Source organism: Podarcis muralis, chromosome 15 (genome assembly GCF_964188315.1).
Source record: "Podarcis muralis chromosome 15, rPodMur119.hap1.1, whole genome shotgun sequence".
Lineage (NCBI taxonomy): Eukaryota > Metazoa > Chordata > Lepidosauria > Squamata > Lacertidae > Podarcis > Podarcis muralis.
In genome coordinates, this window is record NC_135669.1 from 3,493,100 (window position 1) to 3,565,188 (window position 72,089).

General features: G+C 45.4%; 1 protein-coding gene across 1 annotated transcript; it reads right to left on the bottom strand.

Annotated features, from left to right (window-relative positions):
- Positions 1 to 23,533: 23,533 nt before the first annotated feature.
- Positions 23,534 to 45,362, bottom strand: STC1 (stanniocalcin 1). Its single transcript, XM_028708484.2, has 4 exons — positions 45,080 to 45,362; positions 38,607 to 38,749; positions 33,671 to 33,882; positions 23,534 to 24,635 (listed from the first exon to the last, which is right to left on the bottom strand). Exons 1-4 carry the CDS (start codon positions 45,195 to 45,197, stop codon positions 24,365 to 24,367), a joined length of 744 nt encoding a protein of 247 aa, XP_028564317.2. The 5' UTR covers positions 45,198 to 45,362; the 3' UTR covers positions 23,534 to 24,364.
- Between the last annotated feature and the right edge of the window lie 26,727 nt (positions 45,363 to 72,089).

Genomic DNA, 72,089 nt, shown 5'->3' on the forward strand with positions numbered 1-72,089 from the left:
TCCAGGGTTTCAGACATGGGTCTTTTGCAGCCCTAGCCTAAGATGTCAAGGATTGAACCTGGGACCTTAGGGACAGAGGAAGCTGAGTTATGCTGAGTCCATCAGCATTGTCTCCACTGACTGCAAGCAGCTCTCCAGTGTTCCGGGCCAAGATCTCTCCAGACCTTACCTTGGAGGTGCTGGGGATCGAAGCTGTGACCTTCTGCATGCAAAACAGATGCTCTACCACTCAGCTACGGCCCTTCCTGCAGCTATGGCCTGTAGCATTAGCTGCTTTGCATGTGCCCCAAACAAAGCACAGCAGTCCAGGGAGTGGCTGTAGTTCACTGGTAGAGCATCTGTTTTGCATGCAGAAGGTCACAGGTTCAGTCCCCAGCATCGCCAAGGTAAGGTTTGGAGAGATCTTTTCTGTCTGGATTCTCACTGTTTGAATTACGGCAGCCCTACCCTAAACCCACCTCAGGTCTCAGGTTCGATTCCTGACATCTTGTGGCAGGGCTGGGAAACATGTCTGTTCGAAAGATGCTGCCAGCCAACATAGAGACCGCTAAGCTACGTGGACCAATGGACTGTCTTGGTGCAAAGCAGCTTCTTGTTTTCCTAATCAACTGACTTCAGAAGCTGCAGGTTTCCTCGGCCTGGAGGCCACTACATGCAAAGATGGCAGCCCTCTCCTGGCTACCACCAGCTCTACCTGCCCTGCTTTGATTTGACAGAATCTCCTGCATTGTAGAGTGACTGGCTCCAGGAACTCCATCAATATAATTGTTGACATTCTATTTATTACCTTTCATGATGAGGCCCCATGGCATATCACAGCAATCTAAAATACATTTAAAACAGTTTAAAACAAATTGCAATTGCAACTAGAGTGGGTCCTAAAAGTCCTTCAGAACTACAACTCCCATCTCATGTCCTGCCCCCTTGCTGTGAACAAATAAAGAAAAAACAGCAAAAGCAAACATCAAATTTAAATGACAAATGTGATTGCGACAAATAGAAAATAAAACAGATGGGACTTTAATGAATCAATAGCAAAGCACAAGCCTTTAGTGACAGAAAAATAATAATGAAACTTTTTTTTAAAAAAATCCTCTTGCTCACCCCTAAATTTATATCATTATTTCATACAGATGTTCCTGTCTGTATGACTGCCAAATGACCAGGAAACTGCTCTGGCCTTCTCCTGTGCCTTTATCCATGGCTCATTCTGAAGTGATCATGGCTGATCATGGCATGGAGGTAAGCATTGTCACCTGCAAGCTGAGCTGCTCTTAAAAGCACAGAAGCAAGGTCTGGTAAAAAATAAATAAATCACAAGCTTGCTCCCAGGTCAGCATGTGGCCATGCCACCATGAAGGCAGCTCCTACTGCTTCAGGGAAGAGTGAGCTGGCCCTGAAATTCAGAGTTTAACTAAGGACAGGATTTGGTCTCTTCATTCCCCAGGCCTCACTCCAACTTGTCCCTCAGTGCCTTGTTTTGTGTGAGAGAGCCTGCAAGACTATTGCAGCATTGTGTTGTCATCCGCCCCACCCCCCACACTGATGTAGAGCAGAACATCTCCAGTTTCAATGTGTTATTCAGTTGCACCATTCAGAAATAAAGCTATTGACTCATAAGGGCTTTGCAAAGAGTGCTGGATGCTACACTGGATTATGCAATTGTCTCAGCCCAGCCCTCATCACCTGTAGCAAAATGAGAAGAGGCTGCTGGAACCTATCGAGGCAGTGTTTGTCTGCTCTTAGAGGCTGCCATGCCATTATATGTTGATTTTAGGCATTGTTATACTGCTTAATTATTAGAATTTCCACGCAGTGCGTATATAAAATAAACCATACAGACAACAGCATAGACATAATCAAAAAGCCAAACAGAAACCCAACACTACCTTAAAGTGCTTGTCAGAATAAGAAGGTCTTTGTCATGCTGGGCATTCAGCAAGGAGGGTGCCTGCCTAATCTCAATTGGGAAGGAGTTCCACAGGCTTGGGCCCAAAATGTGTAGTAGTGACTGGACAAGGATAGAAGGCAGTGTTTCTCAAACCTGGGCCCCTAGCTGTTATTGGACTACAACTCCTATCATCTCTGACCACTGAGCCAGTGCTTTGTTAATTAATACAGAAACTTTGAAGTCACTGATGCTGCACAAAATAGAGTTGCCATATCTTGAAGAGCAAAGAAGAGGACAGGCCCAGCTGCTGCCAGCCTAAGCTGGGGAAAGGGGTGCACTGGTGTGCTGGTTCACTGGTGCGTGGGGCCACGGCCAAACCCACATGCCTCTTTCCCCAGCTTGGGCTGGCAGTGGCTGCACCATGCAGAGCAGCCCACGTGCAAGCCTCCCGAGCCCAACCCCCCCCCCAACACAGGCATTTCCTTTAAAATGTAAAAATCCACCCGGATGGCATGTTTGCCCCCCAAAGGAGACCATGTCTGGCTTTCCCTGGATGCATGGCAACCTTAGAAGACATTGGTGTCCATTTGCTTCCTTAAAGCAGGAGGGGGGAACCTTCTTAAACCCAAAGCCTGCAATTTGTTCTGGGCAGCCTTTCAAGGGCCACATGCTAGTGGCAGGCAGGGCCAGGAGTGAAAGGAGGAAGTGCAATAAATGCCAATTTTACTTTCATGCAGTGTGCTGGTTTCTATATATGGTTGTCCACATCTCTCCAACCAGACAAGCAAGAGGGACCTTCAGAGTTCACGGACAGTCCCAGCCAGGCAGGAACACTTGGGGTGCAGAGCAGCACCAGGGAGGGCTGTGGCCTAGAGAGAAGGGGCGCTGCTGCAGACAGTTCCGATGGCCAGATTGAGAGATCTGGAGGGCCATATTTGCTCTCCCCACCTCTGAAGTTCCCCACCTCTGCCTTAGAAGATGGGAGGGGGCAGGATACCAGGAGAACAATTTCTCAGGGGCAGAAAAAGAAGGGTAGAACTGCTGCTATGCCTCCTATGAAGTGGCTGAAGAGACAGCCAAGCAGCAAAGCAGATATGTAGGCATTGTCCCCAAGGACCTTCCAAATCCTGAAGCCAGCACTTCAGAGTAGTCCTGCTGCCTTCTAAACACATATCTAACAACATGTGTGTGCACTGAGCACTCTATACATCATTGATTCTATCCAGAAAGTCTTACCATTTTGGTAAGCTGAAGGGAAAACATGGAACTTAGCACAATCTGCTTAATAAAGTCAGATAAAGAGTGGCTGTCCCTCATGTGGCAGCCCTGAGATGTTGCTGGACTTATGGCTCCCACCGGCCTTGGCCACTGGCCATGCTGGCTTGGGCTGATGGTGTCCAACAACATCTGGAGGGAGATGGTGCCCAACAACATCCCACTCGATGACCCTCCATTTGGGAAAGGCTGCAACAGAGGATGAGGATAAGGGAGGGTTAATGGTAGCAGTCCATGCGCAGGAAAGGAGGCCATGTGCAGGCATCACTCCTTCGCTTCCTGACATTCAGGCTGTGAGTCCCATCGCATGCAGAGGCAAAATGGCAGCACCTGTGCAGAAGAGGGAGAGAACTTGGGAAGCCCAAGTTTTGTTCAAGTACAAAAAATAAAACCATTAAGGGGGATTCCTCAGAAACAGCCCCTAATTCCGTAGGCATTAAAACCTGAATCTTTCAAATTCAACCTTTCTGAAAATATGTGAAAACAAAAAAAAATTCCTTCCAGTAGCACCTTAAAGACCAACTAAGTTAGTTCTTGGTATGAGCTTTCGTGTGCATGCACACTTCTTCAGATACCTAGTGTGCATGCACACGAAAGCTCATACCAAGAACTAACTTAGTTGGTCTTTAAGGTGCTACTGGAAGGAATTTTTTTTTTTGTTTTGACTATGGCAGACCAACACGGCTACCTATCTGTAACTGAAAATATGTGAACAGCTATCCTTCAAAATGTGCACTTATCTGAATTTTGTGATGAAGCTCTCCAACCAATGTTTGCAAAAATGCCTATATCAGGGGAGTGTGCGTAAAAATGAAGATATTAGTGAAAATAACTAAATGCATTATTTTAGGGGCAATTGCTTGCAAAAATATGTACATTAGTCAAGATAACATATAAAATGTGTTTACTGGGAGAAATTCACACAGAAAATTCACAAATTGCTGGAAAAAGTGGAGAACTGAATTTAAGATCGAAAAAATGAGAAGTTGAGAGAACCAATTTTGCCAGCCCTGCCATGCTCAGTAGCCAGGGCAATCAGTCCAATGGTACTTACTCCCTAGCAAGTGTGTTTTGGATTACAGCCCATACCTTTAAATTTGCCTTTATTTTATACAGCAAAATCTGCTAATAGCCACTGGCATTGACAGTTTTAAAAAGGAGAGGAGACACATTTATGGAGGGAAGGTCTGTCATGATGGTTAAATGGAACAGCCAGGTTCAAAGGCAGCGTCCCTCTGAATATCAGGTGTTGTAAGGAGCTGCCACAGGGAACGGTATGCCTTCGGGCTCTGCCTGTGGGTTCTCTGGAAGCCTCTGATTGGCCACGGTGTGAAGCCATATGGATCACTGGTCAGATCCACCTGGGCTCTGCATAGGTTCTTATTCTGGTATATAATAACAAGTTGTTGTTTTTCTGTTCTCACTGTGCAACAGAGAAACCAAGGCAGGGTTTGCAATGTGTTTAAAAGCACCTGAGGAATGTCTGGCATGGATGGGTGCTGAAAGACCTACACTGGCTCCCAGTAGGTTTCCGAACACAATTCAAAGTGTTGGTGCTGACCTTTAAAGCCCTAAATGGCCTCGGCCCAGTAGACCTGAAGGAGCGTCTCCACCCCAGTCATTCTGCCCGGACACTGAGGTCCAGCGCCGAGGGCCTTCTGGCGGTTCCCTCATTGCGAGAAGTGAGGTTACAGGGAACCAGGCAGAGAGCCTTCTGGGTGGTGGCACCCACCTTGTGGAATGCCATCAAATAAACAACTATCTGACTTTTAGAAGACATCTGAAGGCAGCTCTGTTTAGGGAAGTTTTTAATATTTGATCTTATATCGTGTTTTTAATATTCTGTTGGGAGCCACCCAGAGTGGCTGGGGAAACCCAGCCAGATGAGCGGGCTAATAATAATAATAATAATAATAATAATAATAATAATAATAATGTCTCTTCTGTGGCCTGAGGCTTTTAACCACAGAGGTCCTGCATTGTCTTGCCAGCAACCTCTTGGGTTATGCTATCTGATTCCACCCAAGGCTTTCAAATGGGCCTTTCCCCTTCATTGTTTGAAAAGCAGAAAGGCTGGATGGATTTGGCACACAAAGAACAAGCTGGGACTTTGTGTCTCATGGTCCAACAGAAAATCCTGGATCCTTTTGGCAGTCTGTCTCTTTAATCCCCAACATCTTCATCATAAGGTTTCAGTGGCAGCCTGCCATGGCTGATTAGAAAAGAAACCCATCACTGAGATACATTCAGTCCCAGGCTGAAAATGAAGGCTGTCTTTCCCTTGTCCCCAAGAAGCAGAGACTGCAAGTGCCCGGTTCACTAGAGTGATGCTGAAAGTGTCTTTTGTAAACTTGTGAAGGGAGATTTTGGGCATTACAGAGACAGCATTCCAGGGGAACTGAAAACGCTTTGATGGAGCAAGGTCTTTCATAAGAAAGATGCATAGGCTGCCTATCCTAAGGGCTGAGCTAAATGGGACATTCGGTGTGTGTGTGTGTGTGTGTGTGTGTGTGTGTGTGTGTGTGTCTGTTTGAAAGGAAACAGTCACAGGGGAGGGGACCAGCCTCAGGGCTGGACGAGTGTGAGCAAGACATGGTCTTGACAAAAATAAATTACACACACACATGCAAAGGTCCATAGCATGCAGAAGATTCAAGGTTAAATCCCATATGGAATCTCCAGGTTGGCTTGGGAGAGGCCCCTGCCTGAAATCGCATAGAGTCGCTGCTAGTCAGTCTAGATAATACTGTGTGGCCATTTCAGTCCTCAAAGCCTGACATCCGCAACAGAATGGATGCCACCCAGCCAGCTAAATAACTTCTGGCGCATCACATTTCTGAGAAAAAGATGAAAAAGAAAGAGTGCCAAAAGGGGGAAAGCAGAGGGGAGAGTGTTAATAGCTAAATGGAAACAGGAATGTATGTGACTGGGAAGGAGGGGATGGCTTGGCTTATTAAGGCCTTTAAAACATGACTAAGTTTCTTTATATTATTAGCTGCCATAAAGAGCAGCTGCCTCTTATTAACATAATTTAGGGATCACAATAATCTCTCCTCTGATCTATCTTTGCAAACGCTGCCAGCAAACTGGGGTGCGGGAACGATAATGTGGAGGCGTCGGGCAAAGGTTATTTCAATCATTCCAACCAAATCTGGGCCAAAACAGCTAAGAACACAACATGGTGCCCCTTAGGGCCAGGGATTAGGGAGGAGAAGAGAGGACAAGAAAATAACAGCCGTGACATGTTCTGTAGATGAGTCCAGGAGACAATGAGCTTTGAAGACCTATTTGCCTTCTGTGGTTTGGAGAAGGTAAGCTTTGATTTGAACCTTTCATCTGCTGCAGAACATGGATTTTGATGCAAACCCAAACTTGCCTTTAAAGGTTTCTAGCACTCATTGTTCCTACATTGGGAAAACATGTGGCTAATCTGTCTCATCGGTCTCTGCACAGGAAGAGATTTGTGTGTGTGAGTTAAGAATACTTTTCAAGGCCATATCACACCTAGCAAGAGAAGGAAGTTGCCAGTTCAGTGTTTGTATTGCAGTAAAAAAATAGCTGTGCTTCCATCAAGAACAAGATGAGTGTGCCCTATTATATTCTCAGGGGTGAGAGGTCATGTATGACTGCATGGAAATAATATTGCAATCTCAACAGGAAACTGACAGGGTACTTGAGGTGTGTTCAGGACAAAGAATCTCATCAGGCCAGACTAGAAATTGAAGTGAAATTCAAAGTGTGGTCACAGTGCTATGACATTATGCCAGGGCGGTCTCAAGCATATCCGGCGCTGTGGTGCAAAGATCGCCCTGGCACCCCCCCCCCCCCGTTTCCCAGAGTTGTCAGCCTTTATTAAGCAGGGGACCCCAAAGTTGTTGGTTGTTGATCTTTTTTAGGAAAGGTTCCCCAGAGTTGTTGACTTTTTTTGGGGGGGGGGGGAGCTGACACCACGCTTACACATTATCTCTAACAAGCCCTTAGAACAAAATAAAATGAAAAGGCAGAAGAATATCTAATGAATTCCTCAATTCCAAAGCAAGACTCATTCAAGACTCAGCAGTTCTTCTAATTCATCCACATGATTCAAATCACCACATATCAAAAAGTTAAAGCAATCACCAGTTTGTTGTTTTTTAAATAAATTAATAAAGACACAGACACTGAAGTTCCTGGTCAATTTGTGTTTAAGTACAAAGCTGATGTTTTCAAATATTGTGGGGGGTGGGGGTGGGGGTAAAGCAGTGACATCCTGAACCCAAAAAGGACCAAAAACCTGGGTCACAAAGGCTGCAGCCCTAACTGCACTTTGTTGTTGTTTAGTCGTTTAGTCGTGTCTGACTCTTCGTGACCCCCTGGACCAGAGCACGCCAGGCACTCCTGTCTTCCCCTGCCTCCAGCAGTCTGGTCAAACTCATGTTTGTAGCTTCGAGAACACTGTCCCACCATCTCGTCCTCTGTTGCCCCCTCTCCTTGTGCCCTCCATCTTTCCCAACATCAGGGTCTTTTCCAGGGAGTCTTCTCTTCTCATGAGGTGTACCTGCACTTACCTGAGAGTAAGCCCTGCTGAATCTAATAGGATAGGATCCTACTTCTGAGTAGACAGTTGGGTTGTGTGTGTGTGTTTTTCAGAAAAACATAGAATTGGAAGGGACCCTGCGGGTCATCTAGCCCAACCCCCTGCAATGCTTTTTAGCTTGCAATGATCTCAGAAACCCTCAGTGCCTTTTTTTTTAGTTGGATAGGCAATTAACAGACTTGTTTCACAAATAAGGGAGAAGGAGGGTTGCTGGCTTGGTTTGGTTTGCCTTTGTTCTAGTTTTTAGCATGTGCTTAGTACCGTAGTTTCAGGCTGTGAGCTGCCCTGATATCTATGGGTGGAGGGCAGTAGCAGTAGTAGTAGTAATAATGATGATGATGATGATGTTTTTTGCAGGGCTTGGAGTGAGTGGGTGATGGCCAGCTGCTGGAATGAATGGAGTTGGTGCTACAACCTTGCTTTACAACCCCTAGGGACCTTGTTTGGGGGTGGAGGCGGAGAAGGAGCCCACCCTCCAAGAAGAAGAAGATGAAGAAGAGCGAAGGGAGGAGGCTTCCCTTCCCTGGGATAGAGTTGCCTGTAACATTAAACACAGGGCACGATTCCAGGGAGAGAAACCAGGGCAGCAGCTGCTGCTACTCATGGCTTGGGCTAGATGTAGCTGAACAGGATGGGCAAGGGAACCCTGCAAGAAAGGCTGTAAATCCAGCGTGGAGGCTCAGTGGCTGGCTAGAGAAAGAAAGGGGGCAAGTTGGGGGCGCCTCTCTCCTTCTCCTTCTCCTTCTCCTTCTCCTTCTCCTTCTCCTTTTCCTTCCTTCCTTCCTTCCTTCCTTCCTTCCTTCCTTCCTTCCTTCCTTCCTTCCTTCCTTCCTTCCTTCCTTCCTTCCTTTTCCTCCTTGCACTCCGCTTCCCCTTTGCCATCACCCACCTCCCTCTTCCCACAGGGTGGGTGGGTGGAAGAGAGAGAGAGAGAGAGAGCGTTGCACTCAAGCCAGCCATCTAGTTGGTGGGGTGCATGCAGCTTCCATTCTAAGCCTCTGCAGGGATCACTCTCCTCCTGTGGAGGCTTGGGAGGCAAGCTGTGAGGCGCAGGGAAAGGGGAGGCCACCGGCAAAGCCACGCAGCCCCCCCCACTCGCTGGGGCGCCCCTGAGAGGCCAGCGCCTGGCGCAAGGCACCAGTAAGCCCAATAGGAAAGACGCCCCTGCATTATGCCATTCCTGCCAGCATCTGAGAGCAGGAACTGTTAACTTTGTATTCAGGTACTGATTGGGGTGGCCATGTGCCCTGTTTTATGGAAATCAATCTTTTATTTGAACTGGTGGCTGGCCCAATCCTAGTTTAAAGAACACCACAAAGGAAGAGCCGCATGGGCCTTGAAGTTGCCCAGTAACATCTGATTCCGGGACAGAAGGCTGAGTAGACAAACGGGCTACTGTGGGGTGATGTATTGAATTTCTGTTTAAATTACAGTGATTATTTCTAAATTTGCATCTATATGTATGCAGTTAGCATGCAAATCTGTGTGCTTTCCCCATCCTGTTTTTTTGGCTAGGGTGGGGTGAGGCAGCAATGCATTTTTGACAGAGTGCTAGCAGTCCCACTAGTACTGATCCAAAGGCAGGAATAGTTTCCTATCACAGAAGCTTCTGTTTCATGATGAGCAAAAGATCTACTAGCCATGATGGCTGTGCTCTGGCTCCGTGGTCAGAGGCAGGCATGCTTCTCAGTACCAGTTGCCTGAAACTGCAGAAGAGGGAAAGGGCTCTTGTGCTTTGATTCTGCTGCTTGTGGGTTTTCCACAGGCATCTTACTGGCCACTGTGAGAACAGGATGCTGGAGTCACTGGCTGGATCCAGCAGGTTCTTCCTCTGTTCTTACCTGATTGCATTGTGGGTGGGGGAACCAGGCCTGAAATATATTATATGTTTCAGTTTTGCTCTACCCTTTCTTCAAGGAACTCAGGGCAAGATACTGCCCCCACTTTTCTCCCCACAGTGACTGCATGAGGTAGCTTAGATTAAGAGATGAAGCTTGGCCCAAAGTCACCTGGTGAGTCTCATGGCTGGGTCAGGACTTGAATCTGAATTGTGCCGGTGCCCAAAGTGCAATTCTCTATCAACCACACTGCACTGGCCTGTCTATCGAAAGCACCCAGGCCGGTTAACAATGTTGTCTTTCAACTGGCACAAGAATTCTTGCAGTAGCTAATGATGGGTGAGTTTTAGCCCTGTAAAGCAGAGAGTACAATGCAACTGTTGCACTAGCAGAAACTCATTGCACAAGATCACAGTCTATTAAACCACAAAGTGACAAGTAAACTGCTTCTGCATTCTCTCACACAACAACATTCTGCTGGCACAAAACATTTTACCAGTGGAAGAAGTATTCCACTAAGTGATTTTAACTATGTACTACATTGGATACAACCTGCAATTAACATATTGGGGCTGAAAACAGATTTACGCAAAGGCAACATGCAATGGGTGTATAGTTGAGTTAAAGCTGGCGTGGGGGACCTGTGGCCCTCCAGCTGTTGCTGGACTACAGCTCCCATAATCTTTGACAGCTGACCATGCAGGATGAGGCTGATGTGAGCTGGAGTCCGGAGGACCACAGCATTCCTGTCTGAGCGAAGGTTTCATACAGCTGCTATGAAATCCAGCTTCCTGAATTGATAATCTACACTTCCTACCTACAATGCCCATTACAGCACACACACTGGCTGACCTGACAGGGTTAATCCTCCACTTGATGGGATCCAAGATGACAGATGCTTTATCGTTCCATCAGAGGAAGGGACTTAGGGCAGATCCACCCTTCAAACCTCTTGAGGGAGATGCACAAGGTCAAAGGGGCAAGCTTCCCTTCAGGAGGAGAGTGGAAATTCATGGGAAGAAAATGAGATTAACAGAAAAAGACAATATTAACTGTATTGGCCAAGCCCTGAAAACAAACATTGTGAAGCTTCTTCTTCTTGAAATTGCCAAATATTAAGTTTGTCAAAGAGATTACAGCAAGTGTCCATAAAGGCATCAAATCCACCATAGTTCTTCTAATGGCATTGGAATTTGGTTAAATTAGGCTTCTGTCCTTGCCAGCCTCTCAAAATCCAATTGATGGATTGTATTCAATGTTAGTTGTACTCAGAGTAGACCATCAGAATTATTAGACATGATTAGCTGAGGCTCATTAATTTCAATGGCTCTACACTGAATCAAACTCAGTTGGATACAATCCTCTCAGTCATAGAATCATAGAATCATAGAGTTGGAAGAGACCACAAGGGCCATCGAGTCCAACCCCCTGCCAAGCAGGAAACACCATCAGAGCACTCCTGACATATGGTTGTCAAGCCTCTGCTTAAAGACCTCCAAAGAAGGAGACTCCACCACACTCCTTGGCAGCAAATTCCACTGTCAAACAGCTCTTACTGTCAGGAAGTTCTTCCTAATGTTTAGGTGGAATCTTCTTTCTTGTAGTTTGGATCCATTGCTCCGTGTTCGCTTCTCTGGAGCAGCAGAAAACAACCTTTCTCCCTCCTCTATATGACATCCTTTTATATATTTGAACATGGCTATCATATCACCCCTTAACTTAAAGACTCCTCTTGATCCACAGCGCAAGCCTAGCTTAGCCTGCTCAGAAGTAAGTTCCATTGTGTTCAATGGCACTCACTCAGAGGTAAGTGTTCCATCAGGGCTGGAGAATAGAATAGAATAGAATAGATTCTTTATTGTCATTACACAAGTGCAACATTGCACAAGTGCAACGAAATTGGATGCCATCCCTTAAAAACAACAAAAGCAAAACAACAACAACAACCAAACAAACCACATTCCAGCCACACCCACACCAACACCCATCAAACTCCCAGGTCACACTATCGAGTTACAGCATTCAAAAAGGCCACAGCTCTTGGATAGAAACTGTTTTTCAGTCTATTTGTCCTTGACTTGATGTTTCTATATCTCCTGCCAGAAGGCAGTAGTGCAAACAGACTGTGTCCCGGGTGAGATGAATCCTGCAGGATGTTGTTTGCTTTCCTAAGACAACGGGAACCGTACAGTTCTTCCAAAGATGGGAGAGGATGACCAATAATCCTTTGGGCTGTGGTTATGACCTTCTGGAGCACCTTCCTCTCCCTAGCTGTACAACTGGAGAACCAAGCACAAATACAGTATGTAAGAATGCTCTCTATGGAGCCTCGGTAGAAGGACACCAGCAGTCTCTCACTCAGATTGTTCTTCTTTAAAAGTCTGAGGAAATAAATTCTCTGCTGGAGGCTTTGAGATCTTGTTGTTGAACTGTCACTCCTGACCAATGGCCATGGTGGTTGGAGTTCATGGGAGCTGAACTAATGCTTCCTGGCTACAAACTGAAGTTGACAGTAAAGCTGATGGGAGTACAGAAACTATTTAATCACCATTGACACCTTCCAAGAAGCCAAGAAAGTGAAAGGAAAAGGTGAGAACTTGAAGAGATTTCCATTTGGCTCCTGGTAGACAGAACCACCAGGGGGGAATCCCAGCCTGTGTGCTTGGAGGATGTTGGAAATGCGACAGGTACATAACAAGGAAGGTTGCCCCCTGTGTCAGGTACATTAGACTTTTTTCAGTGGTGGGCATTTTATTCTCAGGCCATTGTGGGTCAGCCAAGGTGGGTAACAAACCAATTAAAATTTGGTCATAATCACTTCATTTGTATACCATTTCCCCACAAGTGTTCCATAAAGATCATAACAAAGCACAGCCAAAACAAAAAACAAAAAAACAAAAATTCCATATAAGATGACAATTCAAAACACTTCCATAATAGCAAGAACACATCCATAGAATGACACAAGAAGCAGTCATAGACACTAATGTAGGGTAGCCATATTTTGAAGAACAAAAAAGAGGACACATTTGCCAAAATGTAACTACAGATCACTATGGAGACTCTCACTTTAAATACCCCTACACCCCCCTATGTTATACAGCACTGTTATTGCTTGTTCAGGCTCCGGTTTCAAGTCTCTGACCTTCTATCTCAGCTTTGTAGTATCTCTACATTTCTGGCCACAACCTTCCCCCTAAAAAGCTAGACCATGGGAAAAAGAAGAGAACTGTAACTCACATGTTGCTAGCAATACTACATAGAATAACCTAACCAGCTAGAAAAATTTGGACAAATCTCAAAGTACTAATCTAGTAATGCACCAGGTGAATGTTCTAATTTCATTTATACTACATTATCAATGTTTTCACCTGGGTTTTTACATGCAAACAAAGTCTGGAACTGAACTAAAAGATTTACTGACTGTTAGTGAAAAAGGATCCCCATAGCGGATAGTGTAGGGAACCTGGCTGTTTTCTGGTAAAGGGACAACAGCATAAGATCACAGTGCAGTGAGATCCTGTGGGTAAGCACACTTCTAAGGCACTCGGCAGCAAACACGGGCAATGCCAAAGGGGAAGAGCAACACATTTAAACAAGGCTAGTGACAGGCTCCTTCCCTCCCTCTCGCCCCTCTCCCTCTTCTTCCTGGGGCCAAGATCCTGGAGGTCTTCTTCTTTGTGCTGAGCCCAATTCTTCCTGCTCCCCTCCCACAAAGCAGAGTTTGTTCTCAAAACTGGCAGAGGCAGGAAAATGTAGGCAAACAGCTTGAAAGAAAGGGACCCCTGCGATTTCTGATGCAGCCCCTTGTGCTTCCTGGTTGCGCCAGTCCAACAGAAGGTCAGAAGGTCAACAGAAGTCCAGCAGAGCGAGGGCAGCTCCCTCTCCAAGGCAGCAACATTCTGGCCCAGGTGGGCAGCGAGGGCCACCACCTGAGAGGGAGGCGGTCAGGAGCCAAGAGCAGAAGGCTTCGCCTCAGCTGCCACTGCCTCCCAGTTTTCTCTCCCTCTCATATGGACAGACACTCATACAATACCTAAGGGGGGGTGAGCCTCTGTCATTCTCCTCAGTGGCAGGGAGCAGGAGTGGATGAGTGAGCGAGGGAAGGGGGAGGCTGCACGTACCTGCTGCTGCACTTCCCAGGTGGGGCTAGGGCCGTCTTTAGCAGATGCGGTGCCGGGGTACAAATATCTGCTCAGCACCCCCAAATTACTACAGATAGTGGCCCCCCACAACTCTCCCCCATGCCGCTGTGGGAGAGCAATCCCTTCAGAGGCTTGGGAGGGAAGCTGCACCCCACCAACCATATGGCTGGCAGGTACGCAGCTTCCCTCCCAAGCCTCCTTGGGAGGAGAGCGATCCCCGCAGAAGCTTGGGAGGGAAGCTGCGCATGCACCAGCCATATAAGTTGGCGGGGTGCAGCTGGTGGGCAGGCAGGGAATGGGGAGGCCGCCGGCAAAGCTGCACAGCTCCCCCACTTTCTGGGGTGCCCCTGAGAGGCCAGTGCCCTGGTGCGACGCACCACTAAGCCCTATGGGAAAGATGGCTCTGGGTGGGATGCAGGTGAGGCTCAGAATCTGCTCAGTAGGAGCTTGCAGAGCCACCGGTTGCTCCTCCTCTGCCCTCAGTTGCTGAAGGAACTTCCGGCATGGTATGAGTAGAATGGCACCGAAACAAAAACACCCCCCCCCCCCCTCAGACACTTTGCCAAATATTAAAAATCCACCCAGACCAAGATTTAAACCATAAAAAAGAGGATGTCCATTAAAATCTGGACATATTGGGTACTAATGGTTCTATTGAAATAACCAGAAATAAGACTCGCATTTACCATCTAGTCTAGAAACCTGTGACATCTAACAAAAGAGTGATAACTTAAAAAAGCAACTGAAGTTTAAAAGTTGTGCATTTACTAACTTGTATAATTATTAGTATAATTATTAGTAAGTTAAATGTTCCCTGAACAGATTAGATAGATAGATGACAGATGATAGATGATAGATAGATGATAGATAGATAGATAGATAGATAGATAGATAGATAGATAGATAGATAGATAGATGATAGATAGATAGATAGATAGATAGATAGATAGATAGATAGATAGATAGATATAGATAGATAGATAGGCAGGCTATATGGAGTTATGGGGATCTGCCAGAATTGGTAGCCAGAGCAGTGGGTTCCACTACATTTTTGGAGGTGGAGGTGAGGATGCTACAGCATCTTCTCTCTCAGCCCCAAAGGCAGTGGAGCAGCAGCCCCATTCTCCCCCTCAGGCCACTCCCCGCCCACAGCATCCTCTGTGTCCTCCTACTGCTCCTCATCTGACAGTACCTGCCACCCCAAAGCCTAAACTGACTGCAGCCATGGGGTTCCCAACACCTCAGGCCTGTGGGGGCCAAATATATGGCCCTAGGAACCCTCCCTGCAGGGTTCTCGCCTAACAGGAATGTATCTCCCACTGGAACTCTTCATACTCCGATAAGGTCACAACTAACCTGCTAATCCAGTAAATGTTTTTAAAATTGTGGGGTTTGCATCAAGAAAAATCCACAGAGGTCGACAGTTACTTTCTGTCATATAATATATTCCACTTCTGATCGAGGAAAGGAGGTGAAATGTCTACCCAGTCTACTACACCCACCATTGTGGGACCCAAATACACACGCTCCAGGTCCCAATCGCCCTTCAAATTCCCATTTAAAATTATGCAATGTAACCTATTTGCTAATTGAATAAATTGTAAACCAGCTTCATCCTTTTCCAGTTTCACATTTTTTCCAGAAAAAAACCACATCACTGAAAGTTACTCCACACAGAGAATGGAAAGTTTGGGAGACATTTTCCACATGATTCAACCTTCTGTTCACATATAGAGAGAGACCACTGATACCAAGACTATGGAACTCTGACATGGGGAAGTGTACGTTGCAATTGAATGCTGAATTTGTTGCCTCAGGGACACAGTGCCAGCTACCTACACCCAGAGTTTTAAGTCAATCCCAAGGAAGAAATGTGGGACTTGACAAAGACCTCCATCCCCACTGGGGATGCTGAAGGTAGTGTTGTCATAGTAGAGCAGCCTACATTGCCCATCTCCCAATTACTTCCCTCAACTCCAGCCTCTCTCCTTTCAGTCCCCCAGGAACAGAGGTCGTGTGATGCATTGCAAGAAGTCCAGAGCCAGCAGAGTGCTTGCATGGCAGCCAGAGGGCATCACTAAAATGGCAGAGAGAAAGCAGACGTAAACAAGACCTACTTTGGCTCCCAGTACATTTCTGAGCACAATTCAAAGTGTATACCTGAAGGAGCATCTCCATTCGTGTCATTCAGCCCAGACACTGAGGTCCTCTTCCGAGGACCTTCTGGTGGTTCTCTCACAGTGGGAAGTGAAGTTACAGGGAACCAGGCAGAGAATCTTCTCGGCAGTGGCACCCTCCCGTCCCCCGGTGGAACGCCCGCCCATCAGAAATCAAGGAGATGAATAATTATACTACTTTTAGAAGACATCTGGAGGCAGCCCTGTATTGGGAGGTTTTTAATGTTTGATGTTCTATTATGCTTTTGTATATGCTGAAAGCCACCCAGAGTGGCCGGGGCAACCTAGTCAGATGGGTGGGATACAAATAACATTGTTGCTGTTGTTGTCATGTGCATTTGGAACCAGCAAACAACCAGGAAGGGAAGGGACCTCTCCAAGAGCCCTCCCAGTCTCCCCTCAGGTCTTTGCTGGGATAGCAACTCTGTATTAAGTTCAAGCCCTAAGCTCAGCTTTAAGTCAGCTTTGCTGACCTGCTCCTGGGTGTGGGGAAGTGATGAGGGACACCAGTCCATCCCTAAATAAAAGTAGAGGGCTTTGTTCTTTGAGCTCACCATGTTGGCAGATCCTCCAAGTGTCCCTATTTTCCAGGGAAAGTTCTGGATTTACAGAAACTGCCCTGGTTTCTGATTTGATCTGCTTTTCCTTAGGATGTCCCTATTTTCATCAGAGATGTGTTGGAGGGTATGGAGTTAGGCAACCGCTGAGCCAAGGTGATAAGTAACTATACAACCTTTAGAAGACAATTGAAGGCAGCCCTGTATAGGGAAGTTTTTAAATGTTCAATGTTTTATTTTTATTTTTTATATTTTGGAAGCTGCCCAGAGTGGCTGGGACAACCCAGTCTGGGATGTGGGGTATAAATAATAATAATAATAATAATAATTATTATTATTATTATTATTATTATTATTATTATTATTATTATTTATTATTATTACTACTACTACTACTACTACTACTATTGAATAGGATGCCCCTATTTCCATCAGAGAAATGTTGGAAGGTACAAGAATTCATAGCAGAGCTTCACTGGGATGACTTAAACAATGGGCAGCTCAGGTGTTTTGTTGGTGGTGAGTAGCTCTGCTGCCACAACTGTCTTCCAGTCCTCCTTCTTCTGCCAAGAGAGGGAATGGAAAGGGCTTTTGAATTTGCTTCTTGGGGCCACACATACTGCCTTACCTGTGCAGGAGGACTAGGATCAGACTGTCACTATTTTCAAGTGGGATTCAGTCACAACCTGGCAACTTCAGGCTGCACAATTAGAGTCCAATGGGAGGTCTTGTGCAACAAACTTGCTTCCCCAAAATACTTTTGGCGATAAGGAAAATGATGGGGAAATGCACCAGCAAGTGTGGGATTAACACTTGCTTTGACGCAACATCATCTGTCCTCCATGCAAACAAATCAGAGTAAATTCTTATTAAATAGCCAACACCATTTGATCGCCTTGCAAACAAAGACTCAATAGACACGTCATCTGGAAGTGATGGTGGTTCCTGGTAGAGATCCAGATTCACCCTGATGGTTTATACAGGAAAAGCCACTCCCCGGCTCGTGGCCCTGGACGTATCCTGATTCAGCCAGGGCAGCAAGTCTATTTTGCTGACATTCAAAGGAGATCTGAGCTGAAGTTTAAGTGAAAACATATTTTTATTTTTATTTTGCAAAAAAGAAGACAGACACTTAGCATGGGATAGGTTTTTTTATTTTTCTCTCAGAAGGAATCCATCATAGGTTTTATAATGTTACTCATCCTTTAATTATAAAAATAAGCAGAGAAAATAACTTGCATCTTTTTTTGTTGCTGCGATAGATTTCAAATCTTTATAATGAACATATGGAGTTATTTTTTATTTTTATTTTTTAAAAAAATGCAATTTAATAAATAAATAATGACATATACCAGATATGCTCACTGTTTATTCCAGTACTTGGCAAAAAAAATTAAATTATAAATACATACTTAAATTTATATATCTATATATGTATGGAAATGACACAAATTATCTAAAGTGCAGGGCGGGGAAAATCACAATTAAATCATGCAAATCTTATACTTCTAAGATAAGCCAACTGCCATCTTGGAGTGGGACTCTTCAGTCTATAAGGCCAAACATATTTAAGAATTAGATGAATGAAATCCAGTCATATTTTACATTGGGTGATTACTATTTCCCATCAAAACTCTATGGATTTATTCCAGAGCTGTGTTCTTGATTTGCCGTAGACCCTTTTTTGTTGTTGTTAAGGCTATCCTAGGCAGTTATCTATCAGTGAAAGGCATTTAAAGTGCAATCCTAGACATGCCTACTCAGAAGTAAACCCCAGTGACTTCAGCAGCACATGTTCCTAGCCAAGGCTGCAATCCTACAGATGTTGACCTGGGACTAGGACCCAATGGATTCAGTGGGCTTTCTTCTGAGTGGACCTATGTGTCCAGGACAGCAGCCTTAGGGGTATCTCAAACAACGTTGATGCCCTAAGTAAAAATCAATTGCGCCCGTGCCTGTCGTTGGCCCTGCATCTTATTGTATGAGGTGTGGAACTATTTCTTCAGCAGAGTCCAGGAGAGGGGACAATTTGTGTTCTCTCATGTAACAATTTTCCCAGTTGAAAACCCCTTTCTTGTTCTTTACTAGTGAATGGAAAACTGGGGGTGAGTGGGTGGGGGCTGCAGTTGGGAAAGCTTAAACCATATTACCTCAAGAAGCTGATAGCAGGAAAAATTGTGTTATTCCTCTCAGTAGATTTTGCTGATTAGTCTGGAGTCTTTGGAATCCCACTGCCCTAGGCAAATGGATGTTCTGCCTACAGCAGGGATAGATCACATGGTGGCCTTCAGATGTTGCTGGCTTATAACTCCCTTCACTGTTGGCTGGGAGCTGACGTTCTGCAACATCTGGAGGGCACCATGTTGGCTACCACTGGCCTATGGGGTGGGACCACCCTTAGCTTCTGTTATTGGTGGACCTGCAGCAGGGCGCACCCTTCAAGAAAGAAATCTCAATCCTTCATTAAACTAAATAGCAAGAGTCATGGGCTTTGGCGGAGCAAGAATTCTGTGGTGGCTAAATTCCATGAATCAAAACATATGGACATGAGGGGGGTTATGGCAACTATGGAAAAGCTGAAATGTAAAGCAACATCTAATAATATGGCATAATACTCTTGCAAAAGAGATCGTGAACCCCCCCCCCCATTCAAGCATACATTTGAGATCTGGGCTATTCAGACTTCCACAGAATATAAACTTCAAGATTTGTTCCACAGGGTGCTAAGTACTGCTCAAGATCAGACATTCTAGAACCCAAAATCCCCCTCACAAAGATTAATTTTCAAGCACTTTAGAAAGGGTGCAATCCTGCAAAATAGGAATCTAGCTCACCTGAAAAGTGTCAAGATTATATTCCACAGCATCCCATCTAGACTGAGCTTGACTGCATAATACAGAGTGCAGAAATGCCGAACCGCCTGCAATTTCTTTGCGCTGCTTATAATCCTGTAACAGCACTTTCTGGGATACATACTGTATATGGTACATAAAGTCAGGAAAGACTGAAGTGCTGCCCCTGGCTTGAAACATATTAGCTGTAAGTTGCTGCTTAAAGGCTTCATGGTAAATATTATATTGCTTTGTATATTTTTCCACGAGAAGTGTACTTTTGAAACGTTCTCTGCCCTCCTTAACCAAGTTACAAATTGGCTATAGCACTCCCAACTGAGCACACTTGGAATGCACAGATCTCTCTTGATTTTGACTGCATGCCCAAAATGGTTTCTCATCTTTGAACTAAATGCACATTAGAAAGAGCAGGAAAAGTTTGAGTCTTATTGGGAAAGTACAATATCTTGGGATGCTTCCTTCAAACTTTGAAAGCATGCATGTTTGAAAAACTCAGATATAGAGGGGAGTTGTAAGGTCTGGTCTAGATAAGTAGCTCATCACAGGATAGAAAACAACAACACTTGCACGATGAAAACTAGCCTTCTCTTTGACACATTCGTTTTCTGAATTCAAACACAATTTATGGGAACAGTTTCACTGGCTCTGGTATCAGTAGACAGCATTCCTGGGCAGCTGCTGAGGGTCCACCTAAGCGTGGCTGTGCAAAGTACTCACTATTTACATTTCTAAATGATTGGGGGGGGGGTATTACAGATTGCGGTGCTGCTGCTGCTGGCTACTCTCGGTGGCAAGGTTTGTATATAAGGGAAGCTCATAAGATGGCTGGGCAGCTTGAACCTGAAGCTAGCTCTGGATTTTACTGGTTGCTCTAAAGGACTCTGTTGACATTTCACTTTCTGCAGAAGTAACAGATGCACAGCAGACACAGCTGGCATGGTGCCACCCAGACCTTTTGGTCTACAACTGACTACTACATCAGCTGGGGCGGATGGGAGTTGTAGTCTACAGCATCTGGAGGCTGCCATGCTGGCTATGCCTGGTGTACAGAGTTAAGGTACTTTAGACACACCATGCAGGGTTTGGTTTCTGAAGTCATTCCTTCCTAGCCAGTGCTTCAGAGGTTTTCTTCCATTTAGCCATCTGGCAATGATCAAAGCAACTATATCGCCACAGTTGTTTCAACGGCTTGGTGTCTTTAGAACTGGACTTTTCCCATTGTTTAATTAATATTTATTGAATTTATATACCGCCCTATACACAGAGGTCTCAGGGCGGTTCACAGAACTGCAGTGTGATTGTAAACATGCATTTCTTAGAAGTAAATCCTACTAAGTACAATAGGGCTGACACCCTTTCGTAGGCCAAGGAATAGGAATCTGTGGTCCTCCAGGTGATGTTGATCTCCAGCTGCCATCAGCCCCAACCAGAATGGCCAGTGGTCAGGCATGATGGGAGTTGTAGTCCAATGAAATCTGGAAGGCCAAAGGTTCCCCCATCAAACTCACAGGCAGTGTGCTTGGGACTGCAGCTTCATCCACTCTGGGGGCACTTGAGCTCTGCTCAGTGGTTCCTAAATAGTATCCATGGTGCAGCAGTGGAGCCCTCCATGTTCCCCCTGCCTTCTCCACCCCTGATTTTTCCATGTTGAATGGCATGGTCTAAAAGGCGATTGGAAGTGAATTTTGCTGAATGCACGTAGAAGCCTCCCCATCATAATGCAAGTGTCCAGATCATAACGACAGCAACCAGTGGAGGCTGTTGCTCCCTTTGGGCAAATGGAGCACTGCTCCACCAACCTCTGTCTGCCCCCAGCCAGCCCTCGCCTGTCTGCCTTCTTACTTACAACCAATCCATGGCATGGCCCTGGCTGTAAGATCCTTCTTCCTTAGTCTCATTATTGCCCCTTGCAGAACTCGGCCTGGAGAAGGAAGGGCTCTGGCGCCACCTGCTGTTGGCTCCCTGGCTTCCACCCCACAAGTCATAATGGACCCCAGCCACTACTGACTCCAGGTCTGGAGGGGGCAGAACTGGCATGCGTGCCTCCACTTACTGTGGGGAGAGATAATTTAAGAATGCCTGAAGAGGATTTTAGAACCAAGAATATTTAGTTTTATCCAACAAGTGCCATTATTTCAATGCAGGCGGTGTTTAATGCTACCAGTGCCGGGGGGAGGGAAAAAAATCAAGGTACAAGATTAAAATGCATGCTATAAAGGTATTCTGTTCTGCATTTAAAAGCAGACTCCTCTGGAAATTATGTACAGTACATGAGTTCTACTATTTATACCACAGAACAAGTCTTGAAACTCTGTTCTCAAAACAACTGCCTTTTGCTCAAGATTCTTTTTAAAGCTTTGAATTAAGATACAGTACATAAGGATATTTGCTTGCTTTTGAAGCAGTGCAAGAGGTATGCAACTCCCACAGTCACGGCTGCCCACAGACAAAGTACCCTAATAGAAATAAGGGCCAAGTGGTCACTGAGGTGGCAGACCTGTTGGCTGCACTATACCACTTCAAGCTGCAAGTATGGGGGTCCCATGGCTTTAAAAATACAGCCACCAACTGATCCACCCCCCACCAAGAATCAGAGCTGGAAGGAACCTTTTGCTCAGTGCATGATCTGCCATACAGGTTCCCTGACAGATGCGCATCGGGCCTCTGCTAAAATACCTTTTGTGAAGGAGAGCCCATCAGTTCCTGAGGGAGTCCACTCCATTGCCCAAGAGCGCCTACTGCAAGCACATCAAAGGGTTTCAGCCATGCCAGGTACAAACTTTCCATGAGTGGTACAGTCCAGACACAGATTTAACCTCCTGCCCCCACCAACACACACATGAAAACAACACCAGGGACTATTTTGTGCCACTGCTATGATCTATAGCGGGGTAGGGACTCTGTGGCCTGCAAGCTGTTGCTAAACTTGGATCAGCCCCAACCTGCTTGATCAATGACCAGGGATGATGCACCCATCATCCAACATCTGGAGGGCCACAAGGTCCCCATCTCCATGACCTGGACAACTTGCAACACAACATCAATCTATGGCTGTCCTAGAACTGAACATACATGACCTTCCAACATTTTCCTCCCTGTTTGGTGGCAATGAAATTGATAGAGACTATTTCACTGTATATTCCCCATTGGAAGGAGGAAATCTGTAACACAGGGATGGAGGAAGCCACAGCCCCTCTCATTAGACTCCAACTCCCATCATCCAAACCATTGGCCACACTGGCTGGGGCTGATGGGAGTTGGAGTCTAACAATATCTGGACAGAGGTTCCTGAGCTGTGCTATACGCATTTGCTGGGAGAGAGACATGCCATCAGTAGGGGTGGGGCAACATGGCTTCTTATATTTCCCTTAAGGTTTTCCTTCTCCTCTGCTGCTAAAAGTAGCAACAGCAACAACTGCAGTAGTGGCAGCCAATCTGCTATTTTACATCGCCACAAAGCTCCAGAGCTAGTTCTGGCAAAGGAAAAAAATGGCAGCGGAAGCAAGGAGAAGGGAAAAAAAAAAGGTGGGAAACATTTGGCAAAATGACCCCTTTTTCCAGTGTGGTGATTGGGAAAACAAAGTACTCAGAATACCCCCATTCCTCCCCCCTTCTGAAAAACTTTGGCTGTCCTATTATAGATAAACCTGTTTTTGGTGACCTTCATCCAGATGGTGTGTGCAGGTGTGGCCAGGAGCAACTGTTGCAGTGGGGTTCTCTCTGTGGCAGGGTGGGGAACCCGTGGTCCTAAAGGTGCTTTTAGACTATAACTCCCACCATCCCCAGCTGGCTGGAGCTGATGTGAGCTGGAACCCAATAACTTATGGAGGATCACAGGTGCTGCCCCCCTTTCTTGCTTTAGGGTCAACACAGTGCAAAAAAATCAGTTTTGGTATAAATCAGGCATTTAAGGGATCTTCAAGCTTGAGAAAATTAAGAGCACAACACTGAGACCATAAGCCCAGATATGACAACCCTATTTGGCCTTGGCCAGCACCATTCATAAGGAGACTTCCCAACTGACCTCTATAGACTGTGCAACTGTTGTAGTTTTGACTCGCCACCATTTATCTGCCAACTTAGTTCAGCAGAATTTAGCCTTCAACAGTTGACTTCATTCCAATCCCTGCACAAACTGCAATGGCATTTGAGCTACAGTACAGTGATAGTTTGGTGTTTGCTGAAGAAGTGCTGTTAACATTGCTTTCAAGAAAAGCCCAGATTCATTGGATTTCTTTATGGGAAGGTGAGTGGAAAGAAAAGAAGGTATTTCCATTTCAGGAATTAAGGGATCTCCTCCCCAACCAGAAATCCCAGGTCCATACAGCTTGTCTGAAGACAGTGAAAGAAAATAAATCCTCACCATACCCTACCCCTCACCCAAAAACCCACCTGTTTTCCAGGGGCTGGTCTATACATTCATTTCAAACATATGATAAATTTCCTGGGACTATTCCACTTCAAAATGCAGATAAGGGGATTGTATTTCTTGGCAGAGATGAGCAGGGAACATTCACAAACCCCTTGTCAATGAAAAGCCCAGGGGTCAATGGAGATGGTCCTAGAACAGCTTTTCGATATATGCTAGTTGTTGTTTTTAAGTGTGTTAAATCTAAGGGCTGTACCCTATGCTGGTCCTACCCAGAGCAGACACATTGAAATCAATGGACACCATTTCAGTGGGGCTACACTGAGGAGAACTTTGGTGGATACAAGCAATTGTGCATTAAATTTGCAACTCTCCTATCTGCACAATGAAGCAGCTCAGTCCTAGGAGGAATATACCACATGTCATTATTTGTTTTGAATGTGTATATTAGCTCAGTGTTCCTTAAAATCAATTACAGTAAATTTCTGGTGTTTGTTAATGCTAAAGGAAAAGAAGAAGTAAATTTCCTACTTTGGTAGAGCTTGGATTCCCTACACCAGCCTTCACCAAATTAGTGCTCTCCAGCTGTTTTGAACTACAACACCCAAGAGCTGAGGTCCAAAACATCTGGGGGGAAACCAGGTTGGTGAAGGCTGCCCTACACTTCCACCCTCTCAAGGAACGTTACACACTTTCTGAGGAAGAACGTTTCATGTGGGACTGAACAGGCCCCTCCCCCCGCAGATTTCGGAAATAGATTTTTAGCTTCTGAGGCTCAGTGATACGTCTCCGATTGAAGTCGGCTCTCGGGTGGATTTGGGCACAATGATCTGTCTGCAGGAGGTGGAAAAGGCTGGCCATGTTCGGACCGATTTTTGCCATCAAACTGTCCTTTATGGTCGCCACCGTCTCTTCATCACATTCCAGTAAGCTTCTCACGAGCTTGTTGTAATACCTGTGTTAAGATCAGACAGTTAGTTGTTCATATTTCTTCCCACCAATACAATTAAAGCATTTGTGTGGCATTTCGGACCACACCAAAGAACTTCATATGCATTATTTCACCTTCACCACCACCATATATTACTTATACCCCGTCCGTCTGGCTGGGTTTCCCCAGTCACTCTGGGCGGCTTTCAACAGGAGATTAAAAATACATTAAAACATCAGTCATTAAAAACTTCCCTAAACAGGGCTGCCTTCAGATGTCTTCTAAACGTCAGATAGTTGTTTATTTCCTTGACATCTGATGGGAGGGTGTTACACAGGGCAGGAGCCATTACCTAGAAGGCCCTTTGCCTGGTTCCCTGTAACTTTGATTCTTGCAGTGAGAGAACTACCAGAAGGCCGTTGGCACTGGACCTCAGTGTCCAGGAAGAACAATGGGGGTGTAGATGCTCCTTTAGGTATACTGGGCCGAGGACATTTGAGGCTTTAAAGGTGAGCACCAACACTTTGAATTGTGCTCCGAAACGTACTGGGAACCAATGTAGGCCTTTCAATACCGGTGTTATGTGGTCTCGGCAGCCACTCTCAGTCACCAGTCTAGCTGCCACATTCTGGATTAGTTGGAGTTTCTGGGTTACCTTCAAAGGTAGCCCCACGGAGAGCGCATTGCAGTAGTCTAAGTGGGAGACATCCAGTGTGTGCACCACTCTGACGAGACAGTCCGTGGGCAGAGAAGGTCTCATCCTGTGTACCAGATGGAGCTGGCAGACAGCTGCCCTGGACACAGAATTGACCTGCACCTCCATGGACAGCTAGTCCAAAATGACTCCCAGGCTGCGCACCTGGTCCTTCAGGGGTACAGTTGCCCCATTCAGGACCAGGGAGTCCCCCCCCCACCCGCCCGACTCCTGTCCCCCCAAAACAGTACTGCTGTCTTGTCAGGATTCAACCTCAATCCGTTAGCCACCATCCATCCTCCAGCCACTCACACAGGACCTTCAATAAAATGTTTACAATCACCCTGCCACAAACTTCAGTATCAGAGCCAGAGCTTTTTTTAAAGCCGGAACTCAGTTCTAACACCTCTCAGGTGGGAATCATTGCCATAATAAGAGAAGAGAGGAGGTGCTCAGGATGAGCTCCAGCCCCTCTTGTTCTAGAAAAACAGCACTGATCAGGGCCTAACTAAGGACTCTCCCACACTTCCGCTTGTCCTGCCACTTCCCTCCAGGAAAACCAATGGTTTACTGCTGAATTGGACCAAATGGTGATCAGTTTTTCTGGGGGTTTGGTGTTTCTTCTGATTCACTCCTGGTAAAGAGTGTTTGTTTTCCAGGGAAAAGATGCAAGGCAAACACAAAACTGCCCAGACCCAGACCTAAGAAGCACGGGACAAGTGGGAAACTGCTTGGGCCCATGCAAAAGTGTGGCTGAGCCCTCACATCACAATAATTGGGTGGCTTGTAGCCATGTGAGAGGATTATTTTTTTAAATGAATCCTAGTTGGAAGGCAATTTTGATTTCAAGCATAAGACACAGAAGGGGGAGGTTTAACCATTTGCACCCCAGCCACAACCCTAATGGAAATCCCCCCTCTTTGTGCTGCAATTGGCAACAGAGTTTGCAACTCAGGCTCTCAGCTACTATATGACACTAGCTTCTCAATGCAAAGGTCTCTTGGTTCCTCAAAGGATTCCATTCATTCTCCTGTGCTGCCCAGTTTTCTCAGAGAATGGGCCATTTCTAACATAGCTTCCCATCTGCAGAATGTCCCTAACTAGAACCTAACTAACTAGGAATGTCTTACATGCAGTTGTCACTGAAATGCAGAGCCAAACTAGACACAACCCCACCCATGCAATTAGCAACCACAGTGCCACCCTCATGTATGCCTTTTTGAGAAGCAATTTCAGGTGCAGGGCACATCAGGACCATGGCATACAGGTGGTGGTGACTGGCCCGTTGGGATTAGTAAGGCACAAGGCAGGAAGACCAATAGCTGTTGAAGCCAATGGCAGGTGAAGCTGGAGGCACTAATAGACAGAGCTAACTAATTCTGGCTTTGCCCCCATCCATCTCCCTGCTGACTTCTGCAAGGGCAAAACACAGACTGAAGGAGGAAGAAGAGGAGGAAGGTGATAGGCTTTGTAGCCCCCTGGGCTGGATGGGTGGCAGGTGGGAGCTGGCTGAGGTTGGTGGGGCAGTGCTCCTTAGAGCAGCTTTGCTCCTTTGCCCCTTGTGAAGTCCTGATTCAGATCTGGCCCCAGATGCCTGCTATCTGCACTCTGGGTGGGAGGAGGGAGGCTCCATGATTATATTTGGCTTTAATGTTGGTATCATTTTTGTAAGTTGGTTTGCAGAAGTTTGTGAAAAGGTGAGCAATAAATACAAGAAATGACAAACGTGATTTAAAAAAGCTATTGTTGCAGTTGCTAGTTGCATGAATAGGGCAACATCTGGTTTGGTCCATGGCTGCAATACAGAGGGGCCAGTTTCCCAAGAGGCAGTCCCATGCATCTGAACGACAGAACCACATTGGTGAAGCTAATCTTGGGCATCATCTTTCCTCCCACCAGCTCAACCTCTGCAGACTCCAGCCACGGGGGGTGGGGGGAACTGCTTCATGGAACTCGTGGAGTCTGCTTCCAAAGAGCCAGACAGTGGAGTTTTAAGAATCTGAACTATTCTGTCCTGCCCTACAATAACTGCTCCAGAAATGCAAGACATCTTTCATTTAGAGAAAGAAGGTTTTCACACACGATACTAAGAACCTCTTTAAGCATGGAATGAATCAATTCTGAATTAACTAAAAAAAGAAAGTAACTTTTAAATGAAATTAATGCTCTGGTCAATGTGACTTTTTCATTCAGTTACATACACAGGAAATAAATGCAAGAGTACACTTGAGAGTTCATGCAACTGGTCAATTCAAGAATGCTCTTGCTGCATTTTTGAGCTGAGGAGTGGCTGCTGGAAGCTGAAACAGATGACAGAAGTCCAGATTTTACTCAATCGTAGTCAATAAGAGACTGATGCAGTGCAGCAGCTTAAGAGGACCTTGAGTTTAACACCCCGCTCAGTAGTCACAAGGGATGGGTGAATTTGTCAATTTTGATTTCTCTCAATTCTCCAGTCTTAAGTTTACTTCTCCACATTTTCACATCAGTTTTTTTTAATTACAAAGTCCTCATGAAAATTTATGTTAATTTCTCCTAAAACACATTTTTATATGTAGTTTTGACTAATGTACACATTCTTGCAAGCATCCCCCCCCCACTATTAATTCACAATCCTAGTATATGGATTTTTGCAAAAGTTGGTTGGAGATCTCAAAATTCAGATAAGTGTGAATTTTGAAGGATAGCTGTACACATTTTATAGATTCACCTTTAAACATGTACTGAACTGAATTTCTCCTCTGCCCCTACCATCAAGGCCTGATAAGCACTTTGAGGACCTGAAAGCACCACAGAAATGCTAACAATTAATAGTTATCTGCACCCAATGATTCTTTTGTGCTTTCCTTTGTTCTATGACCCCCACAAATGACAGAGTAGTCCTATGCATTTAGTCTTGCTATTCCATTGATCCTCTCAGAGAGTGAGAAGATCTATCAAGAATTCAGCATGTGGGTTTCCCCCCCCTGCTATTACTTTTTGCACAGGCAGCTCCAGCATAAACATGGACTTTGAAATAGGAGTGCATGCCAAGGTGAGACTTTCATTAGCTGACAGCAGCTTGGAGGCTCTGTCCCTTCTTGTTCCAATGGTCAGGGATGATGGGAGTTGTAGTCCAGCATTATCTGGAAAGTCTCGTGTTCTCCACCCCTGGAGAAAAATCTCCTAAGCTGGTCCTGGCATTTGGGCACCTTATACTTAAGGCAGGAAATAGTTTAATAATAAATAAATAAATACTGGTTCTGGGAGTGAATCCAGATTACTGGAATCTATGGTTTCTTTATTCAAGGGTCTAGCAGTGTGTTTGGTGAATTTCTTGCATGGAGTTTCAGGCTCATTTCCCAGATGCCATTACTGAAGAGAGAGATTCATCTCCTAGTAAGACTGTGGCAATTTTCTACATACTTTGCTGGCAAAGGACCCTATTCTAAAACCTGATGGCTTGACAGACAAAAGGATTCAACTTCCAAACTGAAAACAGCTTCTCCTGGATTCGCTTTCAATAGTCTGAAAAAGCAAACCACCTGCGACTCCAAAAAAGCCTTAAAGCAGAGATGGGGAGCCTGCAGCCCTCCATATGCTGGTGGACAGCAGCATCCCTCCCTCCCAGCCAGTGGCGGAACACTTGTTTTGCACACGAAAGGCCCAGGGCTTGATTCCTGCCATTTTCAGTTAAGAAGGATCAGGTGGCAAATGATGGGAAAGATCCAGATTCATCTTGCCTAAGCTACATAAATTTCCAGGTTGCACAAAACCACTTTATACCTCTCTGCTACGTCAAGATGAAAATGCAGATTTGCTACTCAGTTGCTAGATTTTGCGCTGCCTTGATGGATATTTGTTGAAGGATGGTTTGCGCCACAAACAAGGCCCAAAATGTGGACCTGTGCTCCTTCATACTCCCTCCCTTATAGGCACTTTTAACACTTTGTCCTTGTTTTTATCTTTTTAAGTTATGTATGATATAATCATCTTTTAACTACTAGTTTTTTATCCCTTACCTGATTAAGTCTTATGTGTTCAGTTTATCTGTATGTTTTATCTTATGCTGGTCTGTGACTGAAATAAAGTTTGATACTGATACTTAGAAGACATCTGAAAGCAGCCCTGTATAGGGAAGTTTTTAATGTTTGGTGTCTTACTGTGTTTAAATTTGTTGGAAGTCACCCAGAGTGGCTGGGGCAACCCAGTCAGATGGGTGGGGTATAAATAATTAAAGTATTATTGCTGTTGTTAAATTTATATATTGCCCTTCAGTTGAGGATCACAGGGCAGTTTGCAATATAAAGAATGGAAAGCCTAAATTGTGAATATAATTAATATGAGACAGCAAGAGCCATGGTGAAATGAAGATCCACAGTGAGAAAGCTATTTGCAACTTCTGAGGGAACATTCTTAGAAGAACTAGAGAACAGGTGATGGGTAGGGAGACAGGATCCTGAATTCCAACACCCAAATGCTCTTGAGCAATAGATGAATCGGACAGAGCAAGAGCTATTCCAGCTTATTATCAAGATAATGACAGAATGATTTGTTTACTCAAAGCAAGCCATAAGACAAAAGCCACCCCTAAAAGCTGTCTTTTGCAACCCATACCTATATAATGCAATAGCTTTGCAATAACTATATATAATACCTGCATATATAAGACAGGAGTGGGGACCTCTGGCCCTCCAGATGGTGTCGGTGAAGTTGTCCTACCATCCATGACCTTGCTGGCTGGGGCTGAGGGTCAATTTGCACTGCAGCTCTAAAAACCAGCTGCAGACTACCAAGTGATGGGTAATGTGACAGAGCAGATCTAGCCATTAAACAGAGCTCTCCCTAACTTTAGTGGGTGCTTCTGATTGCTCCTTTGCAAACATAGCTTGCATTCCATGAATGTGATAGCCTGTTTGACCCATAGGGTTTCAATTTTTAGAAAATGGTTATAATCCCAGACCTATGAATGGCTAAGAACTCTGTAGAGAATGCATGGTGAAATTGCCAAAACTAGGAGAAAAAGTTCACATGGTCAACACGACATAGAACCTTTGAACCCTGCAGGTCTTTGCCTGCCTTCTTTCACCAGAGTGAATTGGTCTGTGCAAGTGTAACCAGTTCTGTCACTTCTATGAATCCCAGAATTTAAGAATTTGGTTACCTCGGTGCAGGACTGAGATGGTTTTTAAAAAGGAAAGAACATCCCACTCAATCTTCTCACCGATAATCTACACCTCTAGCTATGCCAATACACTTTACTCATTGGCACACCCTATCAACTCACCTTATGCATGCACCCCAAACGGAGGGTGTGCATAGCTCAGAGCACCTGACTTGCATGCAGGAGGTCCCAGGTTCAATCCCACCCCAAAAGTTCTAAGACAACTAGGGTAAAAACAGCAGTACTTTGAGGGCAGGAGCTTGAGGTGGAAGAATAGGACACCCCCTATCCCAAATATTTGCCCTTATCACATTTGGGAAGGCAGGTGAAAAATAGAGGTTTACTTCATTTACTTACAATTTACTTCCATACCACCCGCTGACTTAACACAAGTTCTCTGGGAGGTTCATCAGTAACATGTTAAAACTGTAAGTATTTCCACAATACACATCTAAAGCTCTCTCCAACAGACCGCTTTGCCTGGAGTCTTATATTACTTAACAGCACTACTGGTTGAGTAGTAGTAGTAGCAGATCCTGCTGCCCAGATCCCCAAAGAACTGCTGCCAGTTGGAGGAGGCCAGAGACAGTGAGCCTGTGGTCCTCTGGAGTGGTTGGACTCAAACTCCCAAGAGGAAGTATGGTCAAAGGCCAGAAATTACAGGAGTTGCAGCCCAACAATATCTAGTTCACATTGTCATCTGAGTCATGTGAGGAGTGAAGGTGCTTTGGTGCTTTGATATGCTAATGGGCTGGATGAGGGCCAATAAACCAATTCCTGGATATGGGAATATAGAGCTGTGCTTCCCTTGAGGACCAGATGGCTTCAGTGGCAAGGAGAGTCCTTTCCAAGCTTCAGCTGGTTCACCAGCTACAAATATTCCTGGCAGGGCTGCAGTGGCCTATGCTGTGATCAGCTATTGTTTGAATGACTGCCATGCACTGCAGACAACCCTTGAAGACAACTCAGAAGTTTCACTGAGTCAATAATGCACATGACAGATGCTTGACAGGTACCACCAGGAGAGATCATATCACATTGATTCCTTAAACAACTGCCCTGGCTGTCCATCCACTTCTAAGCTCAATTTAAGGTGTTGCCGCTTACTTTTAAAGCCCCAAATAGTTTAGGGCATGAATACTTGAAGAAGTGCCACTGCTATAACCAATTGCCTGTGCTTTCTGATCAGCAGGTTTGGTTGATGATGACATGGGACAGAGTCTTCTTCGTGGTTGTTGTACTCTGATTCCAACTCCATCAGCCCTAGCCAGCACAGCCAATGGTCAGGGAAGATTGGAGTTGTAGACTAGGAACCTCTAGAACAGCCTTCCTCAACCTTGGGTCCCCAGATGTTTTTGGCCTACAACTCCCATCATCTCTGACCACTGGTCCTGTGAGCAAGGGATCATGGGAGTTGTAGGCCCAAAACATCTGGGGACCCAAGGTTGAGAACCACTGCTCTAGAAGGTCATACACTACCCTCCCTTGCCTTACAGCAGGGGGTGGGCTACCTCAGGTCGGGTGTGTGTGTGTAGCCTTCTGGACCTCTCTACTGGCCATTGGAATTCATCCTGGGCCATGCCCCTTATCCCCAGGTCACAGTCCGCACTTGACCTGCCTGACACCCTTCTTGAGTGTTTGTCTGACTGGATTGTGCCCCTGGACTCTGATAAGGCTGATACAGAGGGGTGTGTGGCTTCTGTGTGCAGAAACTAGCCTGCTGTACAAGGGTACAAGAATGAATATTAGTTGATCCACCTGCTTTTGCCTGCAGCCTTTTGCCTGAGAATCTTTTCCGCCCCCGTACAGGTGTGTAAGGAACTGACATTGTTGTCATTTCAGCATTAAGGAAACATGTACCTGTGTACCTAGAATAGAGGTGAGCAACTTTGGGCTCTCCAGGTGCTATTGGACTCCAACACCCATCAACCCCAACCAGTACATTCAACAGTCAAGGCCCTTCATGTGAAGGGCCAAAGGTTCCTCACTCCTGTCCGAGGACTTTCAGGTTTCTAAATGAGTGACTGTTTCAGACTTCTCTGCCATGTTTAGAGGCCCCTGCTGCCATTTAAGCTTTGCTAATGGCAGTTTTATGCTGCACCCCACCATGGTATCAGCAATGATAAAAATAAGGGCGGTAAGTCTTTAAAACAAATAACTTGCGGAGGGAACAAGCCTTCCCCCTTCCTGAAGCAGACAGTACAGTAGAGCGGCCAGGCCTTCATACAAGGCAACAGTTCAGCAAAGAAGGCCTTGCTTGAGATCAAATTGTGAAATAGGAGTCTTTTAAAAACGTTTTGGCCTAGTACACATACCCACATGCCAGTCTTTTCTCTCCCATTTCAGATACCATTCAAGACTAACCATGGAAAAGGTGCCCTAACCTTTTAATGACCTCCTGTTTGACTGCAGTGCCATCCAGTTCATGCTTAGCTTCTGTTGGGGACAGCTGAGAAAGCAGGATTGCTTTGGGGAAACTTGTGTCAATTTACTAGCTGGGAAATTCTGTTGGCTTTGTTTCCAGCAGCACGAAGGACTACCCCCCTTTTCAGTCACTTGAGCTCTGCAGGTTGGAAGGGGCCCTGCGGCTTCTTACTCCCCCCACTGCAGAAATTGCTGCCTCCCTATCTACATTCTCACAATTTTAGCAGGATTAAGGCAATCACATAAAGATCATGAGTTCACAGGAAGTTGCCTTACACCAAGTCAGCAAGACAGCAGTGAAGAGCTGCAGCCATTTCATTTCAGAATGACAGCTGCACTGGTCCATAAAACTCCCTGCCATTCACCCTGATTGACAGCATTTCTTTTCTTTGCCCTACCTGGATATGCTGGGGGTTGAGTCTGGGGCCTCTGCATACACAGCAGATGCTCTGCCACTGAACATCCTTCAACTTATTGTGGAACAGCTTTAGTTCATTACTACATTTGCATCTTGCCTTTCCCTTCAGGAGCTCCAGTGGTGGACCTGGTCCTCTTTCCACACCAAACTTTATCATCACAATCAACCCAACTTGAACCAGGGTGAGCGCCAGTTTTTGGAGGGTCTATGAGCAATGCACCGACTAGTGAGCCAACCGCTAAAGCAAGTCCACTCTTGCCAGTGGAACCTCTGGCATGTGGCAGGTGCCCAGCTATGTTAACCCTCATCCCTGGCCATGACTTGAACATGCTTTTTCAAGAAGTGTACTCATGTCTTTTATAGTGCACAAACAAGCCTACCTGTTTGAGAAGTGGTTTGGAAGCTGGACGACTTCTGTGATCGCTTCTGGGTTCTTTTTTGCAATGCCGCAGATGTCCAGCTTGCTGTAACATTCCTCCTGCACCTCAGAAATCATTCGCTGGAATGTGGAGCACCTCCGAATGGCGAGGAACACTTTCGAGGTAATGCCATTTGCAATGCACTTCAAGCTCTCCTTCACAAAGGCTTTCCCCTGCCAATTGATTGTTAGGTTATAAGTGATCAGGTTAAAAGAACAGGAGTATGAATCTTTACTGTATACTATGCTTTTGCCACATGTAATTAATGATCCTCAAGTGGGAACCTCAGTTAGCAATGGGCAAATGTTGATTTTAGTTTCTCATTTTTCCAGGTCTCCACATTTCCAGTTCAAGAGGGTTTTTTTTTTAAGTTCTCATAAAAATTTAGAAGCATTTTAGTGCTAATTTCTCCCTATATATACATATGTCTGTTTTTACAAATATATGCATTTTTGCACATATTGCTTTCCTTGAGAACTGCATTGCAAAATTCAGAGACGTGGTAATTTTAAAATTACAGCAGAGTTTCTGTTTGCATTTTATTTTGGGAAGTAAAAGTTAGGTAGATTTGCCCTTAAATGCAAACTAGACTGAATTTCTCCTCTACCCCTGCCAGTGGGGATGACTCCATTTCAGCATTCTGGACACCCAGCAATGCCTTCTCCCAAGATACTCCATTCCCCTCCTGTTCTCTTCCCAAATTCACTAGTCCTCCCCCCTTTTCGGTTCGCCCTATATAAATACTTTTTTTAATGTACTTTTGCCAACTTGCGTTTTCCCCTAAGGCTGCTGTTCATGGGGGGTGCTGTTTTGGCTACTTAAGGAGAATTCAGAAAACCAAATTCACCCTTAGCATGTATAATGGTAACTGCAACATACAAAGCTTACTTGGCAATACTGAGGGCTCATGTACACTTCCATTTTCCTCTGGGAAAGCCTGCAGTTTAGCGTGGAATCAGAACAAACAGCAATTGGGTTTCTTTTGTGGGTTGCTGTTTGTTATGATTTAGCACTAAATCGCAGGTTTCCTGGGAGAAAGCAACAAGGGAAAGACAAAACCACTCAGACCTGTGCCTAGAAAGCCTGGGACAAGTGGAAAAACTCCCAGACTTGTGCTTTTTAGGGACTAGCAGAAGAGTAGAGGAGCTGTGAGCCATTTTCAGGTTGGAGACAGAGTTAAATTTCACAACAGATTTTCAGACAGGGAGAGGTTGATTGATAATCCAGGCTGAGAATAAACCAATTAATTTGGTTTGCTCCACACCTAGAGATCTTCTTGTGTGCTCTAATAAGTAAAGGGCTTAAGCCATAAATTCAGCTGCTGACCTGACTGTTCCCAAGACAAGCCCACATCATGCAACCCACCTTAATGTTTTTGTTTTGGTTTACTAGTCATGCCAGCCCCCTTCCGCACATTGCTAGTGTGATTACTGAGTGGAACAATGCACCTGAGCCACCATGGCCCGGGCACCAAATGCCCACATGGTACTGTGGTTGTCTACAGTGTAGGACTGTAGCTCAGGGGTACGGCATCAGATTTGCACACAGAGGGATCCTGACATCCCTAGATAGGGCTTGGAGAGAACCATTCCAAGCTGCTGTCAGTCAGTGAGGACAATATATAGCTAGATGGGCCTGTGGTCTGACTTGGTTTAAGGCTTCCTACACAGAAGGCTGTGCTGTTTTGAGGGGAGGAAGGGGAAGGGGAGATCCATGCCTGGAGCTCAGAGCTCCTTGGAGGAAAGGCAGGATAAAAATGCAGTTAACAATGGGATGGATCCAGATTAATGGGATCCAAAGGTAACAAAAGAGCTCTGGTTCTGAAATAATAATAAAATACTATTATTACTACAGTAACAAGAAGAGATGGAGTTTGCATATTTCTATGTGGACTTAAAAACCATGTACAAAGAAGCAAGGATGTTCTGAGAAGGAACTAAAATGTCACTGACTCTCTCACTAGAAATTGTTGCACTAGCAAACGCCAGCTCAATGAAACTCTTTAAAAAAATCCAAGGAAGCCAGCTAACAATACATATTTAACTTAACCAAAATCAGGACAAAATAAAAGCTCCCCTTCAACAGTTCTGTAGAAGTTGCTTGCAAGCTTTCTCTTTCATAATCTGGGATACAAATGTGTCAACTGATTCAGTTATATAAGGTTGTGCATCCATCACCAAGAAGGCTAGATACCACCCTCAAGCTCTTCCTGATCAGGGAGCAACCAAAGGACAGTAAGTCTAGTTCTTCCATCTCTGTAGATAATAAAATACATGCAACAACTATTTTACACTTGTTCCATGCATGCACAATGGCTCACACAGGCTTCGCCACAACCCAGAAGCAGCTGGAAAAGGGGGCGCAGTAGGGTGGGGATGTAAGAAGGCATAATGGGGTGGGGCAGGCTTACACACACTCCGCTGACCCACGTGGGGGCCCAGAATTGCAACCCCCACACAAATTGGGGATTGCCTGTAAAAGGAAAAGACCACACCATGTAGTATAGTCACATAGCACAAATTATTGAGGAGAGAACATTGAAGCAAAATTAGTGTAAGTGGCTTCCTACATTTTGATCTTTTATTAATTTTTTTACCTGCCATTTATCCGCAAGTTCCAGGGTAGGTTACAACAATTTAAAAGTAAATATTAAAAGCAGTTAAAATGGTCATAGGAATAGGATGCATGCTGAGAACACACACCAGCAGGTGTCCAAGGTCAGGGTAAAGCGAGATGCCTTAAGCATACAATGAAAGCTGTATAATGATGGTGCCACACCCATCTCTGTGGGGAGGGAATTCCACAACTTAGGGGCTGCCACAGAGAAGGCCCTCTCCTGGACTTCACCCCCCCCCCCCGTGAATGTCTGAGGGCGAAGGAGTTACCAAGAGAGCCCCCCCCCCCACTTCAGCTGATCTTATCACCTGAAAGGAATGAGGCAGTCTCTCTGAAAGTTGGGACCTTTTAAGACTTTAAACACCTCAAATTGGGTCTGGAAAGGAACTGGCAGCCAAAACAGCTGTTTCAGAATAGGGGCTATGCAAGTTCCAAAGGCACCCCCCATCAGTAATCTTCTACCCCACAGATATAGATGCCTTGCATATGAAATCCCATCTGACTGGGATGGCAGCTCTCTAAGCATTGCTAGACTACAGCTCCCATCAGCCCTGACCACTGGCCAAGCTGACTTTTTCTGGGGTGGCGGGTGGCAATGAAATCCAACAATATCTGGTAGGCCATAGTCTCCTGCCATGGCCCCTACTTTAGATACTCTGCTACTCAGTGATGCTTAAAGCAAAAAAATAAAAAATCCACCGTTAGTAAAAAACAAACACACCCACACCCTATAATAATGAACTTTAAAATTTGCCAGTTTGCTGTTCTTATTTACTGGTATCTTAAAATCTCCAGTCTAAGGAAAGCCACTCCACCTTGTCCAATGGTAGGAATGGCCAGGGCTCTACACTTGGTGGGTTAGGTGCCAAGTTTCTAATTCCTAGCCTCCTAGGAAATAGAAGTGCAAGTCATGTCAGGCTGATCTGGCACTGCACATCTCCCTGCCAGCTCCCACAGTAGGAGTGGCTGTGTGAAAAGAACATTTGTTTCCTCTTGAAAGGGAAGCTTGATTCTCCACCCCACAAGACATCCTCTGCCAAGCCTTCACACACAGGGAGTGGAAAATGTACTGTCATAGAACGGACCCCTAGTCCCAACCCACCACTTGAATGTATCCACTGTGTTAATAAAAAAATTTTTTAAACCAACTGAATAAACTGTCTCTGGGTATAAGTTATCACATATTTGCAGCAAATGAAGCACCCGACATATCTGCAGCTACTTAAAATATAGGTGCTTAAGGGACAAAGGACAATTCAGAAGCTCTTCATGCAATCAGCAGCTTTGCTGCAGCTCAGTATCATTGATAACTGGCCAGCAGTGGCTTTCCAGAACTTCAGGCTGGAGTCTTCCCCAGGTCTACCTGGAGATAACAGGGACTGAACCTTGGACTTTTGGGAAGTTATCTGCCAGTGAGCTACAACCCTTATTTGCTCAAATAGCTGGGATTCCACCAGGCTTAAGAACAAAATGGGCAATATACAAATAAAATTATATATGTATCCCCAGTTGTGGGCCATGTTGGCTGGGGCCAAGGGAAGTTGACACCAACATCATCTAGAGGGCCAAAGGTTCCGCTATCCCTGTTTTAAAGAAAACAAGACACTTCATTTTAAGAGGATACACACATGCATCACAGCAACCAGCATCTTAGAAGAAGCATTTCCTTCTGTGGAATAAGAGAATGCTTCTTTTTAAGATTGCATTTGATATCTGCAGTTGTTGTAAGACAGGGGTTGGGAAGCTCCAGCCCAAAAGCCAGTTTGGGCCACTGAGGCCTCCCTGTTTGGCCTGTAAGGCTGTCTCAGCCAAGCCAAGTCCACTCTCCATCAGTTGCCCTATATGAAGACAGGTGAATTCTGATAACTTATGTACAATACAATAGTATTGGTTGCAGCAGCATCTCACCCCTGGGCATATGAGTCAAAGAAAGCTGCCTCCTACTCAGACCCCTGGCTCATATAGCTCAATAGTACCTACACCAACAGGAACAAGTGGCCTTTCGGCTGTTGCTGGGCTACAACTCCCACCATCCCTGAACATTGACTATATTGGATGAGGCTGATAGGAGCTGGAGTCCACCAACATCTGGAGGACCAGCTGTTCTCCACCCACTGATCTGGCAGAGACTCTCAAGGGTTTCAGACAGGAGACTTTCCTATCTCTAAGTGGAGATGCCTTTTGCATGGAAAGCATTGCACCACCATGGAGCCCTGGCCCTTCTCCTCCTGTCCATCAGCAAGGAAGCTGCAAGGGAAAAGGGGTTAGGCTGATACTGTACCTGAGTGTCAAATTTAGCTGCACTGTAGAGAAAGGATTTGCAGATGTCATACATGCCGCCTGTGTCACATGTGGAATTTTCCAGGCAGGCAAAAGCACCACACCCTACTTGGAGAGCACTATTTAAACACCGCACCACATCCGCTGCAAAAGAGAAGGGGTAGAGAGAAGGAGAGTCCATCTTAATACAGACTTCTGCCATGCGTCATGTTTCCATAGCAGCTTTCAACTCAATTGAAGGCATTTGCCAGCAATTGTTAAGTCATTGCTTTCCTCTTGAAGTGTGCATATTCTACACATCACCTTTAACAAGCACCCACAGCTAAGCCACCACACCTCAAATGCATTTCTGCTGCAAGAGTCAGCTTCCAGCACCTTGGAGAGTACATTTTCTGCATCAAGCCTTTTTTGTGTGTGAAATAGACCAGGAGGACACCATCCCAGAAAGTCTTAGTGCAAAATTGGACAGTTGAACCACAGGTGACAGGCACTAAACTAAGTTCCTGAAGGCACTGCTGCCTATTCATCACAAACACAGTAAGTCAGACATGCTGCATTTGGAGGTCTTCCTGTTCATTTTGGTGAGGTGGATTTCTGCCCTGGAGTCCAGCCCTCATAGCATCACTGGTTTTAGGGACTCCAAATTGGAAAGCATGACTGCCAAGAAAACAAAAGTTTCTGGTGCTTTCATTTTACAAACCAAGCCGAGAAGCCTCCAACCCAGTTATGATGCCACTTTATAAACATTTGATTTGTCACTCCCAAACTGGTGCCCTCCAGCTGTTTTGGACTACAAGCCCCAGTCAGCCCACCAGTCAGTGATGATGGAAACTGTAGTTCAGGCTTGGCCAAACTTGGCCCTCCAGATGTTTTGAGACTACAACTCCCATCATCCCTAGTTAACATGTCCAGTGGTCAGGGATGATGGGAATTGTAGTCCCAAAACATCTGGAGGGCCAAGTTTGGCCATGCCTGATGTAGTTCAACCAAGCTGGAAAAGGCTGCATTAGATTAACCTTCCCATCTCACCCTTCCACACGAGTGCCATAGTGAGAATGGTGGAGAGGAGTTTGTGTGTTTGTGTTTGTGTCACTATTAACATAGCAAAACATTTTTATTGCAACAAGAACCATAGCATAAGTCCACTGTTTGTAGCAATGTAACCCAATTTTACAAAGCAGGAAGAAACAAGCACATAGTTACAGTCCTGCAATGCGACACAATCTCCAACAAGCAATGAATGTCAGACTTCGGGGCTATTACAACTGCACATTCAAAATGGTTAGTATGTACAGAAACACCCTTCCCAAAGTGCTAATTCCAGACATTGCTAGTTTGATATATCAGCTTACTGCCAATGCAGCTAAGAAGCTTCACATTTTATTTTAACAGTTCACAGTTTAGCAGCCATTGCAATGCAAAGACAGACAGGTAGGGAGGAGGGAAAAGGCAAAGTTGGGTTGTCATGGCCACTGCAAGACACTTATGGGGTGGATGAGCAGCCAAATGGCAGTTCATTCCAGCTGAGCTGCTTGAGTGGGTGTCGCTGCCTCACCTCCCCTCGAGAAGCAGCCAGGGAAAGGGGCTGCGTATGATGTCAATTTTGAGAGAGGAGGTGCCAAAGGACACTTTGGCCCACCCAGGCTCTCACTCCAATGCAACCATCACAAATCCTTAAGTCAGGAGTGGGGAAATGCCACCCCACAGGCCTAAAAAGTCCTTGCCAGTCCTCCTCATTTGGCCAAGCCACACCTACCTGCCCTAGATCTGACGTCATATATGTGGGGTGAGTAAAGACTCAACTGCACCAAAATGGGGTTTGCCAGCACTGCTTACCAGTTGACCTTACCAGGGCTTGAATAGCACTGTGCCTTTGCCTGCACAGTTTGATTTCAACCCCTGCAGATCCCATTCCTTACTCCTTATCATTCTATAATGGCTTGCTTAAGGCCACTCAATGAGTTTTGGGCTGAGTTTATGAACTATGGGCTTCATCAGTTAAAAAGACACACATGACCATTATGCTCACTGAGGCTGTAATCCTAGGCCCATTTACCAGGGAATAAGTTACATTTAATTTAATTGGGCTTGCATTTGAGTAGACATGTATGGGACTGCTGGCTTCCAACTTCATTCCAATTTTTAAACTCTGATTATGTAGTGTGAGTGTGTTTCTGCATGTATAGGAAAATGGTAATTTCCCATTCCAAGTCAACATACAGACAAGGGAGAGATTATTTGTAGAAAAAGCATTTTTGAATTATTGCTAAAATTCTGGGTGGCAAGTCAGTAAACTTTTCAAGGATAGGATGCGAAGAGGCGCAGAGGAATACCTAGCATTTTACGGACTAAAGGTGTGGCTGCAATGGATACATAATGGGCATGTTTTTATGGAATGCTTGATTGGAAAAGAGTTTCTGAGCCCATGCTACAGTGCCGTGCTGTCCCTCTTCTGTTTCTGGGTAGCAATGCATGACTGTGCTAATTTTGGTTTCTCATTTTTCCAACCTTAAGTTCAGTTCTCCACATTTACACATCAGTTTGAAATTAAGTCAGTATTTCTTGTGCCAAGTTTTCCTATGCATATTTTAGACAAGATTTTGCTTAATAAATTCAGTTTGCAAAGCAATTTCCACCAATATATACATTTATATGCACACTGTATTAGGTACATTCTCATGCTGGAGAACTGCATTGCAAAGTTTGGAGAAGTGCAAATTCTGAAGGATGGCTGTGCTCTAGTTTGAATAATGTTTCGGAAAGTAAGTACTGGGTAGCTTTGCCTTTATATGTAAACTGGAGTTAATTTCTCCTCCATTTGGGGACTGTTAAGTACTGTCAAATATGTATATCCTGACTAGGGCAACCTGGTTGGATGGGCAGGGGGTGTAAGTAATAAATCATCACCCTGCTCTTTGTAAAAACCAGGATTACCTCTGAGATGCATAGAAAAAATAAAATAAAAACCAACACAGAACCTAAGCCACACCTGATGGCATTCCAACTCTTACAGAACACTACAAGTATTCCAGAATAAAAGAAGGCGCCTTAACTCACCTCCTGAAAGCATGCACCGACACAAAGTGTTGGGCATCACTTGAAGGTAATTCTGGAGGAACTGTGGCCTCATTCCTCACCTTGCCAACAATGGGCTGATGCTCCAAGGGGCCTTTATCACTAACCTTAATGAGCAAGGGGTTCATCTAGGGAGAGGAGCTACTTTGCCTATGTGGGACCCAGACTACCTTGATGTGAATGCTCTCCCCAGAGAAGGGCACATGGTGCCATCATTGCTTGCTTTTTGGCACCAGGCTGAAACATTTCCTGTATTGCAGGGGGTCCCTTGAGTCCCTTCCAACCCGAAGATTCTATGATTCTTACTTACCCAGGCTTCCAATTGCTAATTGAGCCAGTAGTGTTATGTTTTCTGACCCTTTAGTGCTCATCTTTTAGTGGGGTGGGAAGGATTTGTCTATTTTTGTTCAGGAGAACTTCCTAATGGATGATGCCCCGTTGGACATTTCTACCTGCTTTAAATTCAGCCACCCTTAATGATGCCCCAAACCTCCCATCTAAAACAGCTGTATTATGGTATAAACTTTATAACTTAGCCTAAAGAATCACTACAGAAGGGGGTCAATTTGCACAACTATCCTTTCTGTTCCAAAATTGAACATCCCGTGCTTCTGGTGTGACACACTAAAACAGTTTAAATATAGGAAACTGCAGTCCTTTACATTTAAAAATAGATAATGCATTCTACACTCATTGTGTTGTTTGCTTTCTATGTGGAGGTGTCATGGAATTGGCAGCTGAGCGTTGCAGTGCACAGCTGGAAGAAGCATGGGATGAGTATATATTGTAGAAAGAGGCAAATTGCCATTGCCTTAGGATGCTCAGTGGCCAAGAGCAGTGGGCCAGCACATGGGCTCATAGCAAGTGCTCACCTTCATCAGCCACGTAGAGAAGTTGTTGAAGCAGCAGCAGGATCTGACGCTTCCAAATCATGTTGGATGTTTGAATGGATGCACTGTGAACATGTCCATCTGCTTAAATAAGGACCCAATGGTGCCACCAGGAAAGGACTTTGAAGCAAAAAGGCAGGGCCCCATTTGATGGGATGAGCACAGGGCTTCCAGATGCAGCAAGCTGGCTTGCCACATTTGATAGTAATTATTATTTAAATTCTCATTTGAAGGGGGCCCATAAACCCAGAGTCTAACCTTACCTTATCACTATAAGCATTTTGGACAAATGTTTCTTTATCTTTCAACTCCAGTTTGAAAAGCTGTCACCAATACAGGCCTTCTAATCCCACTAAGTTGAGTATAAGGCTCCAGTTAAGATTTTGCAGACAGTCACGGTGGTGAAATGGTTGAAGTGTCAGACTAGGATTGAGGTGACCCCAGCTTTAAATCCCTACTCAGCCATACGACTGACTTAGTGACCTTGGGCTAGTCATTTCTGGGCATAACCTACCGTACAGGGTTGTTGAAAGGGATTAGATGGAATGTACAGGGAGAAAATCATGTAATGAGAGTAATGCAGTAAATGTAGTTAAAGCCCAGTAGTTAAGCTCATGGAGGCGTGTAGAGCAGCATAAAGAACTTAGGAAGAGCCGCCAGAGTTTGTGCACAAGGCTGAACTATTTAAATATGTCAGCAGGACAATTTTATTCCAGAAGCTGGCTGACAATCCACCAGATTTCTCCCCTGCCTGCAGGTAAATTGGTGTAACATTTTTCTCCAAGCTGAATTTCTACTCAGTCATGCAAAGGGAGATCTGTTACTTTTTGCCTGATCATGTTTCATATGTTAGGAATGACGTGCAAACCAGGACTTTTAAAAAATTGGGATGCTATTTCTCAGGGAAGCAGAGGATTTTAGACAGTAGTTCTAGTGAAAAAGCTCGTTAATTTCTAGTCAAGTGTAGCATCTTGCCGTGGGTACCTTTTAAATGAGAACGCTGCATGTTTCAATGCTAACTTATATGCAAGGAAAAAGAACTATTTGATAAGACAAAGCTCTCTGCAAACCATCCCTAACTATCCTCAGAAATAAATACCATGTTTTGCATTTTTGTGTTTTTATATTGCAAACTGCCCTGTGATCTTTGGATGAAGGGTGGCATAGAAATTTAATAAATGAATGAATGAATGAATAAAACAACTCATTTTATAACAATATGTTTCCATAGATTCAGGTTATAACTTGGCACTTAGCATGTTTAATATGTATTAGGGCTCTTATTGTTTTAGGCACAGTGGAATAACTGAGACCCTTTGTTTCTATAGCAACCAAGTACAAAAGGAAATTGAGCAAATACCCTAGAACTGTGCTGCAGAGTCTTGCAGATCTGAAATAGCAGCCTCTCTTGGCAAGTGTCAAATCAGAGGAGTATAAATGTCTTTATTTTAAATGGGTGCAAGTGATGCCTGCCAGCGCTGGAAGCATAAGCAGCAGCCAACAACTTAGCCTTTTCAAAAGTGTTTAGTTTTAGGATTACTTGCAGCAATGGGTAAGTCAGCAAAACATATACAGCCCATTTCTCAAATGGAACTAACTTGGTTTAAGACTGTGTATTGGTAACATGCAACATGAGAATTCCTGATTTGACTGTAGAGCAAGGGAGGATTAAAAGTTAGAAGCCAGAAAGGGAAGGTGTAAATTTTCAGATGTAGGTACTTACATGGGGTACTCTGTTCCCGGTACAGCTATTAAGGCTCCATACACACCATCCACTTAAAACACATGTAAACCACATCACCCACAAAGAATCTTAGGAACTGTAGTTTTCCCCTCACAGAGCTACAGTTCCCAGTACCCCGAACAAACTACGGTTCTCAGGATTCTTTTTTCGGGGGGAGGGCAGGGAGAACGCCTTAAGTATATGGTGCATACACAGCCACACACCATCTTTCTATTTCCAGAGTAGTAGGTTAGCTCTGTTAATCTGCTGCAGCTAACATCACGAAAAGTCTCGGGGCACCTTGAAGACCAGCCAATTTATTTCTAGCAGAAGCTGTTTTGGGGGCGGGGCGCAATTCATCCGAGGCATGAAGTGTTCGCTAGGGAATGGTGCTTAACTTGGAGATGGGTGAGCCATTCTGCTTCAGTTCAGTTCTCCAAGAAGACTGGAGGTCTCCGCCGTGGCTGAAGCGGACGGCGCAGTGTGAACCACCTCGAATACTGCCCCGCATTTAGGATCACTACACCAGTTCCTGAAACGAGCGAGCGCTCTCCTCCCATTCATTCGGCTGTGGCACAGCGGCAGAAAGAGAAGGAGAGAAGCAGGAGGCATATTAACGCAGCGTAAAGTTCTCCTGCGCAAGCTCCCCTCCTGCACACAGCTCCCGTGCTTTCTTTCAGTGGGGCAGCGGCTTGCGCAGGAGAACTTCCCGCCTGCGTTTGCGGCCAAAGTGAGCCGCAACAGCTGTCTGCACGGGCTCCTGCCTGCAAAGGAGAAAGAGGGTACCTGAATTTTGCGCGGCCAGCCTGGCCTTCCTGGGGCTGAAGGAGTCATTCTGCTCCACTTCGTAAGTCGCAGCAGCAGCGGCCGCCAGCAGCAGCAGGACCGCCGACTTTCGGAGCATTCTCTGCTAAGTTTCCGCTAAGTTCTCGCTTCGGCTTCTCTGGCTTCCTCTCGAGCTGGAGCGAAGACGCGGAGCCGGACGCAGCAGAGCGCGCGGCAGCGGACGGGGCTTGAGAAAGGAGCAAGCGATGGACTGACGCGCCGCTGCTCTCCGTCGCCCCTTGGACTCCCACTCCTCCTCGCTGCAGGTGACCAACCTGGAGTTTTTATAGCCACCCTGAGAGGTTCCTTCCCCCTCCCCACCCCTACCTCCAAGTTCAAGAGCCAATCAGGAGACGCGGTGGGCAGCCAATGGGGAGCTGTGCTCATTCAAGCACAGGAAGCCTGGAACTTCATAGGAAGAATTTTTTCCAGCCCATTAAAAGAACCTGCCAAAGAGGAATATTAACCAAAAGAAAAGAAGGAGCATGAATTTTCATTTGATGGGGTGGTTGGGGGAAGAATTTAACTCAAGCTGCATGCTATGAACTGAGTGGCTCTAAAGCCCAACAAATTCATAACAACAGTAAACTACCTTGTGGCTCCATTTCTATCTCACCTTTCCTGAAGGTGGGGCACATGGGTCTCTCCCCCCCCCCATATTATCCTCACAAACAATGAGGGAGGTTAGGCTGAGAGACAGCAGCTGGGGCCCAGAGTCACCCAGTGAGCATCATGGTCCAGTGGGAATCTGAACCCTCATCTCCCAGTTCAACACTCTTACCACTCACCACACTTGTCAATCTTCCGTTTTTGGGCAAGGTAGTTATGGACCAGATTCAGGCACTCTTGGAGGAAACTGGTTTTCTAGATCCATTAAGGGCTGGTGTTGGCACAGAAACTGCTTAGGGCACCCTGTGTGATGACCTCTGTGACGGGGGAAATGTGTCCCTGTTAATTCTCCTCAATGACTCAGCAGCTTTCAATCCCATCAACCATGGTATCCTCTGGAGCAGCTGTCTGACTTAGGGGTGGGTCGCACCACTTTGCTGTGGTTCTGGTCCTAGCTCGGTGTAAGGCAGCTTCCTATGTCTAATGCTTCAGACAAGTGTCCAAAGTGTATCATATACACTGCAATGCCCTGTCCCTATTCAGTCCCCCAACATCTCCACTAGATGTTTTTGAAATAGAACTCCCATTAGCCCTAGCAAGTGTGACCTAAGGCTAGGCATGATGGGAGTTGAAGTTCAGGGTCAAAAGTTCCCCACACCGGGGCCAGATGAACAAACAATGTGATACAGCTTTCCATGCATGCATCATCAGATTGATGTCAGTGGATTGTGTGGGTTGATTCCATTGCACTTGAGGAGCTGCAAAAGTTCGATCTGTGATGTTCCATCAATTCCATACATACAGATGATTGCTTGATACTGCAGTGATCAGCTGATGAACATGCATGTATGAACCAGCAACCCTTGATGACTGATGATGGAATGTCTGTACACTGAAAATCATTTTCTCTGCAGTGATATGGAAGTTCTCTCTGCAGTGTGTGCTACCTGTGATGGCCCGTTAAATCATTCCTTGATTTTTGTAGTCATCAAGCAGGGAACATACATGCCTGAACTAGCCTTCTGTCTCTTTATGCAGATACCTGCTGTACACATTGCAGCTCTTACGTGTAGGCTGCCCCAAACAGTTGTGTGTGGTGGCAGCGCATTTCCAGGGAGAATTGCCATAGCAGTGTAAGGCACTGCCAAGACTTGAACAAAATTCACAAAATCAAGGAAAGGGTGGTAGTCTACCTGTAGTAGTAGAGCAGGTGCCTGCAAAAAGAACCTGATTCACTTCTAGGCATCTCCACAGAGGGCTGGGAGAAACCCTGGAGAGTCTCTACCCGTCAGTGTTGACAACAACGAGGTAGATGGATCAATGGCCTGACTCAGTGTAAGGCAGCTCCCTAAATTCCCTTGTATAAAATGTCCCCCAAAGATAGTTTTTGTAAAAAAAGAAAGAAAATTATTTCAAATAGTTAAGACTCTGCCAAATAGCCTGGAGATCACCATGACATGCATGCCAATGAACTTAGGAACCTGCTAGGTGGGTAGATTAAAATAATAATTGTCAATTGTGGCTCCCCCATCTCACTACTACACAAATTCCAGAACACAAAGAAACATGATGCAATAAGTTGCTACTGTTGAATCTGATTTTGTTTCCATGGTAATGACAATTTGACTGCTTGTGTTGATTTGGATAGGTGGGTAAGTGCAGGGAGTGTAAACTGATTGCAGAAATCCCACAGATGCAGGTGAGTTAATAAGGTCAGGTTCCATGTATTTCAGCTGCATTCCATCTGCTGAAAAATGGAATCATACAATCATAGAGTTTGAAGGGGCTCTAAGGATCATCTAGTCCAACCCCCTGCAATTCAGGAATCTTTGCCCAATGTGGGGCTCAAACCCACGACCCTGAGATTAAACGTTGCATGCTGTACCAATTGAGCTATCCCGCAGTCCATGCTCTATAATAGTGGAATAGCCATTCGTTTTGAGAAATCTAGCCCTTTTCTTATCTATCCAGAGTTAACTGATCAGTTACTCAACAATACATTGGAAGAAGATACACCTGACTCTTCTTCTGGGGGAAGGACTGTCACTCAGTGGCAGAGCATCCACACTACATGCAGAAATCCAGTGCATCTTGTCTCCAGTGCACATTTGAAACAACGAAGGTTGATGAACACTAAGGCAGTGCTCAGCCTGCCGTTTCCCATATTGCCACTATGGGGAACGCATCATAGGACAATGATGGCTTCTTAGCATATATTTAACCAAGAGAACCAACCTATGTGCGAATATAGTGCACAGCGAATGGGATAGAGCAGAGATGAGGAGAACCCATGGACCTTCATGTGTTATTGAACTCCAACCTTCATCAGCCACAGCTGCAATAATCAGGAATGATAGAAGCTAGAGTCCAGCAAGCCTGGAGGTCAATGGATTCCCCATCCATGGAGTATGGAATGGTGGGGTGTAGAGCTTGGACAGTGATCACAGAAAAACAATAAGCGTGTCAAAAGCATAGCTCACTGGGGTGGAATGGGAAGTGCTGCCCTGCCCTGCCCCACCCTGCCCCTGCTGTGCTGCCTCCACTGAAGCATCCCGGCAGGTTCTGGCATGACTTCTCCACCAACTGTAAAGGTGGTAGAGTGGGCAGGGCACCCGCGGGGGCTCTGCCTCTGGAGCTGACACTGCCCAAGGCAGGTGCTTTTACCTCACCTCATGGGTGGGCCAGCCCTCCCTCTTTCTGTGAAATGTTGGCGGTGTAGGCATAGAACTCATTAGCCAAAGGTGAAGTATATATTTCACACGTGTCCCAGATTTTTGTTAAATCTACAAAACAGGGAGGGGGGAGCTTCAGGCCTGTTCTCCCCCCCTCAAATGTGGAGCTCCATAACATTGGGGATTCCTTAGGACAGACCCCCCTGCACCCTTCTCATGCGCACCCTTTGCATGGCTGGCTTGACCACCTAGATGATGGGTAGCTAGCTTGTGGCCTCATATATGTTGCCATTCCAGGGGCCGTAAGTCAAGCAGTAGATGGGGCCAAGCCAAAGTGGGCAGAGAAATTAATGCAAGTATTTGCTTCTGTACAAGAGGCTAGTTTTTAGACATGCTCACACACCCATCACTATTCTCCATCCAGGCAAGCGAAAGGGGTTATCAGAGTTCTGAGACACATTCCAGTCAGGGCAAGACACTCAAGTGCATTTGCCTGGGTGGGATGTGTCCTTGAACTGTGAGAATGTTTCTTGCTTTTCTAGATGGAGGGAAGAGAGAAACTAGAGCAGGGAGTGGTGTGGCCTGGGGGTAATCCAAGGGGCCAGACAGAGAGGCCCAGAGCACTGCATTTGAGGCCCTGGCCTAAGTGCCCCCACCCACATATAGGGTGCCCCTTGAAAAACTAATTTCTTGGCTGGCCAGGGCCACATTTTGCAGCATGCAAGGCTGTCCTGAAAGCAAACAAATGTGGGGGAGGGGCAGGGGGTAGGCAATGTGAGCCCCCTAACAAAGCATCAAAGCATCTTGGAAGTCTGAAGAGGGATAATAAAAGATTACATTTATCTTTCAGTGTGATCTCTTTTATCTATTGTGGGTCTTTTGGGGGTAGGGAGATGGATTCTTATTATTAACGTAGAGATCAATGCTCAGTTCTGATGTCCTTATTTGGGGTGGGTGGGTGTTTCAAGTTAGGCTGCTAGGCCACACACCTTCTTCTTAAAAGAGTTGAGGACAACTTGTTGTGGAAATCATTTTGTTGAGGTGGAGGAGAGAGAATGGAATCCAGTATATATGAGAACACAGGGATGGGATCACTGCTGATCACTAGCCATACTGGCTGGGGATCCACTTGAGCTGGCAACATTTCCCCTTCGTTTTCTTAGCAAAATCCACATTTCCACTCCTGTTTCCAAAATCTCAGAGGCCAATAGCTCCCAATGTATATCCAAATCATATTTTTTTTTCTTTAAGAAGCATTTTAATCAGAAAAAGGAGGTGATCTGATTAAGGCATAAAATTAGATACTTATGGACAAAGATACCAGCACATTAATATGGAGATTTCTCCCTCCAAGCATTTAGCCCTTGATGGATAATTTGCATTGGAAAGAGTCAGTTCCACATACCATTAACAGCTGTGAAATTGGCGTCATTCTTAAAGGTTAAAATAAAAACCCGGCTTCTCAGCTGAGCTGCCAAACATTTCTTCATAAAGATCTATGGTCAGAGGGCTCTGAATGAGAAAGATGCCTTCATCCTTCCATGTTCCTGAGGTGCTGATGGGCAGAATTGCAGTGCAAATATCATGGTTCCAACAGGCTCTGCCCAATACTACTTTTGCCAAATTAACCTGAAGCTTGGTGTGCAAGGGGTGTTCTCACATCACTTCAGCTATACCAGCACTGCTGGCTTCACCTTTAGAGTGTATGGGTGTGTAACAGAAGCCAAAGCTTCAACACTCTTTGTCCTGAAGGGTTACTGTATCTGCTAAGAACCCTGCCCTTCCATAACAGCAAGGTGCCTGAGTCTCACAGCTTGATCATCGCATGAATTTACAGGATAGTGATTTTCCACATGTGGCCACTGGCAAAATTTCACATGGCCCCTGGCTGATTCACAAATAAGCATTACATCAATGAAATAAGAAAGCAACACATTGCAAAAAAGCAATGTGGTTCAGTCCTTTATGCAGTTCAATAATCTTTCCTCTCTCTGGTCCCAGAGAGTGATCCTTAGCATGTTCATCACTGCAGAGTTTCTTTGCAGTTGCTGCTTCTACCAACTCTGGCGTCTCAAGTTTCCTCTCCTGCCTTCTGAAATGGGAAAACACCAACCTTCCACTTTCACCCAGAGAGGAACCTCTCACTTAAGGGAGACTTTCTTTCCAGCATTTCAAGTACAATGCTTTCAAACACAGCATTTACTCTACATTACACTTATAACTTTAACCTCATTGAGCTGATCCAGCAGGCTACTTACATTATTTAAAAGAATGAAAGAAAAGGGGGTGATGCCACCTACTTTAGATTCTGACCACTTTTTGACTCCACCCTCAGGCCCTGGGCTGTCTCCTCCATCCACTCACCCTCCTGGGCAAGAAGGTGTTACAAAAGTCAGGAGCCTGCCCCTCTCTCACTTCTAGGATTTAGGGAGGTCCTCCACTTAAACCTATAACAAAGGAGTAGAAAATGCCTTCCTGTTCCAATGGAGCCCTGATGGAGCCACAAGAGGTGCTCTTCTCCTTGTGGAATTAGAATTGCATAAGGGGAGAGAGGAGACACTCTAGGCCCACCTCCTCTGTCATAGCCCATTGCTTGGCCATGGTGCTCCCCACGTGCTGACGTGGAAAAGTCTGCAGTGAGTAGCTTGCTGTACTTGCAGAGTGGTGACACGAGAAGGACGCAACAGCTACATGCCCTTCAATCCCAGTCCCTTGGAGGTGAAGCTGCGAACAAAGGGAACATAGCATCTTTCTAATATCACCCTCCCCAAGCTGTTTTGCAAGGCTGATCAGATCCCAGCCTCGCACAGTGGTGCAGGGCTGGTTCAGGGTGGGTGCAGTGTGCCCCCTCCAGGAAATGTGGCTGGGGTGATTACCCCAGCAGCCCATGCTATGCCCCTGGTTTAAAGTGCTCTGTTGCCTCAGTGCAACACGGCCTCTTTAACAAAAGAAGCAGCCTTCCTTTTGCAGTTAGGAAAGTGATGCATTTCAAAGCGTGGAATGGCCAAATGGACAAATGATCAACAGGAAGACATATAAACACACCACGCCACAGGCAAATCCAGATGAATGCTCATTGTCATATAAAGTAACCTCCCAAAACAAGAAAATCCTTAATAAAATATAAAGTAACCTCCCTGCAATCAAATCAGAACAAATACTCAGTAAAGACTGAATAAACTATTATTATATTATATTATTATATAAATAGCCCCTTTTTCATGAATTTGTTGGTCCTCTGGTTGGTGGCTGAGATGAGGCTATCCTCCCCCTCCTTTTCCACAGCCTATTTTAAAAGACTATTCATAGGGGCTGCTGTCCACAAATATGGCAAAAATGTCATGTCATCTTAGCCTGTGCTTTGTGTCTCCGGCCACAGCATTTTTAGGGAGCCTCTTTTAGTGATGTACAACTCATTGTTCTGGGGCAGCCTCCAAGCAAATTGGTGCACTCTGTTCTGCCGAATAACACTTCTGTTTCATCCATCATCCTGAGAGCATTTCATTAGCAAACAGTGTTAGCAAATGCTGCTAGTGAGATGCATGATATGACCACACAAGTGTCATTCATGCATAGCTAGTGAATTAAATGGAATTGGGCAAGTCATTAAACAATTATTTAATCATTCATCCATAGGCAACTCCTAAGACTTCAGGCTCTTGAGCAGAAGCCTGAGATCTATGATAACACTGAAAATATGTCTGGAGAAGAGTGGATCTTCCTGCCGGAAATCAGTGGGCATCCGCTGAAGTATTTTGTCTATATTTGGTGCAACGATGGAAATACTCTTAAGAAAGTGATTACAAAAGGAAAGGTTAAAGGTCACTGTCGTAGGGTATGGCTGGAGAGATGGAGCAATGGTATGCAGAAGATTCCTCAGAGGACAGCTGTTGGGTGCTCAAGACTAGAATTGGATTGAAAAGGCTTTTGAACATTCTGTAAGGGGTTCTTGTATAAGTAAGTGTTTCTTACATTATACAGTAAATGTATAATGTACATTTACTGTATAATGTAACCTGAACCAATGGGAATGAAACCAATGGGAATGATCTAGTCAAAGTGATGCACTTTTGTGACCTATGGGGAGAGTTAACCAAGGGCATGGCACTCGCACATTAAAACCAGTGAGTACTAAAAGTATTACCTTTGGTCAGATTAATTCTGTCATTACTAATAATACCAATAACACACACACACACAAACACACACATATATATGACATTTATTAATCAACATGTTGATTGCGGATGATACTCAGCTCTACATCTCATTTAAACTAGAAGCAGCTAAGGCCGTAAATGTCTCGTATGAGTGTTTGGAGGCGGTTGGAGGATGGATGTTGGCTAACAGATGGAGGTTGAATCCCAACAAAGCAGAAGTTCTGTTTTTGGGAGCCAGGGGGTGAGCAGAAGTGGGGGACTCCATGACAGATGGCCATCCAAACTCTGCTTAAAAACCTCCAAGGAAGGAGGGTCCACAACCTCCCAAGGGAGTCCATTTAGTTCTTACATTCCCCCCTTCCTTTCTTCTGTCAGGGAACACAAAGCAGCATACATACGGTTCCTAGGTGCCGGGGAAGACTTTGGTAATCTTTTGTAATATACCAGTAGTGCCCTATGCAAGGCCAAAATCTGGTGTCCCCAAATGGATCTTTTCAGTTATGAATCTTCCCAGTTTTGCACCTTGTGCAGGGGAAACACCCACACTACCCTAAAAGTGGCACTGCTAGGTGTGGGAATGTTTAGGAAGGTAGGAGAGGATATATTATTTTGATATTATCCCTCCTTACTCGTGCTAGTAAGCAAACAGCAGAGCACAAGTCCCTTGCAGCTTATAAGTGAAGCAGTTGATGACTCGCTAGAGTCTTTTAATTAAGCAATCCAGTCTGGCTTATCCAGTCTGGATTGTTCCTGGTAAATTTCCCCTTTATTTCCCTCTTAATTTTAAAGACCCACTTACTGACTTACCTCTTTCCAGGAGGTATCTCAGTAAGGTTCCACGTCTTGCTTTGATGCAGTGCACCAATCTCCTCTTCTGCGGCCTTCCTCCAGAGACGGGCTTCCGCAGATGGCATCTCCTCTATCTCTTCCCACGTGGAAGGTTCCTGAGGTAACGCCGACCCTACAAAGTAGGACAGCCATAATGGTGGAACACCTCTGTTGGTTCTGGATGAGCGTCTGACCTGTGGTTCTGGAACCACATCAGCACATTCCCCTGCAGCTTATAGTGAAGTAGTTGATGACTCACTAGAGTCTTTTAATTAAGCAGTCCAGTCTGGCTTGTCTAGTCTGGACTGTTCCTGGTAAATTTCCCCTTTATTTCCCTCTTAAAATAAGAATAACACAACACAGTATTCTTGAAAAATAACAATAAAGTTTTACTCACATTCAGTTCACAGCAGTAATCTGAAGGCAGGATTTATCTTGTGGTTACAGTTACATTTGTAAAGAAAAGAAGTCTGAGGTAGGTCTCAGACTTTCTTCTTGTGGCCTTCATTCTCTGTAAGGCTCATGTGCTGGCTAAGAGCCAGAAGAGGAACTCCAAAAGAAAAGTCCAGAAAGAGAAAAAGGGAAGGTGGCTGCCTGGCCAGTCCTTTTACATGGCCAGCTGGGGCCACGCCCATCTACCTGGCCACATACAGGGGGTGGAGGCTCCAGAGCAGGTATGACAGGAAGTCCTCCCTGTCTGGAGCCACATTTCCCTGTATGTCCATTCTAGGCAACAGGAAAATGTTGTACTTGACTGCTCTAGCACTAGGTGGTCACCCATCCTGACACTGACAAGACCCAGACCTGTGTAGATTCAGCAACTACCTTGGGACCATACCTTGGGATCTATAGTATTTGATGTTTAAAAGCAAAATAAAACTGCACCTTCTGAAAAACTCAAAGGAGAGGACACATGCAATCATTGGAAAGCAGTTATACACAAAAACCTGCAGAAAGTTCCATACACAAATAAACCACAGTGCAATCCTATGCATTAGTAAGTCCCATTGAGTTTAGTCCCAGGTAACTGTGCATAGGATCTGTGCCTTTGACATCTGAAAAGAACTTATCCACTAGACTATGCTAAGAAAGGGGTCTCTGAGCACTTCGAGTATTCAGAGAGGAGTTAACTGGAGGGCTGAGTTTGAGCAGAAGTAGAAGCTGTGAGGATACCGTCTCCTTGGGTCTCATGTCAGTCAGGAGGGGAGAGATCTTCCAGAAAGAGAAGACTCCCAGACCCGTTAAGAGGGGTGTGGTGATCCTCTGAGTCTGTTATACTGCTGGAGGTACCTCAGGAGTGTTATGGAGAAAAGGTTGGGTAACTGACAGAAGGTACTCCCTTGTTTAAGAACCAAAGAATTAAGCTGTAACACATCTGCAAATAAATTTAAGGAACTGAAGTAACTGGAAATAAGCTGTGCATTTACAGTACCATCTAGTCTAGAAACCTCTAACGTCTAACTGAAGCGTAATAACTGAAAATAAGCAAACGAACTTAAAAGAAGCTGTGTGTTTGCAACCTTATTTAGAAGCCTGAAACATCTACTAGATTTAGTAAGTTACTATTATTTGAGGAAATAGTTAACTTCTTATCTCCTGACACATCATTCATTTTATCAACTTTGTTCTGTAAAATAAACCTTTCTTATTTGTTCAACTTCTGCCTGAATCACCAAACACCAAAGTGACCTTCACAGAAGAACGTAAAGATGAGGTCCATCACACCTGTCAACGGCAGAGCAGTGGCGTATTCTTGGTGATGGGTTGGAGGTCCATCTCTCTGGCTCCTCCTCCTGCCAACCAGCCTCTCCTCCTGGCTGGGCGATGCCCTCCCCTATTGCTAGGGAAGCTCTTTGCTCCATGAATGGAGTGTAACAGGGAGGCAGAAGGACTTCTTCTACCCCCTGGTCATTCTTCCCTTGGGTCTCCTTCCCACCAGCAGCACCCTCTGTGCTCTCCTCCTCTGACTCATCTGCCAGCAACTCTTACAATGAACCAGACAGGATCATGGGGCTCGTGACAAGCATGGTAAAAGCTAACTTGCTTAATGCAATCATCATGCAGGTGTATGGCATTAAATGTCATTTAGATAAAGCCCACTGAGTCATGGTAGGAGCTAGAATGGGGCTAATGGGAGTTGGAGTCTGTGGACATCTGGAGGGTCCTAGAGGTCTCACTAAGGCAGGTAGAGTCTATTGAAGCAGTGGGGGAGGGGAATGAAATGGTTGTGTTTCTGCACAACAGGTATATCAGGTGACTTTCTCCCTCATCATTATGAGCATGTGCTGGTCTGCCTGCCTGTTGCAAAACAACAATGGGAAGAATTCAGGGTTGCTCTCTTCTGATCATTCTGTTCATGCAAGTGTTTCTGCTTGCCAGATGGAACAATCCCCCCTGCTCTTCTCCTGGTGAATCTGTAGAAGGTTTGGGGAACATGCAGGAGGAGGAGAGCAGGTAAAGCCTTGTTGGGCTAGTGGGAGCCCTGGCACTGGCTTCTGCTAGCACTCTGGGTGAACTGAATCTGGCCCAATGTGCACACACCCCTGTGCAAGACCCAAGCAAAGTGAATTCTTGTAGAGCAGTGGCGTGCAAACTTTTTTCAAAGAGAGCCAGATTTGATGAATTGAAGGGCTGTGAGGGCTGACCAATGGGCCAACCTTTTTTTTAGAATTGAAGTTGTTGAGGTTTTTTTTATGATTTTACCCCAAGTTGTTGAGCTTTTTTTAAGGTTGAAGTTGTTGCGTTTCTTTTTAAAGGATTTTACCCTGAAACTTTGGACATGCCTGTCATAGAGCATACAGAGGCTATGACACTCATCCATAGTTCTTAAGAATGAATTTTTTCACATTTTTGCCTCTTTCTGTCCCCCTCCTATGTGTGTGCAGCTAATTTTAAAGAACACATAAGTGCTGTGTTCCTCATAATTTTCCTAGATGTGTAGAAACCCCTGTTTTGTTTGTGGATGGTCCAGTCTTGCATCTAAACTGATGGACATGAGACCCTCCAAGTTTGCTATCTGAGGGAATGACAGAGGTTTGTAAGACTAGCCCCTGCAACTGGGAGGCCTTTGGATTGGCCAGGCCCAATAAAGATGAAAGTCCTAGTCTTCTGCTTTTCACTGATCAACAGGGAGCTCCTCCTCCTGGTATCTGGGATCCTGGGCTGGAGAACATTTTGGGCCTGGATCTGGAAACAGCTGCCCCCCCCCCACCTTTGCCTCACTCCACCCTCCTGGTGGCTTTGACAAATGCTTTAAAAGAGCAGCAGCAGCAGCAATTTTATTATATATGCCTTGCCCACCTGGCTGAGTTTCCCCAGCCACTCTATAAACCAATAGCTCCAGATTATTCAAACAAGCTAACTCCGGGGCCAGCAAACTTTTCCAGCAGGAGGCCGGTTCACTGTCCCTCAGACCTTGTGGGGGGCTGGATAATTTTTTTTGGGGGGGGGGTGAACAAATTCCTATGCCCTACAAATGCTCCAGGGATTCATTTTAAATAAAAGGACACATTCTACTCATGTAAAAACACACTGATTCCCAGACTGTCCGTGGTCCGGATTGAGAAGGCGATTGGGCCTGATCCAGCCCCCGGGCCTTAGTTTGCCATGAGCTAACTCAGGAAAGTAGGAGAGCATAGTAGGAGACCAAAACTGAACCCTACAACCTGTTTGTAATGGATCTTTGCAAGAGTCCTATATCAGCTACAGTCATTTGAAGGTCAGTGAGGGAGCTCTATGATACTTGCTCCCAAGGTGCTGACTGCATCATTCAATCCCTGTGTATGTACAATCCTCATCACTCTCCTAGCTCTCTTGAAGGAAGAGTAAATTCTGTGATCCTCTACTTATAGACTTTCTCCTGCCCCCCTCTTTAAAAATGCACAGCACTTGAAAAGATTTGGCCTGACAAAAATGCCAGGGCAATTTGAAGCTTCGCTGCTGTGATATTTAATACTTAGAATGGACAAAGCCCTAGGAAGCATACAATCTTGGCCCGTTGGAGAGAAGGATTATATGACCACCCCTCCACCCGCCCCAAAGTTTTTTCCATGACTTCCTAGCCAATGAGCTGGAAAAAGTTTCACTTGCTACAGTCAAAGTGCTTTCAGGTTTATGACAATGCTCAAGGAATCTCAGATTTCTTTTACTTTATTCAGTTGGCAAATTTCTCATTGAGGCTATGCGACAGGTAGGCTGCTGGCCAGGCTCTGAAAAGTGAAAACAATTGCCCTATCATGATTGTTGTAATAAGAGAATCGAATGGGCTAATGAATACCTAATGCTGAAAAAGATTAGCAAAGCTTTGAAAAGCTTTTTACCAGCATCATAGCAGGAAGTCATTTAGTTCTTAACTGGCTGATAATCTTTCTTGTTTTACTAAAACAAAAACAACTAAGGTTTGATTCCATCAACATTATCCTTGGATATTTCTCTCACTCTGTTTGAAAAGTAGAAGCAAATGCATACATCCCTCCCTAATCTCTACAGACGTGAAGCCCCTGTTGAAATGTTACCAGCTATGAATCACAGATCCAGTCACAGGACTGTTTAAAATACATCTGAATTCTTTCCTGAAATCTTGGTTCTGTCCAGCAGCAGGCTTCTCCTGAGGAATCCCTCCTCCCCTTCTCACAATGAAAGCACTCAGGCTTTTCAAATTAAACTGACTGGAATTCACTTTGAGGGCAAAAGAAAATACTTTTTTACACAGCACATAATTATGGACCCCCCAGCCACAAGATGTGCTGATGACGTTGATGACCATAGGTTCAAATCTCCACTGAAGTCATTCATTATCTTTCAGCCTAACCCACCACACAGGGTTGTTGTGAAGACTAAGTGGGGAGAGAGACTCATGTATAGCATCTCGAACTCCATGGGGTAAGGTGAGATTTAAATGCAAATTTAAGATAAACAAAGACAGAAAGAAACAGAAAGAATGGAGTAGACAAATTCAGGGAGGATGAGTCCATCAATGAGCATGAGCTAAATGGTTCTTCCATGTACAGTAGAAGCACATCCTTTTCTTTTTTAAGTACCAAAATTCTGAGGTCAGTGGGAGGCTGCTTCCAGTGTGTGCTGTTTGGGAACTCCACAAAGGCCCCTTGGCAGGGTTGCCATATTTCAAACAGTGAAAATCTAAATTGTTGAGCTTTCTTGGGGGGGGGGGGGAGTTGTTGAGGTGTTTTTTGTGTGTGAAAAAAAAAGACGTTTTTGAGCTATTTTTTAAGGGAAAATTGGCAAAAACGACACTGCCAACATGGGCTGCCATACATCTGGATTTCCCCAGACATTAGTTGATTTCCGCCCAGACTCTGCAGTATTCCACGTATGTCTGGGAAATTCTGGACGTACGGCAACCCTACCCTGGGCAACTGAAGGCTGGGCTAGGTGAAGTTTTGATCTGAGCCAAGGAGGGTTTTCGTGTTCAGTACTTGGCACAGGGATTGCCAACGGTTATTTTTTGTGGTGTGGGGGAGTTATTTTTTCTGAACAGTAGTCGAGGGTCTAGAACAGCCCAACCCTTTCAAGGGTGTCCAGACTGTTTAACAGAGTTGCACATGCTTTGCAGGGATGGCGTATTTGCTCTTTGAGCATCTTAGGCTATCAGCTGGGAAGTGTTTATCTGTGTGCACATACTAAGGAACAAATGTGCTATTTCAAATTTATCACTGGAAGGCAGATTGGGATAGGGCAAGCCCTGTGCAAGCCAGCTCACGAGAGTGTCATACAGGTGCAGCTTGTCCTGTTTTGCTGCTTGAGGCAGAATGGGGAGGTGCTGCCCTGTGCACATGCCAGGCACCCCCACCGCTGCCCCACATGTGTGGGTGCCACATGTCAACAATTTAGCCTCACGGGCTGGGGTCAGGCAGCTTCCGGGTTCCGGAGAGATCTTGTGAGATCTCAAGAGGCTCTTGTGAAATCTGACAGGGCTCTTGCAAGATTTCGTGGGGTTCTTGCGATCCCTTGCCAGAACCCAGAAGCAGCTGAAGTTACTTCTCCTCACTTTTCTGACAAGAGTCTGCCACCTGGAAATGTCTGCCTAAGTCTGTCTTATGCATTGCCAGTTGTGTCATACTAGAGTTAAGTCGCCAGGTGGCACTGGACTTAACTGTCCCTGGGTAGAGTCAGGAGGTTTCTGGAAAGAGAAACTAAAGTTCTTGTGTAGCTTCCTGACTGGTGTGTCCTCTATCTAAGCAAGGTGTGTGGAGTGAGGTTGCTCTTGCTTACCTGGATGGGACCAGGGAGGGTCAGTGGCATGGCTGGGGCTGCATGGCTGGCACCACCACTCTCAATCCAGTGCTCCTTCTGGTCGTCAGGTCTAGGTGAGAATGAAGCATGGATGTTTGCTCATGAGTAGCCTGAACAGGATGGGCTGCAGGTGGATAAGGGTGGGCAACTAAGGGGAAAGTGCTGTTGCAGCTGAGACCTGCTTGCAGGCTTCCCAGAAGCATCTGGCTGGCTACCATGAGAACAGCATGCTGGACTTTCAGTGTGATCTAGCCATGTTGTTGTTGTCATTTAGTCATGTCCGACTCTTCATGACCCCATGGACCAGAGCACGCCAGGCACTCCTGTAGCCATGTAGAGATGGCCAACGACTTGGATGGCCTTCAAAGAGGATTAGACAAATTCATGGTGGAGGCTACCAGTGGCTCCCAGCCACGAGGACAATGCCTTGCTCTAGGTCCACTGTCAGAGGCAATATGCTACTTAACAGCAGTTGCCGGGAATCACAAGTGGGGAGAGTGCTGCATGCAGAACTCCCGGAGGCATCTGGTTAACCCACCTGGTTTATCCACCTTTTGAGAACAGGTTGCAGGACTAGATGGGCTTTTGCTCTGGTCCAGCGGCAGGGCTGAGCTGAAGAGGAGTTACAAATTTCAGAGGGAGGCATGGAAACTCCTTCAGGATAGAGCTGAAGCAAGTGGAGGCTGCCCGGAGATGGAGCACGACCGGTTCAGTCACACTGGCCCCAGAGCCTTGGGGCACCGCAGGGAATGCCAGAACAATTATTTAGAATGGACTGTGAGAGGTGGGAGGCACTGAATTTTGGCACTGCACAGGGCACTGCTGAAATTTGAGACCCCAAAGTCTTAAGGTGGGGGGCAATGGGCTGCCTCTTGAAGGAGGCAAAAGGATCCATGAAGAACAGAGCTTCTCTGGTCTGAAGGGAGGGCAGCCAGTTCCCAAAGGAAGCAAGGAGTATGTGCCCTAGGTTCTGAGGCTAGCCTGGTAGTAGCAGGAACAGTCCAAGGGAGGCTGGGAGCTGCCATTCAGATTTCCCACAGTGCTCTAGTGTGCCCAGACATTCCAAGGTATAGGACATTCCAATGAGGAACGTCTTTCCACTCAAGGCCCACATTCTCTTCTGGGTAACCTTTTGTGGGTGCCACATGTCTCTAGTGGGTAGGTTTTCGGGCAAATGTAGACAGAGCAACAAATTTATTACTGTATTTGTATAGTTACTCCGTTGTTGGCTACCTTCTTCACATGCTCACATGCCATTCTTTATCATCTGCCCAGCGAAGCAAGAGTCATTTTACCAAGGACACATTTCAGCAAGCCAGAGAGGGCATAGCCAAGAAGAGACTGTGGCCAGTCCCAAGGGCCAGGTAGAGAGGCATGGAGGGCCACAGTTAGCCCACAAGCCTGAAGTCCCTCATCCCTGGCACAGGGGAAATTAAACAGAGCTTTGCAGGCCCAGCTGCTCAAGGTGGAGGGTCAAGCCAGCTGCCCTGGGCTGCCAGGTTCTGATGTCAGGCCTGGTGACAGAGCTGGAGCACCCAGACATAATGCAATTCTGTAGCTCCAAATTCTCAACTTTAGAGAGAACCCCTTTGATTTCAGTGAGCTTTGACTTCAGGGCATATCATGCAGAAACTGCTGCAGGCTTCCCCCTTTTGCATCCACAGCCCTCTGATGCCCCAGACAGTTCCTCTAAGAACTCTTGACTTGACTTTCAGAGGCTAATAGGAATAAAGTTCAGATTTTAGGAGCAAAATCACCACTGTGACTGTGATGTAGCCCAGAGCTATTTACGGAATCAGATTAACACAAAGTCTTTATGAGCCATCAGCTGTATAACTGTGGGGGAGTGAATCAGCAGACCGGTAGCCTGGAGGCCAGCTCTTAATTGAAAATGGGGAGAGAAAATGGATGCAGGGCCTAGATCCTACCATGAAATAGCCTGGAAAATACTTTGCACAGTTTGGATCAGGGCTAACAAATGGAATTTTTGTTCTGTAAAACAAAATGGTCTAATCTCACAGTTGTTGGTAAAAATGACTATTTCAGTGTCAATGTATAGGACCATTTATGGAGCTAAAAGGTAAAGGTAAAGGTACCCCTGCCCATACGGGCCAGTCTTGACAGACTCTAGGGTTGTGCGCCCATCTCACTTAAGAGGCCGGGGGCCAGCGCTGTCCGGAGACACTTCCGGGTCACGTGGCCAGCGTGACATCGCTGCTCTGGCAAGCCAGAGCCGCACACGGAAACGCCGTTTACCTTCCCGCTAGTAAGCGGTCCCTATTTATCTACTTGCACCCGGGGGTGCTTTCAAACTGCTAGGTTGGCAGGCGCTGGGACTGAGCAACGGGAGCGCACCCTGCCGCGGGGATTCGAACCGCTGACCTTTCAATCGGCAAGCCCTAGGCGCTGAGGCTTTTACCCACAGCGCCACCCGCGTCCCATTTATGGAGCTAGACAAGGAATAAAATGGAATGAAATAAAATGGCAGGTCTCTGCCCTGAATACTTTATAGTCTTGGAGCCAAACTGCATATTATGTTATAGATTACGTGTGTGTGTGGGGAGAGAGAGAGAGAGAGAGAGAGAGAGAGAGAGAGAGAGAGAGAGAGAGAGATACGGCTTCACTTTTGATCAGAGGAACAGCTGCAATAATGCAGGGCCTTTACACACACACACACACACACACACACACACACACACACACACACACGTACTGTGACTGCATTTTAAGTAAAATAAAAACATGGCAGGGAGAATTCACTCACAGAGTTCCTACAGGACTTAAAAACAGAAGATCCTGGCTTCTGGATCAGCCAAACACCTCTTTGGGAACCCCACAAATGGGACCTCAGCGCAACAGGACCCTTCCCTCTTGGGTTTCCAGCCATCATAGTTAGTAGCCAGGGATAGCCTCCCCCCCCCCCCATAAATTTGTCTAATCCTCTCTCAAAGCCATCTCAATTGGTGGCCATCGCTTCATCTTGTGGAAACAAATCCCACAGTTTAATAAGGTTTGTGCTGCATGAAAAAGGACTTCATTTTGTCAAGTTCCCTATCTAGTGTTATGCACAATTTCACAGAACTGTTATCTCCCCTCTGACAATTTTCAGATGCAATTTCTTTTCTTATTAATTGAAGAGAAATGTCCCCTCCTTTAAAGAAAAAAATTGCAGGAGACATTTTCAGCACAGCAGTAACTAAATGTGCAAAATGCAAACTCTTCCACAAGTCAGCTGGCCATTAAAGAATGGAGCGTCACATTGAAAGAAAAGAATAGCTTCTGATGGCACTTTGTGCATTTTGATGCATATCTGATTTAGGAACAAAGGACACTGCCTTACACTGAGTCAGGCCATCTCAGTATCGTCTACACTGACTGGCAGCAGCTCTCTGGGGTTTCAGGCAGGAGTCTCTTCCAGACATAGGAGCCAACTCCTATGGCCCCCACCATAAAATATTTGAGGGGGCTGGGCCCCCACTAAGTTGATGGGCATTCTCATTCAAAAGTGTGTGCGCACTGCATCATGTGATTGATCATGTGGGGCAGGGCTTACCTGAGCCCCCACAATATTTTATTCAAGTTGGCACTCCTCTTCCAGATGTACCTGGAGATACCAGGGGCTGAACCTGGGACCCTCTTCATGCAAGGCAGATGCCCTATCACTGAGCTATACCCCTTCCTTTTATGCCTATTGGGTACCCGACCAACACTAACTAGGGCAGGCATAGGCAAACTCGGCCCTCCAGATGTTTTGGGACTACAACTCCCATCATCCCTAGCTAACAGGACCAGTGGTCAGGGATGATGGGAGTTGTAGTCCCAAAACATCTGGAGGGCCGAGTTTGCCTATGCCTGAACTAGGGTTTCTGTGAATATTTGAATGGTGAGGTGGAAAACTGGGAAACGCTGCAGAAAGGTAGAGTCAGGTTTTGCATATCCCTCTTCCTGGCTGGACTGAAGATACAGGACAGACTGAAAGAACAAGGACATACTCTGAGACTTGTCCATTTTGTAGGGGTAATGTAAAAATGGATCCAGAGTTTGGTTCTGGAGGCACAGGACAATTTTATAGCTGAGGCTAAGCGGACCCCACTCTTCAAGCTGTCTGAATGAGAGACTGAATGATAGCCATAATGTGGGCTACTCTGAGCTCCCTGGAGGAAGAGCAGGATAGATGTACAATAAAAAATAAAATGTTAAAAGACAGAAGGACACCTTGACATCATGTCAAAGTCAGTCAGGGAGCCCTGAACAGCTTTTCTGTGGCACACATCCCGGGGGCATGGTACACTGCCTGCAGGGGCGTGGTGCACATTCTGGGGGCGTGGCGCCCGGCACGCGGGGTGTGTGTGTGTGTGTGTGTGTGGCGCGTGTCTGGGGGGGGGCACAATGGCACCCTACTGGAATAGTGGTGCTGGGGGCGGTCTGCTCCCTCTGCAACCCAGTTCCTCCGCCAGTGAGCCCAGCCGGCCAAGGTGGCCCTTGGCAGGCAACTCCACCCTAACACTGGCCAGGCAGCCCTTCAGCAAGGAGGCCGGGGACTGGGTGACGAGGCCAGGCTGGCCTCCAAGGCTAGAGACCCCTGGCAGCAGGCAGGGTGGGTCAGGGATCCCTGCATGCGGACACCTGGCTTGCACCCCGTAAAAATCGTGCGCCCAGGACTATGGCCCCCCTGTGCTACACTCCTTTAAATAGATATATGAATGAAGAAAACCTCTGTAAGCAATGCCGAGTGACTAAGAACCACCACAACAAATAATATATAGTACAGAAAATATAGCAAGATATTGTACATCAAATGCAAAAGGTTTTTGACAAACAGGTCTGTTAGGGAAAGATAAATCATCAGTTACTGTAAGGGGATCAACCTATGACCTCTGAAGGTCCCTTCTGGCATCGTATTTCTTCAAGTCCTGACTCCTTGCTCCTCTTCCAATCATTGGGTGCTGTTTCTTATGAGAGTTGGAAATAGATTCCAGGAATCCTAACCCCTACTCCCACTTCACACCGCAGATGAGATTTATTCTTGGCAGTTGACTGAAAACTCCAGTGTGCCTGTTCTCCTATTAGTGTGTGCATGTGCACACACCAACACATACACCACCCCTCCTACACACAATCTGAAACATTGTTAAATAAGCTGTGACTCTTTGATATAGTCTCTGTCTGCCTAAACACCATCTTGGGCAACACATTATAACAGGGCTATTCTCATCTGCATTTTGGCAGTGAGAAACTGTGGGTTGAGCTCCAAGAGAGGGGGGGGGGGAGAGAGAGAGAGGAAAAAAACCCTCTCTGAAACCCACACCGCTTTTTGTTAGCAGCCAAGAAGGCTTACATGGGAGAGAACCCTCAAGCCAGCCACCACAATGGTCCCTGTGGTTCAGGCTTCTGTGTCCTACCAGCAAGAGTCGGCATCGTGGGATTAAAAGGTGGAGCAGGGCAGCCTTGCTGTCTGCCTCTCTTAAGCAAGAGGATCAGTCGTTCTCTGCCAGCATTGCTGTGGCAGGCCACACCAGACCAAGTTCACTCGAAAGGCACTTGCTACTGTTTCAGATTAAAGCCAGGTATCCTCAGTGTTCTCACATCTAACACTTTATAGCATCGAGTCCCTGCTCCAAATATTGCTCCAATTTATTCCTTGTTGAATTGCCTTCTTTGATTTAATTGTGCTACTTCAAGTGGCTGATAAGAGCACCAGAAGAGGCCAATGACTTATGTAGTCCAACATCCTGTTGTCACAGTGGATGCCAGTGCCCCCAGGGGAAGCCTGCAAGCAAGACCTGAGCACATTCCTCTTCTGCATTTCCCAGTGGCTGGTATTCAGAAGCATATGACCTCCACGGTGGAGGTGGAACATCGCTTTATCCCCCATGTATTTGTCATCCAATTTGGTGGCCATAACGGCCTCTTTTGGGAGAGAAGTCAGTTGTTTAATTATGTACAAAGAAGTACTTTTTCTCTTTGTCCTGAATCTTCCAACACTGGGCTTCATTAGATGTCCTCATGTTCTAGAATTAGGAGAGAGGGAGTGAAAAAATTAACTATCCACTTTCTCCAGACTATTCACCATTTTATACACCTACATTGGGTACAGTACTTTGATGTGTTTCATGTTGGCTGAGTTTGCCACTCCTGTTGAATTTATTCTTAAAGTATTTTTTGCATGTTTTTAGTCAGTATGTTTTGAATTTGTCTGTGTGTGTTCTAAATTTTTGCATGTCATTTTATTTCTTTTTCCAGTGATTGGACAGGATCTGAATTATGGGTATGTATTAACTACAAGATACAATTTTGATTCCCTTTTGGTGCTTTGGAAAACAGTCTGCCACAGCCCTAAGTGCTTTGTAGGCTGCCTATTTCAACTCAGGTCCACCAAAGCACAATTCATTTCATCCCTTTTAACTATTGATTTTTTAAAAATGGCTATAACTTTTTCAGTTTTGTCAGAGGTTGATGAAATTTGCAGCTATATTAGCTCCTCTAGAATGGATAGTCTTCCAAATTACAGGCAATTTACTTTCATATTGGGTTCTTCTTCTCCTCCTCCTCCTCCTCCTCCACCTCCTCCTCCTCTTTAGATGTTTATTTTAGGACACAAGTGGGTGAATCTGCAGGCAAGGCTGTCCTTTCTGAGGCCACCAACCCTGCTAAATTTCAGAAGGCTAGCTGCAGAGGTCACTCCAAGGTATTGTGGGTAATTAAAATGGTGGGCAGCTTACAGACTTGGCCTTTGGCATGTGTGCCACAAGGCTTGTGTCAGCTCTAATCCTTTTCAGAGTATTGGAGCCCCAACAATTATACACTGAAGCTAGGTACTGATGCCAGCTGCACCTGCATCTTAAACTTGGATCAAGTATGATGTCCTTCGTTTATTTGAAACTTAATTTCATGCATATTGAACCCAGCTAAAGATCTTTCAACAGACTGGACTAGCTGTATTTAGGTTCTCCCTCATCTGAATTGATATCCTTTCCCCATGCACTTAGGTTGCAATCCTGCAGCCACTTATCTTGGAGCAGTAGTGGCCAGAGAGGCAATGTAATAATAATAATAATAATAATAATATCTTTATTGTCATTGTGAGGCTGCCTCTGTTGCCCACCCTGCTTCCGCACATAGTGGGCCATTGTTGTTGACTGACGGGGAGATGCAAAACACATGGAGGCCAGTGCAGTGTAGTGGTGGGGCCAGTCAGATGTTCCTGCCACCATGCAGTGTGCCACTGTACCACGGTGAGTTCCCTGAGCCTCCCCCTTGCAGTAGGGAGCAGCGGGGTTGGGAAGCCGCATCCGTGCCATCTCACCAGCTGGGAGTAAGTCCCATTGGAACCCAATGGAGCTGACTTTCAAATAGACATGTGCAGGATTCCTTAGCTGCAGCATTTCTTTCGCTGATAAACCCAGAATTGTGACAATAACAAAGGCAACTGAAAAGGCCAAGGATTTCGTGGAACACTCCTGGCAGCTTTTCTGAGTAGAGAAAACTGGGTGGGGTCTCAATTGAATCCAGCCCATGCATGCAACCGTAAATCCAGTTCCTTCTAATTTTGTACTACCCAGTAGTTTTCCAAAACTATATGGAAACATTTGACACTTAAAAAATAGAGAAGGGGCTGAAAGCTCTTTGGAAATGTGGTCAGTATTGATAGTGTGTTTGGTTATATTTATATTTCTTTTTTCTCCCCAGGAATTCTTGTAATCATCTGGATGCTTTAAATAAGCATATGATTTTTGGAATTCAAGGCTGCTGCGTAGTACAGATGGTGAAGGTTTGTTTTCTTTTTTACTACGAAGAGCAATGTGAGGACCATCTTGCTCAGCACATCCATTGCTCAGGAGCTGATCCAGCACCCAGGTCCATTCTCCACTGGACGTGGAAGGGGCAGGAACACTGGTGCTTGGAGGTTAGCCTTGCAGGTGGCAAAAGCCCTGTTTGACCCATCTTTAAAATGCCTAGTGATGGGGGTGGGTGGGGGAGAGAAATGGGTTATAGTCAATGCTAGCTCTACACAGAGTAGACCCATTGAAGTTAATGGACATGAATAACTCAGGTTCATTAATTTCTACTCTGAGTAGGACTAGCATTCACAATACAAAGATCTTTCCTCGTGGTGTATCATTCTTGGTGATGGAGAATCCTGGGAACTGTAGTTTGTTAAGGGCGCTGTGAGTTGTGGGGAGACCTCTTTTCCCTCCACCAAGCTACAATTTGCAGGGTTCCCTGGGAAGAAGGATTGATTGTTAAACCACCCTGGGAATTGTAGCTTTGAGAGAGGAATAGAGGTCTCCTCACAACTCTCAGAACCCTTAACACACTACAGTTCCCAGGATTCTTTGGGGGAAGTAATCATGGGTGAAACCAAGGGGGGCAGCAGGCCCCCCAAGTCAATCAAAATCCATAAAAATCAATACAAATCTGAGGTTCTGCCACCCCTAAAAAAGCCCGCCCCCACAAAAATCCTGGCTACGCCCATGGAAGCCCCACCATTAAAGTGGAATCACAATGCTTGAAATGTATATTGTATTATGTTTTAGCTATCAAGCATGCTTAGTCTTTATTGAGCTGCTGCTGTTATTGTTTCCTTGGGGTTTTTTTATTACAAAAATATACTTTTTAAAAGGTTGGTTGTATTTCTGCAAACCTTTCAGTTTCCCAAAATATGTAAATACTTCTCTCTTGTTTCATGCTAGAGAGAGAGAGAGAGATGTATTGGTATGAGTTTTCTTCGGAGGGCGATCCGTCTGGATGAAACTGTGGCTCTCCCTCCAAACCTGCAATCCTTTACCTGTGAAGGTGGAATGTGTAAGAGGAATGGCTTAGGGCCAGGTTCTTATCAACATCTTAAAGAGTAAACTAACTGATGCTGTTCTCCAGGCAAAAGAGGAGACATCCCCCCCCCACTCCCTTCACTTGGCTGGAGGCCATGGGATCCTAGGTAGACGAACTATAGCCAGAGTTATTGTATTGGAAGCTGGGAGAGACAGACAGACATGTCTTGCTTGGTGCTGGACTTTGGAACTCCTTTGGAAAATGAATGGGGAAGCAAGATCTTAATATGCTGTGAGCCCCTCCACCTTATGTTCAGGTTGTGGGTGTGTACACCCACCCACACCCACCCACCATATATCCTAAAGATCCCACAGTCTCGGCTGACCTTCATTCCACACCCCTGAAGTCTCTTGAAGCTTGGAGATTGGGGTGGCTGTAACAGGATATAAGGTGGCCATATCTTTGCTCCCTCCAAAATCTGGAAGGTCTAATTTGCATATGATGCAAAACATTTGCTACTATAGAGTTAGGTTTTGGCTAATTAAATTTATATATCACTTCCTATGAAAAAATCCCAGCTAAGTAAAAAAGAAAAACACAATGTTAAAATCACATAAACATAATAAAAACAGATTTAACATATGAAACCAAAATGCTTCCAGGAAGGTCTCCCTGAAGAAAGCATCACATAAGAAGGGGGGTTACAATAGAGAAGGCCAGTTTCCCCCACCTCCCTCAGATTGTAAACTAAAAGCATAAATCGCTGATTTCAGCATCCTGGCAGGTTCATATGGGGATAAGTAGTCCTTTAGGTACAGGACTCCTAATGTTTGAAGGTCAAAACCAGCACTCTGAACTGGACCCATAAACAAACTGGAAACCAGTGCAGTCAGTCCAGACCCAGTGCTATATGCTCAGGACTTAGTAGCCAAATTCTGCAGTAACAATAGTTTCTGGAATGTCTTCAAAGGCAGACCTACATACAATGCACTGCAGTAGTCTAAGCAGTAAATCCAGCACATGAAAGGTGTGCTTTTTTGTTTGTTTTTACCTTTTCCAGGCAAAGATCACAAAAAGGGAATAAGCAGTGGAATGATCTTATCTGACCATTTGCTCATTCCAGGAAAGTGTAGGCAGGAGTGGATTCCTCCAGCCGCCCATACAACCTTTACTGTTCCATGAATTTGCTCTGCCCTCTGCTCTTGCTAACTTGGAGAATTCCTAAAATTAACTCTGGCATTGCAGTATGCACAATTTTGCTACAGCAGCTTCCAGCCCCTTTGTGTCCTTTGCATCCACCCCACCCCCATTAATCAGCACACGGCTGCATTAAGGAAACCTCCAGCAGAGCTGAACAGTCTCCTCCACCACCACCATTTCCAAAGTGGGAAGGGGACATTTTGGCTGGCATCCACTCATTTTCATTTATTTGATTTGATTTATTGGAAAAATGTATATCCAACCTTTCACTATCTCGGTCCAAAGCAGCATAGAACATTATACAGTAAAATGCAACTGGGAGGGGTTCACCATTGTTTAAAATGAGGCAACAGAGTTTGATCTGTCTTAAACAAGGGAGTGGGGGGGCAGATTATCCGTTTCCATTTCTCTCAGTTCTTCATTTATCCAATCTTAAATTTGGTTCACTGCCTTTATAAATTTGCCAGTGATTTAGTGCCTATTTTCTCCAATATATATAGACTGTGCATTTTTGCAGGCCTGATGAACACATTGCTGTAAGGAGTGTCCCCTAACATACCATAATTTTTGTAAGGTATGTCCACTAGTACACACACTTTCCCCTAATAAATGCAATTCTGTCCATACTTGTTTGGTATGAGAACTGAAGCACGAAATTTGGAGAAGTGCCATTTTTCAAAGATAGCTGTGTTTTGGTTAGCATGATTGGTTACTGAGCTGCAGATCTGCCCCCCCCCCCCCATCTCTAGGGAAGAGCTGCAGTCAGTGGTGGCAAAGCTTGTTTAAGAGGGAGGGAATGGGTGGAAACCTCAATCACATTTTCTTCAATAATGGTAAGACATACCCCAATGAGAATTAACAGATTAGGGGATTCCTTTCTCACCGCTACCCTCCTCCCCTGATGAAAATGTATGGGTTGATATTTTGGTCCAGTTTAAAACACATACACACTCATAAAGGAACATAGGAAACTGCTTTATACTGAGTCAGACCATTGGTTCATCTACATCAATATTGTCTACACTGACTGGCAGTGGCTCTCTGGGGTTTCAGGCAGGAGGCATTCCCAGACCTACCTGGAAATGTCAGGGATTAAACATAGGAGCTTCTGCAAGCAAAGCAGTTGCTCTACCTCTGAACTACATGCATTTCCCCAAACCAGATGAGATGGGAGCATAGGAAGCCGCCTGATACAAACTCAGACCATTGGTCCACACAGTTTAGTACTGTCTACACTGATTGGCAGTGGCTCTCCATGGTTCTAGACAGACGCTAGGAATTGACCATGGGACTTCTGCATGCAAAGCAGATGTACTTATGATTTCATTTTGTGCATTGCTTCACTGATGTGCAGATCTGCTCCTGCACATGCTTAACAGCGCAGCCCCCAAAGGGCCATGCTGGAGAGGTGTCCGGCTTCTGCCAGCAGTGGGGAGCCAGCAATGGGCACCACAGGGCATGTGCCCAAATGGCATCCCTGCTGGTGTTAGGCAGAGGAAAACACAGGTGTGGGGATGGGGCAGAGTTGGATCCTGGATCCTGAGTAGGGTTGAAGGATGTGGCGATCACACAGGATCCCCAGACGTTTAACCTCTATTGATCCCTGTGCCACCATTGTGCTCGCTTCCCCGCTGCCACCAACCAGTTACTCTCTGGTAAAACGCTAAGTCCAGACAGTAGTTAAAAGTGAACAAAAAAACCCAAGTTTATTTTACAGACATTAATAAGTTTATGGTTTCTCTGATAATATTCCTGTCAGTATCTTAATTTTAGTTTCTTTACTGGCCTATGCCTTCCTAATACTTTCTGACTCATTATCTCAACTGTTTGACTGACTCCTCTTAACAAATTCTCTCCCTCTCTCACACCAGACTAGCCCAACCCACAGACTTATCTTATGGGTCTCCAGACTGTCTTCTCCACCCTAACTCTAACTCTCTCCCTGGGTTCCCATTGGTTAGTCATTTTACAATTAGTTAACCCTTTCCCTATGAACCCAGTATGATGTCACACACCTAGGAGGGCGAACGCCACAAAGGAGAACTTATATACTGTTTTCATTTATTTATAAAAATATTTATCTACTGCTATGTCACAGAAAATATATCAAAGTGGTTGACAGCAATAAAACTGTACAATAAAAACTATATAAAAAGTTTAAAACAGACAGCATTGTGGAATTAAAGGCAAATCTACTTAATATGCACTATTTAATATGCAAATCTACTTAATATGCACACAAATCCCAAACAGCCATCCTTTAAAATTCACACTTCTCTGAATTATCCAGCCAAATAATGTGTACAAAAATGCATATACAAGGGTAAATTGTGCTTAAAAATGCATACATTGGTGAAAATAACTTGTGGAAAACACATTATATTGGGGTACACCGCTTTTCAAAAATGTCTATATTAGGTAAAATTGGATACAAACATGCATACATTTGGAGAAATTCACACTAGAATGCTCATGAAT

Excerpts from the sequence above, each read along its gene's own strand:
- STC1 (XM_028708484.2), bottom strand. The coding sequence starts at position 45,197 with ATGCTCCGAAAGTCGGCGGTCCTGCTGCTGCTGGCGGCCGCTGCTGCT. Across the intron at positions 33,883-38,606 it reads CAGCTAAATTTGACACTCAG|GGGAAAGCCTTTGTGAAGGA; the intron begins GTACAGTATCAG and ends ATCAATTGGCAG. Across the intron at positions 24,636-33,670 it reads CCAAACCACTTCTCAAACAG|GTATTACAACAAGCTCGTGA; the intron begins GTAGGCTTGTTT and ends ATCTTAACACAG.